The sequence below is a fragment of the Lepidothrix coronata genome, unplaced genomic scaffold, assembly GCF_001604755.1.
Source record: "Lepidothrix coronata isolate B3197 unplaced genomic scaffold, Lepidothrix_coronata-1.0 Scaffold46, whole genome shotgun sequence".
Taxonomy (NCBI): domain Eukaryota; kingdom Metazoa; phylum Chordata; class Aves; order Passeriformes; family Pipridae; genus Lepidothrix; species Lepidothrix coronata.
In genome coordinates, this window is record NW_016690226.1 from 3,812,494 (window position 1) to 3,884,582 (window position 72,089).

Sequence of the window (72,089 nt, forward strand, 5' to 3'; positions counted from 1 at the left end):
AGTTCAAGCAGATTGCAAATGATCTACTACGCGAAAGAAATAAGTTTCTCATTATTCTTCAAGGATAGACTAAATGAGCAATAGCTATGTAGCAGCTTGTATCTAAATTACTGAATCACAGTTAGTAATCCTGTGGCTGATGTTGTCATGTTAAAAGCTAAATTAAATTTTCCGAATTATTAAGGAAAAAAAACAAGTACCATGGTTTGATATGCTTAACAGTGGCTAATATAATTAAGACTGTAATGGATTTCAGTTACAGAAAATGACAGGAAATAGGGAATACAATGAACACTGCACAAAGGACTATGCATAGTTCAGTCTGGAACTCCCTAGAGATAAGTTCTGAAGTCCAGGGAAGATCAACATATCATGAAATTAGTTCCAAATTGTTTTCTAGAAGCATTTGTGTCCCTGCCTTGAAATTGCTTTGCTATCCTTCCTAGTCGTAAAAAGTTCAGACAACCATTTAGAGATTGGAAATACCCTTGTTAAGTGAGCAAAAATAGGCTACTGAAAGTGAGACAGCAAAGCAAGTGGTTTTCAGGAGGAAAAACAGCCAGAGAAGTATTTAACAAGCAGTTTTGTACATATCAAAAGTCTTTATGAATAAAAGAGTACCTTGTTGACTACTTTTCTTGTCATACCTTGCCTGGATATTTTCGGGAACACAATTAGACCGAGTAAAAAGACTGTATGGTGGAGTGCAGACCACCAAGCCCTCAATGAAGGCTGTGCTTAGGTTGGTTTTTCAGACTGTAGAGGTGTGTACAGAATGTGATACTAGAGGGTAGAGTGATGCTCAGGGGAGAAAGGTTGTGCAACACATCAGAGACTTCAGCTATACTGGGGGGAGAAATGAGTGGAAGCAGAGAAGTGTACATTGTTCAGAGTCAAGCAAAACCAACACGCCAAAGTGCACACTGTGATAATATTTTTCTGGCAGAAGAGGAAAAATTGCAAAAGGAACATGTCCTAACGCTTTGCTAAACATTGTATATTCCAACAGAGCATCCACAGTATGGATGAGAAATTAACAGTAGCACTACAGAGACAGCTGTTTTGTAGGATCAGTGGCTCTTCTTGCTGTAACTCAAGACAAATGGACTTTCTAACCAATAAATAAGACATACTTTTTTACTGGACACTGACTGTTAAAGATCATCTACATGTAGGCGATGCTAAAATGTAGTGATTTTACCTCTACTGAAAAGTATATATTTGAACTAGATTTTTATGTTACAAATCTAAAGACTTGAAAAGTACAAGAGGGAAGAGTGGCTCTGATTAAAGATGGATTAATCCTTCAGTCTTCCCAGAAAGGTACCTTTATTGGGGGAGCAAGAGAGCAGAGCACTGAGGAAGAGTTTGAGAACATCTTCAAGATGATAGAGAAGCTGTCAGTAAAGAATAAGGCTGAAAGCATACAACTGTTATATGATTCACTGCAATGCAAAAACTCATTTTGCCTTAAAATGGAGACTTAACAAAAGTTCTTGAACAGGCTAGTCATGCCAAGAATTGTATTGGGGGTGACAGAAGTGAAATTGTTAGTACATCTGGTGAACTTTGGTTCCTCAAAAGTACTGAAAATGTAAAAAGGCAAGTTTTCCACTACTTGAAAGGGGAAAAATATTGGGGTAAGTAGTTAATGCCAAATATTTTCTATGTTAGATGCCCCAGCGGGATTCTGGCAAGAGCACCTCAGAATACAAAGCACATGTTTGTGTACATCCAACATACTCTTCAGGAGACACAATTTCTGCAAGGTGTGATGTGTGTTGTATTTAGTATTCCAGATGTTTCACTAGGAGAGTAAGGTGAATTTTGGATGGCATGGAGTGTAATAGGTCCTGCACATCATCTTGGCCTGGGGAGAAACAGCAGAAGAACATTTTAAGGTCCTTGGGCGTCTGAAGAGCTTACGTGGCTGGAGTAAAATTGAAAAAAAATGCAAATATAACATTTTTGTAGTGTAAAAAAAAGTGAGGAGAGTTATTAAAGCAGTAAGAGGTGATGATAGATCTCAGGGTGGTCAGCAAACCACCAGTTTTCCTGCCTGAAGAGATGAGGAAACCAGAGAGAGTTTCCTTGGACCAGTGTAGTGCATAGGAAAGTTTGCAACTACCTCGTTTACTTGAAGTAGCAACTGTAGCTCTCTGGTGCACAAGAGTGTGACAGATCAAAACTGCCTGCAATGGAAGAAGACTCAAAGAAAATCAGTCAAGGGTGATGTGTTTGTGAAGCTCAGAAAGGGGTGTGAGAGAGGTCTAGAAGACACAGAGTGCAATCTTTCAACAGCTGACAAAACTGAAGGAGTTAATGAAAGAGGCTAAAGTCCTGGGAGATTATAACAGTAAATGCAAAAGTGAGTTGTCCACAGATGCCTCTGAGGAGGGTTTCAGTGTGCCTTTCCTATACTGCTGTGGTTGGAGTTGGAAACCAGTGGCTTGTATGTCACATACACCAACAAAAACAGAGCGTCAGCATGTTCAAATAGAGAAGGCAGCTTTGGCACCAGTCCACAGGTGTAAAATTTCACTTCTTTATTTATGGGAGGCCAGTGTTAGCTGAACTGACCATAAAACCTCCCTAACATTGCCAAGAGGGACCTGGTAACTCTCATGTTGTTCAATATAGACTTTTCTCTTTTAAGTACAAGAGTACAATTTGGAGACAAATCTGGGAAAGATTCAGTGGTTTCAGAGTTGTTTCAGAACATTAAATCAAAGAACAATGGAGCAGAGCTAAGAACTAGACAGCATGGAAGATATGTAGTTTAAAATAAAATAAAGTGAAACCTAAAATATGGTAGCTCTCAGATGAAACATGGACTCTGAGCTAGAGCTGGAGATACTCTTCAAACTACTAGTTGAGAATTGTTAGAACAGCCCCTGCATCAGTTTTAGGGTAAAATCTCTTTACAAGGTGGAATTTTGTTTAAAGGTGTGAGGGTGTTGAGTCCTAATGTACTACAGGAAAAAAAAAAATCCATGCTGTTAAAAAGTTGAAAAGAGCAGGGAAACATTTCCCCTGGTAAAAAAATAATTGTTCCACTGAGAAAAGTAAGCACATGTATATTTGTGCTATCTGCAAAAACACTATGTACTTGTTCTGCACTCCTATACAATATAAGATATGCTTAGTGTATGCTATTGCAATTTAAACAGCTGTCAAATCTAATTTTCTTTTACGTGGCATTACTGATGCAGTGAGGTCTGAAAAATTGATACCCAACTGTGGTCATGAGTTCAAGCATTTGCAAGTGAATTTGGGGTTTGGACATGAACTGCTAATTACTATTATTCCAAATATAACAGATGGGTGGGAAATGGTGTAAAAATATCTGAAGAAGAATGCTTAGTCAGACTCTGATCCGTATTTAGCTCCGTTAAATTGTGGAGTGTCAGCATGGCTTGTCACCCTCTGAGGTTTTGCTGAGCAGAAAACTAATGTCAAGGATGGCCCAAACAATTAGAAGCTGATATCAGAGATACTAAAGACCTGCCAAAGTGGGAAAAAAAATCAAAGCGGGGAGGGAAGAAAGATGGGATTCATGGTGTTAGAAATTCCCTCCACTTCTTGAAAATTTTGCATTAATTCATGATGATATGAGGTCATCACCTGTGACGGGCCACGTCTGTGGGAGGACAGTAGTCGCCTTATCCAGTTCTCAGAGAGAGAGAGATATCAAGTGCCAGGCAATAGCAGCAGCTGCAGTCTGAGGTGCAGTAGCTCTCAGATGTGGAATCACTAGGAGAAAGGGGTTGACTGCCTCCTGAGATCAACACCACTGGCCTCTAGGTTAAATTTGGAGAATCAAGTATGAGTGCAAGAGACTTTGTAGCTCTAACTGACCGCTGTTAATCAGCTTAGCTAACAGGTCAATTATAAAGTTTTTGATTATACATTCTGTTAATGGTGAGCTTTACGTTTTGTTATCAACTTATGGCTTGGAAGGCAGGATGTGGTATTGAATGACACAAGGAAAAACTGTACTTTTAAGACAGGGACTCCAGGCTGTGCACTAAAAACATACTAATTGTTGTCATGTACAGTTCTTGGGAATACATCCAGAATAAAGGTCTTGCATGTGGTTCTTGGACTAGACAATGAATCAGGGACTTGGATGCAACCATGGCACACAGCAACACACAAAGACTATCTAGATTGTGTGGATAGCTGCTGACACTGACACTGCCACAGTGGCCAACTATGCGGGTACTGCACATGCAACTTCACCAAGAGTTAGGCCCTGGTGAATCCCAAGAAGGTAATTGGGAGGAAGCTCTTCATTACAGGATAGTAGCCACTAGGTGATTTTGAAAGAGCCATCCAAGAGAAATGTGGACACCTCTGGGGTGTGACTAATTCTGTGGTTTGTTAAGCTTTAGAAATAGAAACACCTAGTGACTCTCATCAGGAAACTTTGTGTTCTTGAGATTTTTCAGGCACTAAAATGACTTTTAAAGTCTGTCACCTTCTATCATCTGCAGCAACGATTCCTTCTGTATTCTCAGCCTCTGTTTTATGAGGACTTGCAGTGCACTGAAGCTTGGCCTCTTGCAGGTGGGGTGCCTTGTGACTACTTTGCTTAAGGAAGTCCTGCTGACTACCACTCTGCTGGTGTCTTCCCATGTCTCACAAGGAGGGTGTTCAGCAGCTGCGGAGACCACAAGAAAGAATCAGAGGGGCTGGACGAGGCACTTCAGAGGCAAATAGAGAGTAGAGTGTGAAGCACAGTGGAGTTTGACCATGAAAGCTGGGGAGAGAGGAGGTCAAAGTCTAGACGTTTGGGAGCAAAGGTTTACTTTGAATAGAGAATGGGCCCTGGTGGCCCCTAAAATTACCATAAATGTCCGTTTACAGGAAGTGGTTGAATGGAACAGATCAAGTTAGGGTACCCAAGGGCCTTTAAAACTTGGAGAAATCCCGTGTTTATGAGGTAGAGGGGAATTGGTCAGAGCTGGGAACATTGGAAAGTTGTTGGTGAATGGGCTGTCTTCAGCCAAATGCAGCTCTGGGAAAGCAGGGTTCAGTTGACATGTGCCCCCACAGATGGCAACCCAGAGCAGTGTCCACATTGCAGTGCATATACAATCAATCCATGGTCAGCTTAATCTGCTTGCAAAATAAGTGGGAAAACATCCCCACAGGGGAAAAGAGGAAACTTTATATATACACTCATGAGTCTCATTCATGTTGCAGTCCGTGCTCCCTGAGCTGTTGAGCTTGTTCTCTTGAGCACATGAACAGCAGTGATCTAATACAAAAGGTCTTACCCAGTTGTCTGACTCTTTGCTCTCTTCAGCCATCATATGGCTAAATGAGACTAGGAAAAGAAGGGAGGGGGGGAGAAGAAAAGCAAAGCAGAAGAAAAATGGGGTTCCCAATTACTGGTGTGCACATCTCCATACAGACTAAGCAGCAAGGTCTCACAGTTAGCAAACTGCTCATTAGAGCCAAGGCATTAAGTCATTTCTCCAGGGAAGAATAAAACTGAACTCAGAGTCCAAAACTCTGCCAGAAAATGTAGGGCAGGGGGAGGGGAAGAGAAAGAGACTGAAAAGGAGGCATAGGAGAAAAAACCCCACCAAGTAGAGAAAATGACTGGATGGTGGGTGAACCAGAGGAATGAAGGGGTTGAGGGGAAGGAAAAGGAACAACAACAAGCAGAAATGAGAACAGCTGAGCTGTGGGATAACTACAGTGCTGTAATACTCAGTAATTTCTCAGACTACATTTTTTCTAGGTTTTGGTGTAAACAGTTAAACAGGGAGCAATTTCTGCCCTGATGGAGAAAACAGCAAGTACTTGAGAAAGTTTGGCTACAGAGTCTGTCAGCGCCCTGGACCTAGTCTCAGCATTGACTGCTAGCTCAGGCCTCCAAAGCAATGTTTCAATGCAGTGTAGTAATGAAGACGTGCCCAGCCCTGACTTGCTCCGGGACACATCACAGACTTGCCTTTCTGGAAAGTCTTTCTCCCTGTGGGAGGCTCAATGGTCCTCATAGCAGCCCTACAGCACCAGATTCCCTGCTCTGCTTAAGCTGTCTTTACACCTCCAGCAGTTTTTCTCTCGAAAGACACAAAGGGATAAGTTATTAGAGATTCAGGCTCATGGTGTTTTGCCTTTCACTAGAGCCTCCATCTGGCAATCCAAAAGCATTCCTGAGAGGTGAAACCACCTAACTGGCTAGCTATCATGGTGACTGCATTAAAGTTGGAGCTGTATGGATAGGTGACGTGTACCGCCCACCATCACCTAGCTATGCAGTCAAAACTGGAACAAGGCTTCATGCTTCGCTATTATCAGCTGTAAGAAAAGCTTTCGACCTGGCGTGAATGTATGCTTCAAGGGGGACCTGCAAAGCCCATGTAGGTGGTGATGTTAGGTTATTGCATCTGTGCGCCCTGGGACATGCCTCCATGCATGGGTTAACAGGAAAGGGATTGTTTTGCAAAGCCAGCAGAATACAGAAGAGGCTATAAATCAGTACATGGATACAGAGGATTTTATTCTTAGGAGCCCAGCAAAGGGGAAATGTTCTCTCCAAAGGGGAAATGTTCTCTCCAAAAGGGAATGGGTATTTGTGATGGAAAAAATGTCATTTTAGGCTTTTTTAAGATCTCCACCCTTGGAGATTTTCAAAACACAGCTGGACAAGGCTTTGAGCAATCTGATCTACCTTTGTACCCATGCTGCTGTTTATTGTCTACTCCGGAGAGCTGAAAACAAACTCTTTGGGTGTTTTTGTGAGGATAAAGTCAGACTGTTATGGCTCAAGTCACTGGTAAAGGTAATTTTAACTAACCTGCCTGTTTTGCATTGCATCAGGTTACTCTGTTTAATGTTATGTCAGCTGATCTCTGTTGAAAGTTTGGTTGAAGGAAACGGAACTGATAATGTGTTCAGTTGCTTCAGCTGTGTCTTAAAGATGTCTGTCTGCTTGGCCTACCAGTGGCTGAGTCACCATCCCTGGAAGTGTTTAAAAGATGTGTGTATATGGCTCTTACAGTCATGGTTTAGCGGTGGACTTGGCAGGGCCAGGTTTATGGTTGGACTCCATGATCTTAAAGGTCTTTTCCAACCCGAATGATTCTATGATCCTATCCCTGACTGTATCTGTTCTCTAAAAGAAGTCTAGGAAGTTGTAGTGTATTCTTAATGAATATTGTCTCTGAATGGAGAAACCAGAATTTGGTTGACCACAGTTATACAATTCAAAAATAGATTTCAAAAGAAAATCAATACTTTGCATTGTGCTTAACTTCTAATACACTCTGGCAGAGTCTGGGGTCTGCATTTGTGTGAGGTTTGCACTTTATTCTTATGTTGATGATGATTCACTTTTAATACGCATCTGGAAGTAGAGCAAGACATTAAACCAGTATGGATGTTTTAAACTAATTTTCCTTGGAAAATACTGGTAAACAATGGTAATACTAAAGTAGGAACTGCTATGAGAAATTCCTAACTTAAAGAAGTTATTAAAGTTGTGTAGGATTTTCCATCTTCTAATCAGCCAGTACGTGATTTTGCCTCAGATTGTTGTGAAGCTAAGCAGCCTATAATTCCCTGCCCCATATACTCTTCAAGCATTGGCACATCACTAACATTTTCCAGTTCATTGGAGTTTTTTTGTCCTTCCAAGATGCATTAAAAGTTATGATTGCATCCAAAAATGGTGTTGAACCTGTAGTGGAGACCTGGTCCCAACTCCTGACTGTACTTAGTAAGTATGAGGGATTATTATTTGTCTGTGTACATTAAAATGATTCTCAAACTGCTGTAACCCAGACCAGAGGTACAAACCTTAAACACAGTGATCCCAGTTTTATGTAATCTTTGGATTCTCCCTTTCGGCTCATGTTGCAACCACCTTATGGAGTCTTTTTTTTTTTTTTTTTTAATGTAATATGAGATCATTGCATGTAAACAGGTTCAAGATGAGCAGCAAGACTCCCTGAAGTCTCCCATGTTTCAAAGGAAGACAGAAGCAATACCCAGACTTTGAACTATCCATATCCTTAAAATGTGGAATCAACAGAATTGTTTCTGAAGGCTCTGCCTCTGGACATCAGAAGAGTCAGATGACATGTCACCGGAAAAAGGTAAAACTTGCCACCTCATTTTAATTCCAGGTTTAGGAGAGATTTGCAGGCAGACTTAGGAAGAAAGAAACTAGCACTGGTCTTACAGACTCATCCCCTGCAACAAGCTAGAGAAAAAAAAAAAGCAGAACAGAAAGAAAAGGAGATCTGAGCAATCCCAGCCTATGTATATTTTTCATTGGCACAAGCCACCCTTGCTTAGCATGGGCCAGGCTGCTGCTATGGGGACCCTGCTAGGAGCTCAGAGGTTCACGGCACGCATGAGGCAATGGAAAAGCAGCAGGCAGGGACTAGAAATGGCTGAACTTTATTTTTCCAAAGTGAAGATCTTTGGTGGGCTGCAGATTACATTGGAAATCAGACCCTACACCCCAGGATCCCGCAGCTGTCCCTCTCCCCTCTAATTTTTCTCTGTCAGATTCAGAGCTATAATTAACCACAAGGTCTTAGTGATACTATGCGAAAGTCTGTGTGTGTGTTTGTGTGTGTGTGTGTGCGCGTCTGGGCTTACTCACCCCAGTGGGCATAATCCTCTACAGAAGATTGACAGGTTCACATGGAGAGAAACTTTTTAACTGATTCACTTCTAAATGCTCCTTTTGCTCTCTCTTCCCTTTACTGCCCTCTTCCCTCTAGGTGGCAAAGGGCATCGTGGTACTGGGGTGGCTGTAAGAGCTGGCTCCTCTGCTCTCCCACAGCTGGGCTGAGGTACCTCCACACTGACTCAAGGCACCCTGGTGCAGTCCCTGTCCAGTGTGTCCCTCACTGCTTACAGGATATTCATCTTGGCTGTTCAGGAAAAGCATTCTCAGGGGCAGCAAAGAGCTCTAGGTTAAAATTCAGTTGCTGGAACAGGAAGAGGTGAAATTAATTTCTTCTCTATTCTCTGATGCACTCAAGCCCAAGCTGCACTACAAACAGGTCTGTGTGTCTTCTGAACGTGCCTGCGACCACTACCTGTGAGACAGGTCTCAGCAGCAGTGCATTCACAAATGTTTATGTTTCTTTTTGTAGTTGTGCTAAAAGAATTTTGGAGGAGATCTTTGCTAAAGCACTGGCAGCGAATCAGTGCCTCAATCCAAACGCGTGGCACTGTCTGCTGAGTTTGCTTGGTTTCTGCTTCACACAAAACCCTGCCAATGGCATCTCCACATTGAACCAACAGCGATCGTCCCAGTCCACTTCCATGAACTCCTCTGTATTAGCCATGGTAGAGATACCCAGCCAAGGTGTTTATTGATGTGCTTCTATCTCTAACTGAGCCAGGTTTCTCTGAGTAGGTCCCTTAGCATTTTCCTGGGATCAAACAATGTCCGATGAGATCATGTTGGAGATGAAGGGCTCTGACTTGGCCATGACTTACCAAGACCTTGTAGTAGGTAAGGGAAAAAATATCTAAAGGCCAAAGCAGACTTCTCTCATGTGAAGAGCTGCTACCGAGGGAACATACTAATCTTCCATATTCCTTATCTCAGCAATTCCTTTAAAGTCACCTGGTATTCGAGCACTGAGAGGAAAAGAGAGAGCATGATTTGGCAGAAAAAAAGTAAATACCCAGGATTTTTTAAAAATAAAATGTCAGAGTATTTCAAATTAAAGTGTCCACAAAAATTATAGGAAGATACCCTGCATTTTGTTTCAGGAAGGAAGAGGTGGTTTAAACTGGCTTAAGCAGGTGCTTGCATGGACCTGGCTTTGTTGAGGTTGATGCATTTAGAATAGCTTGGTGTTTTTGTCAAGGCAAAAAACAACAAGATTTTATTTATTTGTTTTGGGTTTTTTTGTTAAGGTTTAAATTTAAACTAAACGTATGCATGCCTAATCCAATCTAATCTATCCATGTTCTTACATCCCATTAATCACTGACTTGTATTAGCACCTCGTACTGTCATCTCTGCCACTGCACAAAGCTGCTGAGACCACTGTCTCATCACAGACATTCTGATGACTTGTCACTGGATTTTGTGTGAGCAGCAGAACAGCTAAGAAGCCAAAATCATTTCCCATTGCAATACTTTAGAGGAACGATACAGACGAGAATGCGTGTAAGCTAATGGTCTCAAGCAAGAGTGGCAAACACTGCAAAAACATGCTGTAAAGCACTTATTTCTCAGAAGATTTCACAAAACTTCATCACATAAAACAGCGTCATTTTTCAAAATAAGTTGACTTTCAATTGATCACTTCATTTTGTATTATATATCTTATTTAAGAGTACAAATTTTAGAACAGTTTTATCAAAAACAAAAAGCAACCAAATAAATGAAAAACAAGCACTGAAATAATCTAGGACACATAAGGAAAGGCTATGGATTATTTCACAGTTAACTTTCTCTCCACAAGTTGATTTGGAGCACAACAGGATTGAACTTCTTAAAAGAACAGCTTTTATTAGCTCAAGCTATAATCTAGGTCCTCTCAACTGTTTAACTGAATGCTTCAGGACACTTCTGTAGGGTTAAAATTTTATAAAGTCAGAATTCAGGCCAGGGCCCATGTTGTTGTGAACTATTGCCAAGAGGCGAATACACTTCAGTGGCAAATGAAGATCTCGTATTTTTTAGTTCTGCTTATTTTCCACAAGCTCCAAGATAAGCTTCTTCAGGTTTTGCAGTTGTGAATCTTTGTAGATGCCTTCATCAAAACCTTTTCTTCTCTGTTTGGGGTTCTAACCCACACACAGACACACAGCTCTACCAGACTCAGTACTGGGAACATGAGGTGGTTGAATCAGTCACTGTAGGTCAGTGACAAAAAGTTTGTGGTCTGAGGTGTGCTTGGACAAAGCACCCATTGAACAATTTCAGGTAAGAGTGAAATTAATGGAAATCCCAATCTGTATGCAGACAATTTAGAAATAGAAAGAATGTTTTGAATTAATAAATTTGGCTAGCTTTAATCACAAAAAGAGCATAAAGGCATCTATCTGTACAAAGCAGAAGGGCACATAGAACATTACCCTGAAGTATGACTGAGCAGCTGACTGCATTTGTAATCTCAGCATAGATGTCCCCCAAAAATCAAATTAGGAATAAAAAAAAACCACAGGAACCATATCAACCTTAAAAAAATTGAAAGCTAAGTGTGATTAAATGTAATATTCTGTTTTGAGTTGAAATGTTTACACTGTATCTTAGTATAGCTGGTGATCAGTTTAGAGCATACACACTAGGAGTTTTCTTGACATTTAAATCCAGAAGTTACAGCTTATTTAGCTACACTACCTATATTGAGATGTATTCAGCAGCTAAGTTTCAGTTTCTTGGGCAGGTCAGAGGTGTATCTCATAGGTAAGGTATTGAAGTTGCCTACAGAAGGTCACTTTGGAAGTGACTCTGAAAACTACTTCCATGAAGGACAGATGGGATTTAAAAACAGTGAAGGGTTAAAAGCTGTTCCCTTGAGCTTATTTCTGATATTGGTACAGAGTTGAAAACGCCAGCTCACTGATTGATGGGTTCACATGGGGCGACCTTCGCATTAGCAACGCGACTCTGGTTGCTGGGTAAACACGGGCAGACGGATTCAGCTCCAGTGATTTTCAGCACTGACGGATGGTGAAGGTATTTCTGATCCACATCACACCCTGCAGATACCGTGAAAATGACTTGGCACGGGGTGGAAAGTATTAGATTCGGGTGGCAAATAATTACCTGATATCAGCTGAGGCTTCTTCAGAAAGGTTATGCTGCAAATAACCAGCTTTTATGTAACTTTGTTTTCATGAAGCAATAGAAAGTCACACACATACAGTTTATTTATTTGAGAAAATGTAAACCAGCTACTGGCTGATAAAAACTACTCCTTGGGAATATATACCCCAAGTAATTGTATTCCAGCACTGCATATGGTTCAGGGTGGTTTTGGAGGGGCTTAGTTTGTTTAAAGTACGCATGTTTTTTCTTCTTGCTATAATTGGTGTTATATATACTTTTTCAGTGGCATGAATTAGCATTCAGACAAGACATTTACTCAGAGCTACTGTGGTTTCATGAATCTTTGCTTTTCAAACACTTCAGCTCAAAAGTTCTTGACTTTTATTCCTTCTATTTTCATGAGTCTGTTGCCTCAGCAGTAAACTCAGCATTTTAATTAAGTGTATGCTCAATAAATACTCATCTGAGCTTCAGTCCTTGCTTTCAAGAAGTAGCTTGTTTGTATATAAAAATGACCTGGGCAAGCATGTGTTGAGAAGGCTGCAAATGCTTTATGCCTATCTTTAGCTGATAGGTGTCCCTTCCGCAGGGTAACATCCTCAAAATGTGTAGTGTGTGAGTGCACATGTTCCTGCAGTGAGTTAAAATAACTGTTTGCACCTTCTGTGCTGCATGTTACCATTCCTGACAGGATAATCCGGTGTGGTTGTATCTGATAGGACATCAATAACAAGCCTAGAAGCTGGCAAGTGTCATCTCCCCAAGATGGAGTGTCTTGTTTCTCTGCTTGTGTTGTGCTGTAAAGCTTCTGTCACTATTTAAACCTTCTTCACTAGAGATGGCAAAATTTCCAGGTGGCCCAAAGTTGCCCTCTTTTCTCTATGGTGAAGTCATTCTCCTGGTCTACAAAGCAAAGGAGAACAAATGAATAGGAGTAATAACCATAATGCAAGTTTCTGGAATAGTTGAGGGAAAGAAGAATCAGCGTAACACTGCCAATGAGCAAAGAAACCTCCTTCTGATTTTTTTTCCTTCTGCAGGGTGTTTTCTCTCTCCCTAGGCTTTTAATCAGACTTATCCATTTACACAGAACTCTGCATAAAGCAGTACCTTTTCCTATAGTTCTGTAATCATGCTTACAGGCTTTTTTCCTTGTATTTTAATTATAAATTATTAATCTTTCACCCTTTTACGACTCAGTTCTCCTGCATCATTAGTCTCCCATTTTTTACCCCTTCCTTCCTTCCTTTGTTCCTTCCTTCCTTCCTTCTTTTGTTCCTTCCTTCCTTCCTTTGTTCCTTTCTTCTGTCCATCCATCCATCAAGACAGTCTAAAGAAAATAGTTTCAGTCTGAAGGTCACTGCATGTGGGTTCATTCTCATTTTCTGCAAAATCCATACCTTGCTGCCAAGAGTGTAAGCTGCTTTTGCCCACTTGACCTCAGAGTCAGACACTGCTGCAGAGATGCAGTAGCAGACTGCAGTTCTCACTGTATACTTTTTCCAATGGTATTACAGAATTTTTTAAAAATTAAAACTGAGACCCTGAAACAGGCTTAGTTTTCTTCAGCAAAACACACTGTTCTCTCGGCCCCCTATGTCTTTAGTGTGTTTTCCCTTTTTTGCCGATGGCACTCCTCTCATCAGCAAACTTTACTGCAATTGATTTTCAGCCCTTTCCTTCATGTCCACACACGTATCTCCACCATGCAGGGATCTAGCTGAATAATGCCAGAGGTAGTTCAGGAAAAAAATGCTGGGTACAGCTTGCTGCAGACAGCAGGCATGTTGGACTGTGGCATACCAAGACCTCCCACACTTGCTTCCCACAGAGGAAGAAGATGGGGAAAGAGCTTCATCATGAAGCTCCACACGGATCCATGCTGGTGGGGAAGGGGTGGCTGTGCCACTTGTCCTGCATAGAGGAGCACTTCGAGCAAAGATGTGCAATGCCCAGTGTCATGCTAAGGTTTCAAGACACATCTGCTCTCCAGGAGCTCCCAAAACAACCAGGTTGGATGTTGCCCTTTCTCCAGTCTCAGAGCAGGGTATAGTTTGTTAATCATAGGCAGATGAAGTGTGAGGCAATTTTTTCCTAGTTTTATCTATGTAATTGACCATATTTCCTTTAAAATGGCAAGCTGAAGATTGGGACTTATTTATTGAGTCCTGTGAACTCTAACAATGAGTTCTTTAGTACAGACTCAGGGTATTGTGTGCTCCCAAGAATAAATCCTGATGTTTGGAAAGGGCATATCAAACATAGATGGTGCTGTTTGAAGCTGGCTTTTGAGAATGAATGATGGCAGTTACCCAGGGCTGTGTGTCAGGGACACTCTGGTTTCACAAAGCTGTTTGTAGTCTGAAACATTCAGCTGAGTTTTGTTTAGTGTCATCTAGTCAGAATAGTCAGAAAAGCAGTGTGATGCTGGAGGGTAGTCATAACCAAAACGATTCCAGCTGTCAACACAGTGGAGAGACTTTTAATTTTGTGGGTCTTAAGCTAAAGGCCAGAGTGAGTGGCTGACTCAGTGGTGCATGTCATTCGCTGTGTCTGGGGCTGAAGGAAGGTGTGGTGGCCCTGGAATTATGTGTGCTCAGCACCCCAGCAGCAAACCAGGCAGAGTCAGCTTGGCCATACCAGCGCTGCACTGGGGAGTCGGAGCAGAGCAGGAACAGAGCATGGGTGTCTCTCAGGGCTGGGGTTGGGGTGTCTTATGGAGCCTAGTGCAGCTCTCCTGATTACAAGGCTCCATCCAGTGCAGTGTCACATCATCACCACCACCCAAAATTTAAAGTCAGCTCTAATTTATTGGCACATAGAGTGCTCTTTCCCACATGATCAGATCAACGGCTGGTGTGCAGCATACGTGGATTGCTTATCTTTCCCTTTCATAGTGTGAACCATGTGTGTGTGCATGTGAGAGAATAGCTACAGAACCAGCCTAGGCAACTATGTCATTTACAGGTCTTTTCCATTGCAAAGGCACTGCAGCACCTCCAGATGAGAGATGGTAGAGAATCAAGCCCATTATATAAACTAATGGTCTGTAAGGGAGCTGGACTCGATGATCCTTATGAGTTCCTTCCAACTGAAGATATTCTATGATTCTTCAGGGCTTACAATATTGCGGATATCATATATTTAGCAACTAGTAGCATGAGAACTACAACAGCAAAAAATCAGGATGTAGAGAAGGCACCATTAGTTAGAGCAGAGAGGATCATAATTATCTAGTGCCACAAGCCAGAATGAACCAACAATTACATGTTACCATCAAAATCCCCCAACTGTTAAACACTGAAGTGATGCTCAGAGGTATTAGCATCTAGAGACACTCCACAAAACTGTTGAAAAATGTGAGGTTTTAGTCAATTTTAAGTCTTCTGTGCCTTTTTCATTCTGATGAAGTGCAAGTGAAACAATTGGAGTTATGGAAGATGGAAAAATCCCTGCCTGTCAAATTCAATACGGATATATTTTCCTTGTTTTTTCTTCTAGGAAAATTCACAGCAGAAATGTGTTACAAATACTATGTATTATTGTTACAAATATCACTTTATACTGTAAGAAATGAAAGAATTTTGATAAATTCAACTAATACACGTAAAATCCCTTTTGCTCCTTGAAATGAAAATAAGCTATTTATCTTCATATTTGTGCCTAAACAGTTTCTAGGCAATGAGCTGCCAGTAACCTCAAGCTGCAGTCCTGCTGGGTCAAGTACTGCTTAGTCACTTAGGGTATTTTAAACACTAGCTGTAGACTTATTCTTCCTTGCTTTGGCAAAACATTTGCCCATACTATAGTAAGAACAATTCAAACCATGTTTCTGAGCAAAGCCTGCCCTTTTTCTTTTGCCTTATTCTATCCCTTGTCATTACATGGAACTTTTAAGAAGTTTTTAAGTTAGTGAGTGAATTAAGGGCCTGGAACTATCAACCAGAAGCTGTGAGTGGAAGCTGGGCTTTGATGTACCAAAAACGGTCTTGTGTGATAAGGTCAATGTTGCACTCCAGACTTCCTTACACTTACAGTTTCTGACCTCTTCAGGCTTCAAGGAGTAACTGAAAACCACATAATACTGAGTACTGTCTCATCATGTGAAGAGATTTGCTGTTTTTGGCAGAAAGCTTTGGATGGCATAAATTTTGAATGTAAGCAAGTATGATGCACTCTTTCCCTTTAGTCACAATGGGTAGGATGCAGCTGACAGATGGAGACATCTTCCTCTGAGTTAGATGTCTGGATGCACAGTCTCCCTTTAACAAGTGCTAGTTTCCTCATTGTGACATAGACATCTAAAATGAGTGAAACAGATCAGATCCTAAAAGTGTTTATATCTCTTTATGACTTTCAAGAGGACCCAGGGCAACCCACTGAGTCATAAACTGCTTCCTTGCAGACCCCTGAAATTAGACATGCTGAATCTTACCCTAACAATTTGATTCAACTGCCTTTGAGGTTAGCCCCAGGCAACGCCATTGGGTATTGTATTGGTCCTTAAAGGCATTTGGTGTGGAATGCAGGACAGAGGCTGTTACTCAGATAGATGCAGGTAAAGGAATATTGCTGAATTTGACTGATGCTATGGAAAATTGCTGCAGCAGATTAGTAGTGCTATGCACATCCATGACTCTGAGGCAGCTGACACAATGAAATGATCTCCCCTAAGCAGGCAGATGGAGGCTGAGGCCTAAGTTGTGACCATGCTGGGAATAACATGGGTGCTGCTGGAGATGGAACAAAAACACAAACTATTTTTATCACCCTGAAAGATTTATCCAGTGAGCTTCCTTAAAACCACAGTCTCCTTTCAACAACTCAACTTTCCAGCTGGGAGATACAAATGCTTGAGCCTTTGTGTCTCTCAGGGATTCCCTTGTGCTGTATTTGATGTTTTCTTCACTCTCTTCCCCAAAACCCATAGCAATCACAGTAGTGGCTATGCATATGACATGTTTTAATTCTGCTTGTAACCACTTCATGGTACGGTTAGCACTAATCATGGCCTTCGCTCGCCGCAACAGAGTGGGTTCTCAGAAATCCAAGTGGCAACTGGACACCCTGTCTGCTATGCATGAGCTTAGACTGTGTCTCCAAGCATGCTTAATAATTGTCTGAGAGCAGCAGTTTGCTCTTGTTTTATGTAAGTGAATTTCTCTACTGTCTTTCTGCAGGATCCAATTAAGCAGACGGACTCACCTATTCTATCTTCTTCCCATCACTATGTAGCAGGAAACCCCTGAATGCAGTGTGCCTGGAAATGGTCTTCTGAGGGACCAGCTAAGCAAACAGAAATACCACTTCAACCACTGCTAGAAAATGACAAGCTGCATCCCTTCATTCTTCTCAAAACAACCTGGCCCTTTGGTTTGGCAGGCTTGTTTGCAGGAGGATAAATGGAGTGTCTAAAGTATGGCATCCTTGTATCTCATTAAAAGTTTCTATGGCTGTGATGATGAATGCTGGTATTCACTCCTGTTCATCCCACCACTGAGCACAAACTGGAAGTGAAAATGAAGAAGGAGAAGGTAGCAGCTGCAGTGGTCATTCAGTTTCTCAAATGGAGATAGCCATGAAACTTGGGAGAGGCTGAGAATCTCTAGGAGGCAGCATTTGCACAGAACTATAAGGAGAGAAAGAGGAGATGTGCACATATTTTCTTATACCTTTTTCAATATGCCCTGATCTCTGATAACTTCCTTCTCCCTACAGTGTGTACAGCATGAAGGCACATGGAAGAAAATTCCCACTGTTGAAATCATCCAGGAGGAATGACTTCACAGGCTGTAAAATATTGCTTCTGCCCTGGCAACAATTTTTAATAAAGCTGGATGTTTTAAGCAGCTAAAGTCAAATTTGTCTTTAGCATCCTCCCCATTTTAGAAACAGGACTGAATAAACAATTCCTGTCACACAAGAAAACTCTCTTGCTCATTGGAATTGCTGGGCTCTTCGGCACCCTTCCTTGGACAGTAAGTGTCTGACAGCGAGTGGCAGTTATTGAATCATAATGCTGCCAGCTGGGCTAAGGGGGCATCTTAAAATACAGAAAGGGGACGGATATATGTGGCTCAGAGCAGTGTTTCTTGTGACAGTACAGTACACTAATATTTATATTTCATTTGTATTCAAAACTCCTTTTCCTGGGCATGGCTGGTTTTCCCTTCATTTATCTTTCAAGCCGTAATGGAAACATGGAAGATGTTATGACAAGCACTGTTTGGAGCTACCAAAGCTCCAGGGAACAGGACACCCAACAGAGGAGTGTCATGCAGGACAGCTTTTCATCAGATTTACTGAAGTGGTTTTGCTGAAGAGTTAGGAATCCCAGTCCAGAACAAGTATTTATGTGGATCTGTACAGGGTGGTGATGGGGTGGAGCCTCCTGAAGGTAACAGCAAAGCTGTTGCTTGTCTTGTCCATACAGGATGGACACTGGCTGGCTGCACCTGGGACATTTGCTCACCTCTTCCTATGGCTGACAATCATCTGGACCACACCAACACCAGTGGCTCCAATCAGTGAGGCAGATCCTCAAAGACTTGTATATCACAGGCTGTTTTTCCATGGTGTTATAACACTGCATCCATACCGCATAGGTAGAGTTAGAGCATCACTGAGAGAAGCCTGGACATGTCCTTAGTATCCATCAGGGCTGCAAACATCCCCTGTACTGATGCCCAAGAAACCATATGTCGGAATAGATCACAAAACTTAAACTGATGTGCCCCAAGCTCTTTGAATCCTTCACACCTCCTGTGAAGGTGTGAAGAAAAGCCTTTTCTCTTGCTCAGTTGACTTTTTAAAAAGTTCCCTGTTATTTAATCTCAGCTAACAGTGTTGCAGTTTAAATCAGTCAGCATCAATCTGTTGTGACCCTTCAGATCAATTACTTCTCTTCCAGCTCAAACCATTCTTGCAAATTATTACCACCTCCTAAAAATACGGCTGTGAGGTTGCAAAGTGTCAGTTCTCCTTAGAAAGATGATTTATTAAATAAGTGGAGAAACAAGATTTGGACTATTTTTAGACTTCTTTCTATGATGCTATACAAAGATTTTCTCACCGTGTTTTCCTGTTCAGCTATGCTGTCTCTGACTTTTCACACAGTGGAAGAGGCATCCACAGCAGTGCTCTCATAGGGCTCTCAGCAAGTGTCTTTCACTGCTCGGTTTTGTTATTACTAATTTATTCTTTATCTTATGTTCTGCAGTAAAACCAAGGGACCTCCCACAAGATTGAGGTCACCTCAGATAAGTGCAGTATCTAAATTACACTGACAGCAAAGAATTTACAGTGTGTTTTCCATTCAGTTCAACTGAAGCGTCATGGAAAAGCCCAGCTACCAGATGAGACTGATCCAGAGTGAAAGCTGCAAAATGTTATCTGTAATAGGGAAGACTATTTGAATAGAAGAGCTTCTTCTCAAGAAAATGCAATATTTTGCTGGGCCAGAGCTACTTTTAATGAAAAAATCTTTATCTGAAAGAAGGGTCTTTTCCACTGTAGGATGAGGCTGGCCTGACCCAGAAGGGCTTGACAACTACGGTATTAATGTTTATAGGAGAAGAGTTAGACTCATGTGTCTGAGTTAGACTTTTGAATTAGTTTTGAGCCCCTCCCATGCTGAGTGAATTATCCTAGCATGTTTTTACCAGGGATTTTATATACCATCTCTGTCCTTCTGTAGAAAGTTTTAAAAGGTTTTAGGTATGTCTTAGTGCAAAAAGCACAACATTTCTTAAAAGCAAAAAATATGGACAAGGTGGAAAAGCTATCTGTGCCCCAAACATTCCTGCTATTGCTATTTGCCAGGACAGAGGTGAAGTACAAAAAGATTCAGTGACTTTTCCTAGATTAGTCAAGGAGTAGGCAGCAAACTAATCTGGGACACCTCATAGTTGAGGTCCTTTTCCAGATGTCAAAACTATTTATTTCTTCATTTTAGTTTAGATCCCAGAAATTATAAGCCTGATTTTTGTCCTTCCTAGAAGTCAGCGGGCCTTTTGTATGGATGGAACAAAGCTAAGTCACAGTAAACTCTAGGTCACCTTATTCCCTGCGAAGCTTCTCACCTTCCTGTGCAGTCAAGGCATTGTACTTCTGTACAAGAGGTTAAAACAAGAAGTTCCTGCAGGCTCCTTTCAGAACTCTAAAAATAAGACTTCTCCTAATACATATCAGTAGTAATTAAGTTTTTGCTATTCCTCCCACAGAGGGTTATCAACATAGTTTACAAAGTGTCATCTTTTAGTAACTGCTCAGGAGTTGGCTGTTTCCCATCTCATCCCCTCTGACACATTTACATGTTCTCTTTATACAAACACACAGATAAAAAAACCTCCCTGGTGTGTCTAGAATATTTTCAACCAAATAGAAAAAAAAAATCACTTGCCAAGTTGTTCAGTAGCTGGAAATGACTTGTCACGTCCATAGACCAGTAATTCTTTTTATTTTTAAATGACTAACCATGCTATGATTAATGGCTCACATAAAGAGGCTCAAAATAAGTCTGGCATAAAAATAGGGAAGGAGGAGGGTAAATGGGATAAGGACTGGATGGGTCTGCAGCAGGACATTGGTGGCGTGAATGGCATAGTGGGCACAGAGGGAGGAAAAAATGTTTCATGCTATTTCTAGCTCAAAATTGCAGCTACAGATGGTGATGCTGTCATGTAGGAAGGACTCCAGACACAGAGAAAAGGCAACCTGCACTGCACAGACTTGTCTCTCCCCGAAAGCTGGTGTCTCTCTGGAGGTACAGAGGGCCTCATTGCCCCAATAGCAGGGCAATACATAAAAGCTGATAGTACTCTTGCCTGGAGCTATATCCATATCTCCTGGAGTGTTTCTGCCCAGTGTTCTACTATACAACGTATTTTGCTATTCCTCTACCAGAAGCAATGTTTTCCAGCTTCTTTTGTCAGCTGTTAATCTGTTTATATTCATCTCATATTGTGCAGTGACACTTTTGTGTGGAAACACCAGACATGCATTGTTGGCAAACAGCGACAAGCATGTCACTGCAGTGGGCTGTGAGAAGTACAAACTTAGAGCTGATGCAGTTTGTGGAGAAGGCAAAGCTGGTGGTGTGGTAAAGGATGGGGAGGAGAGGGCAATTTTTCAGACTATTGATTCAATCTTGATCACCTGATAGAACAGAACCCTTTGAGCAAAACTAGGTTTGAATAAGTGCAAATGCCAGGGCGTATATCTAGCGGGACAGAATGGAAAACTCTCTCCAGTGTGGGGAGGCAGGCACACATCCTGGAAAGCAGAGACTCTGGAAAGGTCATGAGGATAACTCCAGCCAGATGGCTGAGGCAGAGAAGCAAGACAGACCCTATAGCTCAGTGAGGAAAATGAGGAATGGAAAATGAGTGGTCTAGTTTTCTTATCAAGAAGCAGCTCACGGTCACAAGCTGTTACGACATAGCCATGTGCCATCGCAGTCAGGTGGGGTCAGAGAGCAGAGGGGAATGATGGACATGGCTCTACCTGTGTGTGTCTACACAGTTTCGTAGCACCCTTGGTGCTTGCAATCCCTGTGACTCAGCTGCATCCCAGAAATATCCCCTCCGACAGGACTCCTCACTGTTGCTGGAAGCAGGACGCAGCTGGCAGAGCTGACGTGGCTGTGGAATCTCCAGCGTCACGGGCCAGGTTAACACTGTGCTTCTGAAACGGCGTTGCAGCTGTGAGTGGCAAACCGTGTTGCTATAAGAACAGTTACTGTCAATTTCCAAAGTTGCTTTGCCATTATTCTGTGTCTGAAACAGTCTACAATGACTCATGGTTTCTGAAATAAGAATAACAAGAGCCTAATTTCATACTTTCTGCCATGGTGAAACCTCATTAAAAACTATGAGGTGTTTGGATTTGATGTTGTTCGCACCTTTCCACCTCTGATGGCACAGATTCCTGGGGATAGGACTCTGCTTTGGGGACTAAACAGAATTTTGGTCTCCAGGAAACAGAAATCCTCTTGAAAAAAGCTGTGAAATAAGTTTTCTGGAAGTCCAAAATAAGTGAAATCTTTCCCAATAAACAGTGGTAATACAAAAGGTGTACATAGGCCTTTCCCAGCAATACATAAAGACACAGATTTCTGTCACAATGCAATAGCAGAGCTCTGCCTCAGGGAAACAGATTTCCTCTTTTAAAATGGGAAGCCAGAAAATTGTGCAGAAGTAATGAGATGTCTCCAAATTGCTAGAGTGTTACAGGATTGTAATGAAGCAATAGAAGGCCTGTCAGTGCTGTGAACACATCAAGGCTGAGACGAAACACATCACTTTTTCCTCCCAGCTCCCTCTCCAGTGAAACTTAGGGGGAAAAAAAAGCTTCTACTGAGATGAGCTTGCAACATATAGAGTCATCCATGTAGGCATTAGAAATAAATGTTAGAAATAAATGCTCTATGAGTTCCTTTTCCTACTTAGATATTATACAACAAACTGTAATTTAAATATCACCAACAGCATATTAAGCCCATTAAGCTATATTTAACAGTCCAGGCTTATATTTCTTTGTTTGTGATAATATATTTGTCTATATATTTATATAAATATGTGGATATGGAGTATGTATTATTGGGGGTCAGATATTTCCCATGAATATCTTTTTCTGAATGGAAATTTAGTCTTTAAGAGCTTTGAATTTCCCTGTGGCACCTCTGCTGGAGATTTTTACTCCCCATTGGGAAAAATAAAATGCTTTGTTTTGAATTAGCTCAACCTAAATTGAAATACTTTGGTTTGTCAAACTGAATTAAAACATTTCATGAAGGGGTAGTTCAGCTTTAATTTATGTCCACAAGAGTTACTGTGTGCCTTGTGGACATTTTAATTTATAGACATCATACTCCCATAATGCATCATAATCGTCTCTCTCATTAAATTTCTGCAATGTACTCTGAGAGTCAGAGGGCCACAAAACATCACAAGACGCTGGCTGGGAACTTCATCGGCCGAGAAACATGATGTATCACCCTCAGGAGGCACTACAGCAGTTCCAAGGGACGCACAGTTATATCAAACCAAGCTGAAGCTAAACTTTTTCTGAGAAAGGACACATTTGCTTTCAGTAAAAACATTACTGTTTCGGCATTTCTTCCAGATGTGCATCCAAAATAAATGTTGATATCAGAACTTTCTATAGAACAAAACATATAAATTTTGACAACTTTGCTGGGTTAAAAATAAATTCTACTTTCAAGGTTTTAAGTTCTTTTCCCAATCTCTTACATGGGAGCATGCACTGTAGTTTTTTATGCAGCACAAGTGACCTGCCAACTAGGTAGAATTATTTGCCGTGACTTGGGTCAGGAGGATGAGGGGAATCTGGTGAATTTCAATAAAAGCTTGAAACTTCCACATCTCCCCATGGGCGTGAGAAATGGTAGATCGGAGGAACAAGGGCACAGGAACAGATGAATTTTGGAAGATGCTTCTAACACTGAAAAATAATTATATAGCATGAAAGTTAGTAAATTCAGTCACGAATGCCTTGGTGAGTCTATGCCTGTTAATTGCATTCTGGTAAGGTCTTTAATTACATCAGCACACAACACAGGACATAAAGCTTGGAAAATATTTACATTACAGTTCTGCATTAAATCTATTCAGGCATAGAAATGTGACATATCTTGGGGTGATGCTGAAAGAAGGCAGAGACTGTTATGGAGCAGGTGCTCAGGTGATGATGGACCATATAGTTTGTTTTGAGCTGAGTGTCAAGAGTGTGTGGTATAAAGCCTTGACACAGCACCAAAGGACTTTGACTCCAGTTGATATTGCACGGAACTGTAAGAATACAGAATGCAATTACCTAGGTTGACCTTCAACAAGGACACCATAGCTAAGACCTTCTTTTTTATTAAAAATTGTAAGGCAGATTTAGGATAAGATTTTCAGAGCAGCTTCTGCCAAGGCTGGTGCTCCAGCCAGTGCTGCAGGAGACAAAGGGAAAGAGCAGTCAGTGCTGCCAGTCTTTGAAAACAAGTATGGACAGTGTTTGCAGAGGCTGTATTGAATCACAGTGGAAAAACAGAACAGTGATTTTATCTGGGTTTAGGATGAGGGGACTTTTCACTTACATGATTTTTGTTTTTCATTAGGCTGTCAAGGGACAGGACAGTGTGTCACTGGAACATGGAGATCCAGACTACAGACAACACCAGGCATAGGATTATGCACAACACCTGATTGACCTTTCACAAGGAAAATGCTCACATCCCAGGCTGAGAATACCTCAGTCCAGTGTCTGCTTCTCTCTGACCTTGAGGGCACAATCCTGGTTATAGAGAAGTTAGCTCCATGTAACTGAGAATTTTGTCAGACCCTTTAAGGTCTCCCTGAGGACTGCTGTGAGGCAGCAGGCCTATGTTTAGAAGACCTCATAGGAGACTTGTTTTGCTGGTAGAAATGATGAAGTTTGATGTATCAAAATTAGTTTGAGCTCTGGGTGCTGCTCTTGGCTGGCCAAGAGACAGAGTCCTATCCGTGCTGCTCATGACCTTCACATAAAATACCAGCTGTCTTCCCCTTCTCTCTAGTTCTTCAAGGTCATGAGAACATGAGATTCAAGTCAGTCAAAGTCAATTTGTTGCCTCTTCTGCTTTCTCTGGTGATGTATCCAGAGCACCCCAGATGAGCATGCCACATAGATCTCTTCATTCAATCCTTTGTCTTTCATCTCAAAGCCTTGGCTGGGCTGTATCTGTGTTTATTTAAAAGACTGTTCTGGCATTGACATTGATGCCCAAAGCACATCAATAAGGAATTTTGGAAAACTATCCTGTATACATCCTCAAAACATTGCCACTGCAGAAGGGGATCACGAACCATGACAGCACAGACAGGCAGGAAGTCAGATGCATATTCCTAGACTAAGAAGAGATCAGTCCTTTCCCATTTGTACCACATCATGTAAAAACAAACAGGGAAGATCATCTGTGTGGGAATCATAAATTACTACAGGGAAAACTCCCTTCTCCTTTTCAACTTGCTACCAACCTGTAGCAGTCATGGAATGCAATAGGTCTGGATTTTGCATTTTAATAGTCCCTTTGTATTTTATAGACTTGGATATGTCAAAAAAAGAACACTTGCTAGAGAGATCCTTTTTTATGTGGCGCAGTTGGTTTGTGAACTCACACCAACTGGCTTCACGTGTTGCTGTATTTGGCATCTCCCTGGAGAAGGAGGAATCTCCCTTCTGTCCTTTCCCGGGAGGTGACCTCCATTCTTTAGAAAGATAACGATTAGCTGAGCTAGCAGAGCATGTGCATAACGCTTCTGGGGAGAATGGAAAGTGCTGCATGGCTTCAGCAGAGTCCTGTTACTCACACAGCACTGACAACTGTGGAGAGAAAGGAAGAGGTCTAGAGAGTACAAAAGGGGCGGGAGCACACAGGGTAGTGTGGCTAATGAACATCACCTTCATGGTTAAAATAGTTGGTTTAAATTAAAGGAAGGTGATTATTGTTATTTTTAGATTGATTAGTGTGCAAAATTGGTGTCCTAGGCTTATAAATGGTGTCTTAATACTGAAAAAAAGAAAGGAAAAGGTGAAGGACAGTGAGAAAATTAGGTTGGCCATGCTGATAATGCAGGCATCACATATTGATGTCAGATATGGTTTATGTAGACACACACACATGTGCAGTAGCACATATAGAAGAGACACACATCCTAGACCATATACAAAACAGGGAAGATTTCAGTTAGCCAGGTTGTTTTGCTAGATCTAAGAAATCTAGTGCAGATTAATTTGCTCAGTATTGGCGCTTGCTAATGCCAAATGCCTGCATGCTATCAGCTGATTTTGTTTAGAGTGACCTTCTCTTAGATGGATTGCCTTACAAGGCTGACGAGCTCCATCTGCCCGGGGGGCTGGGCATCGAACCCGGGTCGCAGCGGTGAGAGTCCTGCACCCTAACCACTAGACCACCAGGGTCCTGAGACCCTCACTGCCACTGTCCAAGCTTGCTCGGCCCCGGCAGATGAACCTCAGGATTAAAGGGTGGGCTCAGTTCAGCGCACGCTGTGTCTCACCTAAAAAATCCACTGCGCAGGCTCGAAGGGTTAATGACCTTTCCCAAATCTTCACTCGCGAAGACTGGCCATTATTATATTATTATTATTATCAGCTGATTGTTAGCAAGGTGTAAATAAAAATAAAACACAGAAATTAAAATAAAACTACCTTTGGTTAGCAAAAGAGGAGATAGCTTGCACCCTGATGTGCTGCGAAAGCTGTACCTCTCAGGATGTGGATTTTCTTGGAGAATGTTTGAACTTGTAGCTGTAATTTTGCATAGAAACAACCATCATGAGAAGAATAATGGTCAAAATGGTCATAACCATCATATCAGGCACCATAATGTGAAAAGATCCAAAAACTAAAAAGAATATGTTCCCCTGAAAGGAAGCCAAGAGCCCATGCAATTCCTAGAGAACAAAACTTGGAAAGTAGCCCAAGAAAAGATCTATTGCATTAGTGTAGTGTACTGGTAGATGGGGCACAGTCCAAGGGTAGCTGAGTCAAACTGTAACTATGAAAGTTTAAATATCTTGAAATTAAATTATCTGACTAACTTGCAGTCAAGATTTTTTTAAGCGGATCCGGGAGTTTTTTGAATACTGGATTTGATTGCTCAAGTTTGGAAGAACTGTAAGGATTCCAATGAAATATTGAGAAGCTAGTCTGCTGAAATTTTAGAGAGATAAGTGGCATAGTACGGGAAGTTATAGGTCAGTTAGGGTGATATTGATGCTGGGAAAAAATGGCAGCCTGGGACACAATCAAATAACAGTTAAAGTACAGGAATTCAGTGAGTGTTAGTCAATGAGGTTTCATGGAAAAGGGATTCTACTAAAATAAATTCAATTTGTTCATTGAAAAGATTGCATTCCTGGCTGACAAAGCTAATTCTGTTAAGGTAGGGTTCAATTCCTTCAAAATGTGTTGAAATATTTTGCATTCCCATTAAAATCTGTGAATCTGCCAAGGCACTATTGCACATAGTCAACAAATTAGAAATCATTCAAGTGACTGAAAACTGTATTTACTAATGGAGACTCTTAAGTAAAAGGAGTGTGTGTTTCTAATGTAATCCCACAGAGGTGTGGGTTTGGTCTAGCACTGTTGAGTATTTTTACCAATAATCTGAAAACAAGTATAAAAATTATTTCTAATTAAGTTAGCTGATTGCAGCTTCTGACAGATGCAAAGAAAACTGGACAATTTGTTAGGCTGAAAACAGTTGAAAATGCATGTGAGTACATCCAAATACACATATGGTAACAAAAAATTGTATGTGATGTTTGCAAGATGGGAAACTCCATTGTCAAAAAAAAAAAAAAACAAGCTATGAAAAGGGCAGTCAAAGAGTGAGAAGACTGAGAAATATGACCAGGTTGGAAGGGAATGCGTCTGGGGGACAGGTGTCGGGCACAGAGGAGTGCCTTCTTCCTTGTGAGACATAGTTTGGGGTAGTGCCACCATGAATTTCAGGAAGAATATGGGGCTGGGAAGTGCTCTAAGAACAGCTATAGTGGGACTGTTTTAGGGAGTGTTTTAGAATTACACCTCTAGGTAAACTGCAAGCTGGGAAAGTTCCTGTGTTATACAATGTCACACAGAAATCTCATGTCCCTGAATTAAGCTGTTAAATTTGTCTGTTGACAGCCTTCTGATAGGGAGACAAGAGCTCTGCCCAGGTTAGATGAGGAGAAAGCTGTGAGAATGCCTTCCTCGAGAGAGCATATGCAGTGTTAACACCATCAGACAATTTCTACCTTCTTTAGGAAAAAAGTGTCCTTTGGATGTAGCTCATGTTTTTAGGGAGAAAGCCTGGAAATTCTGGAAGAAGGAAAGGGCAACGTAAGTCAAGCAAGAATATTGATCAGGTTGAAAGGCTGGAAAGACTTTGTGCCTAAAAGACCAGCAGCATGGGAAAGATCTCTGTCAGTCCTACATCATATATATATATGATATTCTCTGGAAAGCTGTGAAGTAGGGAAGTGAGATTTCAGTGTGTCAGCCACAAGCCACCTTACTCATCCTGTTGATAGCCACTAAAAGGCCAAAAAGGAACAGGCAGGTAGACTATGTGGAAAGACTTCAAAGCTACTGTTTTCTTATGAGTAAAGCTGTCCCCTCACCTAATGCAGAGTAGTTAAAGACCCTTGGACCTGGTGTTAGATTTTTGTCCCAGTGCTGATGCAAAGTAGGCATCAGATTTATGAAACAGAAAGGTTCCGTGATGGTAAAAGCAATGTGATTCAGTTTCTGATGGGAGCCTGTGTTGTTATGAGCTTTTAGGAAGAAAAATATTATCTTTGGCTGATAGCCTTACATGAAGAGCCACATTTTGAAAGTGACCTTGACCTTCCTTCGAAACTTGTAACTCAGCAGAGTTGCTGAGGGGAGGAGTGGAGATTTACTCTTTTTAATTTCTAGAATTTGATTTTGCAGCCAGGCCTTTAATTCAAGCCAGTAGCAAGTTCATGGACATATAGACTATACTACTTCTCTGGATACAAGGTAACTGTGTTTGAATTTTATGGCATTTGGCCTTGTGATTTCAAGATATTTCATACCCCATACGTGCACGTGGCTCAAGTGGGCAAGTGAAAATTCACAAGCTATTTTCGAAATGTTTGCATTTCATGCTGTCAAATGAACAATATGAGAATTTGTTGACAATTGCACAGCTGTCAGAATAGCAAATCCAAATCTGGTAGGATGCATTGATTGCATACTGCTAGCCTTCACTGTGGCCATATTGGTGGAACTGTCCAGATAAAGAACAACTCTGGTTAACTTGTGGGGAAAGAGTTTGTGCCAGGTGACAAAAATGGTTGTAAGCATGACAGACTTCCAGGTGAGAGAAGAAAGAGGAAGTTCAGACAAGATCTTAGAGCAAACTATTTACCAGAGATGTCACATCAAGCCTGCAATGATAGGTGTTTCTAAAGCTGAAGATCTGATAAGTTATGGCAGTCTTACTGTACACTCACAGACCCTGCAGAGTGACATGTTTGAAAAGGAAGGAACCAAAGTCATCAGGAATGCTAACAGAGTGGTGTAACAAAAAATACTAAAACAGCCCAACTCTTTATGGGGTGACAGATCAGACTGTCACACAACAGGTTGTGGCCAGCAAAGTTATTATCAAAGAGTTGAGCATCTTCATATTTAGAAAGTAAAAATAAATTACAATAAACTTACCTTTATTATTATAAACAAATAAATAATGTAAATGCAAACGTGTGGCAGTGAAATGTAGCATTGGTGAGGCCACACCTTAAGTATTGTGTTCAGTTCTGGGCCCCCCAGTTCAGGAAGGATATTGAGGTGCTGGAGCGGGTCCAGAGAAGAGCAACAAAGCTGGTGAAGGGACTGGAGCATAAGTCCTATGGGGAAAGGCTGAGGGAGCTGGGGTTGTTTAGCCTGGAGAAGAGGAGGCTCAGAGGTGACCTCATCACCGTCTATAACTACCTGAAGGGAAGTTCTAGCCAGGTGGGGGTCGGTCTCTTCTCTCAGGCACTCAGCAATAGGACAAGGGGGCACGGGCTTAAGCTCCACCAGGGGAAATTTAAGTTGGATATCAGGAGAAAATTCTTTACAGAGAGAGTCATCAGGCATTGGAATGGGCTGCCCAGAGAGGTGGTGGATTCACCATCCCTGGAGATTTTTAAACGCAGATTGGACGTGGCACTGAGTGCCATGATCTAGTAAATGGACTGGATTTGGACCAAGGGTTGGACTCGATGATCTCGGAGGTCTTTTCCAACCCAATCGATTCTATGATTCTATGATATATAACTGGATTTACACTAGCTTGATATAAAATGGGTTTTAGAAAGATTTCTTGTACATAATGCTATTGGATATCAAAAAGAGGAAGGAAATATGGTAAGGGGTCTTTTACTGAGAGGTGCAGTAAGTTAGAAAGCCTTCTAAAAATGCTCAGAACTTCTAAAAATGCTCAGGCTGTGGAAGAGAGAAGAAAATTAGTGTAAACCTAGGAAGGAGATGGCTCAGTGCAAGATAGGAAGGAAACAATTTATTGTAGATAACTTAACTAAATGTGGAAACAGTTTCAAAACAGCTTTGGAAGAAGACTGAAAGATATTTATGATGAACATATTTATCTAGGGTGCTTGTTGCTTGCCTCAAATCTGTTTCAGCCCCCGAGGAGCAACCTCTATTGGTTTACCAGCAACAGAAGGCAATTGCTACCTCTGAGTGCTGGTGAGGATTAGGAAGTCAAGTGGGAACAGACAATACTCTGTTTTTGGCTCCAAAAGACCCTCTCAGGCATCTGAGTCTTATATCTAGCACATTTTCTTCTGCCCCTGAGCCCCCCACCCTGACTACCTCCCATCCTCTGGCTGCTGAGCTCCATTGCTCCCATGCAAAGCTGCAGCCCATTTAAATCAATTCTGACACCTAACACCTCTCTGTTTTCTCAGCCTGCCTGCCCCAAATATTTCCCTCCAGTCTTGACAGAACGGGTATTCACAGGGCAGCTCCTGAATAACAAGTTTCCATTTTTGAGACAGTTGTATGGGGAGCTTTGTGGTGTGGCAGCTGGCCAACGGGTGATCATTTAGCTGGGGTAGCTCACTACTGGGTAGTTAATTTGACATGCAAAACAGAGTGGTTAGGCTCTCTGCAAAGCCCAGTCAGACACTTCTGGGTTCCCAGTATTAAATTATGCATGATGTGCAATGCCAAAATATCAGCCCTTGCGTGCAAACCTTGCCTTCAGCAAGGTTCATCAGTCCAGCAGTGGCTCATTCATTCCAACACAATCAATTTTCTCCAGCGGTCATTGGGATCATTATCTGCTTTACAGAGAGATGTGAGTTGCACTAAGCTGTTCACAACCTCTGCATCACTAAGCCGGGAAAAATAAAAAGGTGAAGACATAGTGGTGACAAATAGTGGTGACGAACCCATAAATATAGGGACGGGAAGAGAAGGTCCTTTCTCAGTGGTAACAGCCTGGGACACTGAATTCACCCCTCTTCCAGGAAATATATCAAGTGTAGAAATGAGAGTATGGTTGCAGAGATGGCTTCCCACTTTACACATGCACTTTCTCCATCTCATTTAGGGCTTGGACTGAATAATCGTTATCACCATATGATAGCTATCAGGGACTAGCTGACACATTATAAAAGCCTAATGTAGCCAATACGCATTAGATTCTTAGCCAGCACCTGAATTGTTTGCCAGAACACTTTTGAGATAGACTGTTCTTGTGGTATTTGTATCACTGGCAAGAGCCAGAAATAGAGAAAATCTGGAAAACATTTCTCAGGGAAAGAAAAAAAAATAAGTCTGTGAAGTGTTGTGGCGTCTAAGATGGTATGGAAACTCTCATTCCTTATTCAAATGGCTGTGGAACTTGGGAGTCTTTTGGGCCCTCAGACCAGTATTTCACACTTTCTGATCATGTTAGCTGTTGTAGTTGATCAGTCCTTTATTTTTCCCACAATTTTTTGACCACTTCTCTCTCCCAAAGCCTGTGCTTCGACATTGCTATTCCTCTAACTAACAAAACAAGATAATTGTGCCTACTGAACTCAGACACTTGAAAATCAGGGAAAAAATATTTAGACTATTAATAAAAAATGTATTCTTCTATTTCATGTGGCATTGGTCTTTCCTGTCTCATGCTGTCTCCAAATGCATGCAGCATCCTGAGGTCTCTAGGGAGCATTTGCTATCTGATCAGGCAGTTGTATATTACGATGACAACTGGAACATAAACCAAAATAGCCATAAAGGAAGCAGAATGGTCCCTATGGAATAGATTTTCATTGCCATTCATACGCATCTCTCACACAGAGCGAATTGTGCAAAGTGCTATAACATGACTACTAAAGCCCCAGAATGGCAAATGAAATAAAAACTCTCTATACGTAAACACAGTTGGAACCTGTAGCACCCATTCACCAGAAAAGTCTGATATCTTGAAATGTTTTTCACTCTGTTAAATGGATGATAAAATGTGGTTTTCCACTGCATCAGAAGCACTGAGACTTCCTAACTGACTTCTACCTGACATTTCTTACTGAGATGAAGTTTTTCAGCAGACTGAAACTGTAGCTGGTTTATAAAAAAATGAACTGGAATGTTTCCACAGCAAGGGCCAGTTCAGCTTTATCTGCAAGTCCCCAGGAGATGTGGCAGACCTCATGGGACCCTCTGTGTCCCCTGAATCCTTTGTGGGCAAGGATTGAGTTGAACTTCCTCTTACTGTTGTTCTACCATAATTCTCCCAGGCTTTTTCATTTTGGTGAAAAAATACTTGATTGATTTGAATTGCTCCTCTTACTCTTGGGAATACTTACATTTTCTCCTCTGCCTGGACAAAGAGAAACTTGCCAAACATCTCAAGCAAATTTTATGGGAAAGCTGTTGTAAAATCCCTTTAATCAGTTGTGTAGAAGTAAGTGTTTCTGTCATGTAAAAACCTGTGGTCAGATAACTTTCAATGAGAAATGTGAGCCTGACATGCCTTTGAGTTATGCTTCATAAAAAGTGAGTTGAATATATTTTATCTTTATTGTTTTCTTTAATTTTTACTCACTTCATTAAAAATTTACAGTAGCAAATTATACCCTTATACCTTTTGTCTGGAAAATTCAATGGACCACTGGAGAGTTTATAAGATCATGCCTTCACAAACATGCAAAGAACTGGGAATGGAAGGAATTTCTAATCAGACTGCTAATAATGCCATGTGGAAGAATATAAGGAGGAAAGATGAAGGCAAATGTCAAGCCCAGGGGTAGGAGGATGCCAAGCAATAATGGTGGTGCATCCAAACAGAACATACACATATTTTGCTAGAAGAGTGTCAAGTGCCATGCTGAGAATTCCTATCACTTGGCTCCTCTTGATCCCACAAAACACACACAGTTCAGCCACAAGGTATCCAATGCTTTAGAATGTCATCTCCACAAAAAGTGATCCCTGAAGTTTCTATCCTCTGTCTCAGGGTTATGCAGCCACATTTATAATGGAGTTCATGCGAACAACTGGAGCAAAGCCTCATCTCTTTACATGTGGATGTATCCATGGCTCCTTGTACCCATTTTAGGACTTTATAATAATATTGTGATCATAACAGCATTAGTCTGAGGCCAGTGTTTCTTACCATTGCAGGCAGGCTCTGCTTTAGAACCATTCCTTTCTTCTTATCTCAGATATTTGAATGGTCACCTTCAGCTTCCTCCGTTCAATTCCACAGAGGATATCCCATACGTTTGGATCTTCCAACTGCTAGGAAGCCTCAATAGGACTGGATTTCCTGCAGGAGACAGTTAACACCTCTGGTTTGTAAGAGAGTTGTACCTGTAAGGTAAGCAAAGAGTGAGAAGGTGATATTAGAAAGAAACAACCTTCTCTGCACCTTGTTTAAACCTGTGGGAGGGAGTTGAGAGAGTCATCAGAGTGGACCTGACTTGTTCTGTAACATCTTCCTTTAAGATGTGAATTAAATGGCGGTGTTGATAGGAGTTGGGCTCTTGGCTTGCAGGAGAACTCTTTGTGCTACTGTGTCTTACCAGGCCTGCAAAAAAACCCCAATATTTCAGTGGTTGGAAAACCCAGGAGGAAAACTGAAGCTGCCTGTATCCTTAATGACTGCCCACAGCTGCCACGAGTCCCCTGCTGGGTGCTAAGTGACCACAGAAAAACACACCATGGTCACACCAAGTGGGAACTGAGAAGCTGAGGAGTGCTATGCTGACATGGCCCTTCCCCTGTGTGGCTGGAAGGCATTTGACACCTACCCTTAAAGCTTTTGTTCTAAGCAATCACCTTTCTGTAAGGTTGCTTTGTCACTGGCACATATGAGGGGACATGGTACCAAAGGGTATGCCTCTGTCGCCTTTTAATTCCCTGAAATGTCCGTAAGTTTGGCAGGTTATGGACTGTGGAGGTTAACAGAAGACTTGGTGTTCAAATAGCAGTGGAAGAGCTGTTTGTTTTCAGATGAAGTGTTCTTAATGAGAGATTTTTGGAGCTAGGTCTTCTTGGTGTTTCCTGTCTCTTCATGACCTACCACTTCGCTTTTCCTCATGATTAGTTTAATTTGAACATAAAGGTTTGGACCTTAACCTCCCATTCTGTAGGGAGTGGGGAGAAGACATGTATCTGAATAAAATGCCAGCAGTGGCTAATGCCATAAATCAGAGGGATTTTAGAATCTGATGACAAACTGAATTCCTGTCAGAAAAGAGCAGAGCTGACCCCTCCCAAACTGTCATCGAAGCCGGGTCATAAAAATCACAGCTGTCACCAAAGCATGCCAGGCCTCTGGGGGACATGCCATCCTGGGGACTCATCTGCTGCTTCCATGGCCAAATTCCAAGCCCTCAGGCACATTCCACTTGACATTTTGTCACATCTCTTGCTGGTGCATCTGTTCAGGGGCATTAACTCTTCCTAAATCACTTTATCCCTTTTTTCTCCTCAGGAAAAACAAGGTTATGGGAGACGAAGAGGTCTGAGCAGTGGTCTGTGTCACAAAACAGAGTCCAAATGTTTAAAAATTGGCAGTATCTGGAATAACTAATCCAGTAGGCAAGTTATTACAGCAATAGCATCAGAAATATAACTGGTGTTCACATAAACTTCAACAAATTATTTTAGCTGACATTTGTACATACAAAATTACAGGAAATCTTACAAGTTGTGCTCCTTTGAGCTTTGGCCACAGACAGAAATCTGTGTCAAAAGGAGATGGATGAGCATGAAGTCAGACCAGGATGACAATGGTTGACCTGAGATGACTGTACACTCAGCAGAGGCATGTAAAAGTAAAGATATTGAGGCACCTTTCCCAAACCAGTTGATGGGATCCAAGTTCTAAGATGCCTCTGTGTGCATGAATGAAAGTTTCTATATTCCACTTGTGTATGGGATAATAACCAAACAAAGGCTTTAAAATTCACAGCTACAACTTGTCCAACAGGGATAGCAGCAGAGAGGCTGTGTCTCCAGACATCAGAGAGGCTGTAAAGTACTGAAGAGTCACTGTTGTTTCAGAATCACAAAATTTGAATTCATGTGGGCTGAAGGTCTAACTGATTTCACTAAGGATGGGAAATGACAGCCATCTGGCCTAGAAGAACTTGGGGAGTATTTGCTGGACTTCTCATGTTACTAGTGACAAAACTTCTAAGAGTTTCTAAAAATAATAGGTGCTAATTTCTTTACATGCAGTGTCCTGCATCCGGGATGAGATAGTTCAGTATCAACTTTTATGCTGGACAAGGAGTTAATAAATAACCTAAAGGTCAGTGGTAGCCTCAATCACCAGTGGTGGCAAAAGTGTATTTGTCACATGCAAACAGCATTGCATGAAATAGTAACTTAATTTAAATTAAAACTCTAAAGGCCATTTCCCATGCTCATAAGTATTTCAGAATGGAAAACTTTTAAAAGCCCAGTGAAGCCTAGGACCCCTTTGTGGAACCCCTACAGATGAACGCTCACAAGAAATCACCATGAGTATGTGTAAAATGTATTTTGTTGGATATGGATGGAAATATAGATGAATGGAAATCACCCTGGTTAAAAGGCTACCTGAAAGTAGTGTTTGAATGACAGTCTGTCAGATAACACAATAGAGAAAGAGAAAGCAGCAGGTAGTTAATATAATTTATAAATTAAAAATACATGTATGAGGAGTCAAAATAATGCTGTTTTAAAAATAAAAGTGACCAATGTGGTTTCAAAGAGAACATTTAAAAGTATATTAGGAACAAAAAACCAAACCAAACCACCACCACCACCACAACAACAACAAAACCACCAACAAAAAAACCAACACTCAAGAAACCTCCCAAAGCGTTGCTTGAATACAGGCCTCTTTAACAGCAAAACTTTAAAGGCACAAGTGTTCAGTTCACATTATATTCCAGTTATACAAACAAAATAAAGCAGTGTGGTGCGGTTTATTATATATGATATTAAATAAAAAGTTTGCAGTCTGTAGCAACATAAGGTGTGAGACAGAAGCTACTTAAATTAAAGAACGGTTTTTTGAAGTAGTGAAGGGAACATCCTGAATCATACTCTTTTCACAAATCTTGTGAATCTCAAAAATTTTGAACTTTTGAAGGATTCTTTTGTTCTGGGGTTTAACAAAGGATAGAGGCCCAAGAAAATTTTGGTTTGCAGATGCCCGTTTAGTTTCCAGCATGAGAGCCCACAGTTTGTAAATCAACTGCTCAGACAAAGTCACAGGCATTGAAGTTCTCAGTGAAAAAAATTATCTCCCTTTGCCCTCAGAATTCTGAAAACCCCTTCGGTTCTGTATAACTCTCTAAACAAGCAACAGCTGAAAGCAAATACAGCTTGTCCAGTTTTCCTCTAGTTCCTTGCAGGTACCAGGAGGGTGTTTCTCTTTGATGTTCTGCTGACCAGACATATTCTGGTGTGCTTTCAGGCTCTTGGGGAAAGACGTAACGTTTGTTTTCTTGCTTTGCTTTTTCCTGAGGGCTGGGAAATTGTCAAAAGTTGAAGATAGCTCTGTGATTGGGAGCTGGTTGTGCTCCAAAGCACTTCTACTGTAGATGCCTGAGGATGAGACCCTGTGCCACTTTGTTCAGGGACATAATCTCTGATTTACTTGAGGCGAATACAAGGGTTCCTCAAGGTCACACTGGCATAGTCTTGAAGGTAGTTTCACCTTCTTCTGCAGTACAAAATGCACTTTGTTTGCAGGGCTGTCAGTTGTTTTCGTGGAGGGTTTCCCTGCTCCTGCTGGGATGTGGGCACAGAGGTTGTCAGAGGCTTTTGCCTTGCCTTCTCCTTGGCTTTGGTCAGGCTTCAGTCTTAGTCTTGGAATTTAATGTGAAATTATCTGGGCAACATGTGATACAAGTTGGTCATCCCTGTGAATCTCTGAAAATACTTCCAAGAATAATTTGAGAAGGTTCTGAACAATTACTATAATTAAACATTTTAAGGTTCACAGACCAGGTACATTTTCGAAAAGACCTTAAAAGAGACTTGCTGAAGAGCACTCTGAGGTATTCCTATTGGTATTTCATGGGTCCTGGAAGAGCGAGACACTTCCAGATGCAACTGGGAAAAAAGCTAGCTGTTTTTCCTGTTTTCAAGAGGATAAATTTGGTTGCTCAAGCAAACATAGGCACATTAAGCTGGCATCAATCCCAGGGAAAACTATAGAAAGACACATAGGAGACATGACTGGTAAAGAATTAAAGGATACCGATGCAATTAAATACCATTGGTGTAATAATATGGAGAGCAGATCCTGTTGGAAAAAAAATAAGATCTCTTTTTAGGCAGTGGTTACAAAGTGACTGATAAAAGTATGTTCGCTGAGCAAAGCACTTGATTTTGTGCAATGACTTTCTGATGTAAGTTTCAGCTTTTACAAATGTCTATACTGTCCTTTTGATAAAGAATCTTCCTCTGAAAAGATGGATTTTTTTAAAATTTCTTTTCTTTCTTTTTTTTTTTTTTTAATGGGAGTTTGTTTTATACAGGATTTTTCCCTTTTGGAGAATCAAAACCATATGTTTCAGTTTGGGTGTATATTGAAATGTTTCAGTTTGGGTGTATATTGAAATGTTTCAGTTTGGGTGTATCTTGAAATATTCAGTTTGCTAAATGGAGGCAAAGCCCAGTCACAGGTCTTGTCTGAAATCCCATTCTTTGTGAGGAAAACATGAGGACTCTCAGTGCTTAGCTGGACAATTTCAAGTTTATCAATTTGCAACCAAATCATGCAGATGGTGGATTTATTTAGCAGGTCTCTAGAGTCAGAACAGCAAATCTAAAGAGGGAATCAACAGCTTTGAAAGATCAAGACCTCTGAAGCTGGAGCTAGACCAATCTATACCAAACGGAGAGAGGAAAGACAAGGCTTACTAGACATTTTCCACAGTAGCACCTTATCTGCTAAACCTGATGTTGCAAAAGTCTCCTTTAAAACAGCTGGTTCAGGCAATCAGTGCAAAGTGAGACTAGGTGCAGTACTGCTATGAGTTCTGACAGCAGTGTGCAGTGCTTCTGAGGATTTATAACATCCTCTTTGCTTGGACCACAGCTTGGTATTGTTTCAGGCAGCCTCCACCCTGCATTGTTCTGGAGGTCTCACCCCTGGCAACACATGCTGTGTGGTGGATGGGTTAGAGCACTACAGTCCAACATAGCACAGTGGAAGGAGATCAGTTCTGTTACCCCTCTACATTAGCTTGAAGTTTGGGCTTTAATTCTTTATGTTTCCTTACTTTCAAAGGGAAACAGAGAGCATAAGGATCCTTGTTCCTCTTCCTCCCCATTCCTCTCCTTGTTGCCTCTGTGGCTTTCTCAGTCAACTCACTATCCTCAGCAACCCTCAGCGGTTGTTCCTCCCCCGTAAGGTTCCTTCTTCCCAGACTGTCCTTCCTCTTTTTTTCTCTTTCTTTTGTCCCTTTCATTTTCCTTCCTAGTCACCCAGCTCTTGTCTCCAGCCTTTCTACCTGAGACTCCCCAATGGCAGGTTTCCACATTCCTCATCCTTGCTCCTGCTAGCTGCTGAGTTTCAACCTCTCGAAAACAGTCTCTTCTCTCCCATATCCTTAAACCTGTTCCATCTGGAAGCTGGTAGTGACACAGCTGCAGTGGCAGAAGGGACGGCTAGTGAACTAGCCCACTCCCATGGCTGCCGCTGCAGCCTCACAACTGTTACTCTGCTCCCCAGCTTCCAGGTTAAAGTGTGTTCTTTTTCTTTTTTGGGGACAGTTGTAGGGTTATTTTGAATTTTGCATAACTTGCAATTCATTAGTTATTCCTGAACTGCTCTAATCTAAAAGGAAAGATCAAATGCAAATGTGTTGATCCTGGATTTGCTGCTTTTATCCTTCAAAAGAAATTTAAGAAGTCACATGCATATGGCAATGAAGAACCACCACAGAAAAGGATAGCATGTTACATAGTAAATATTGACAGATATGCAGCAGATATCTGTCCCACTCCTTTCTTTTGCTCTCTCTCTTCCTTTCTTCATTCTTCTATCTCAGCAGCCAGCCCTGCTTTTGCTTTCTTCCATCTGGCAGCTCTCAGAATAATCTCACCCACCTGTTAAATGAGAGAACGTCAAGTTAAATTTACAGCAGGGCCTGGAAACAGGATGCTACAGAAAAGTATTTTAATTAAAATCCTTTAATTGAACGCATGCTTCCTTGTGAAAAGGGAGCTGCCAAGAAGGGCCTGATGTCACCACCTCTACCCCCATTTGCCACAAAAGGAGAGCAATTGAAACCAGCTCTCAAGGTGGAAAGAGGAAAGGGCATTTCCAGGGAATTTTCCAGGGTCACCCTTGTAAAACTCTTAGATGGTTCATGGGAGGTTTGCCCCCTTACCAGAATCAGAGCTGAAGGTGCTGCAACAGCTGTGCTGCTTCTGTCAGGCACTTTCCAGAGTAACAGGCTGCCATGTGTGTATAAGGATGAACCAATATCTATGTGAAGCCTGAACTCTGTATAGAAACACGACAAATATAAGGCCTGTCACTGACGTGGAGATCACCATCGCACAAACTCTCCTGGGAAGACGTCACGCTCTGCTTTGCTAGGCAGTCAAGTGGGATTTTAAGACCTGTTTTGTTGCAGTTGCTGGAACAGAGAGCAACAGATTGATATGGAAAGGAAAATGGCAAGACATGTCAAGAGACAAATGTCTGGGTTCCCATTCGGAGAGTCTGGATGACCACACCTGGTGCAACTGTTCAGTAACTCTGGACACAGCCTGCGGAGAGAGGAATAAAAGACTGGGTATGTCCAAAAAACCAAAGGTAGGAGGCAAAAGGAAGTATCTGGGGAGAAGAGGGAATTAGCAAGTGCTGTAGAACTGCGTCACTGCAATGTAACTCTAGCTCTTCTAAATACTATGCAAATCCATCGACACTATATACTTCCTGTAAGCATGAAACCTCTGACTTTTCTTTCCTTGTTAACTGTTATGAAAAGAGAGTTACAGAGAATAAAATGCACAGTACCTGCCTCTATCTAAAGGCATAGTAATACTACTAACAATCCATGACATTTTGCAATATTTACAGGATTTTCCGTTAAGTTGCCCACAACACGTGGAGGGGAAGTTTGGCACCACCGCATTCCTGCACCTCCAGAATGGTAAAGGTCACTTCCTGTGAGCCTCTGGTCACAGAGCAGAAAAGTTCCCGGCACCCTCAGGTGTTAGCCAGCCCTCCTTTCTTGACAACAGAGAATCCTTTCATAAAACACATTTATTTTACATTTTGATATTTTAATGCTTCATTGGCCTATTTAGAAATTGGAAAATCTTACATCCCCTCTCGAGAAATCTGGCAGGCATGTTTGGCTCATACTGGGAAAGCAAAACCACTGGCAAACCCTCTAGCCTTTGCTAAAATTCAAAAAGGACAGTCCAAGTGTTAAAGGCATTTGGAACACCCTTTGGGAATGCTGGGGTGTTCATGCTTGAGTGCATGAAAGAATGAAGACTTAAGAAAGGGTAAATTTTTTTACACAGCAAATTCTGGGGTGTAAGGATGACTTTCAGACAAACAGTATAGCTCCCCAAAACAGTATATAGGTCAGGGTTTTAGGGTAATGGAGAATAGAGAAGCCAAGCCTCTTGTCCAAAGCTTTTTGAGTCTCACATACTTACTTAGCAGCAATTCTGAGAAAGTGTTGTTGAGTGCAGTAAGAGTTTGCACACCAGGAGCCATATTTGTCTGTTCTTCAGCAGCTCACATCACCAAATGCGCTCTGGAAAATACTTGAGCATCGCTTTGGAGATGAGGAGCAGAGCTGATGGACCAGGAGTGCAGAGCCAAAGCTGCAGATGTGGGTAGTCTGAGAGTAGGAACAGCGGTTGGTGAGAAGCTCTTAAGACAACTTGTAAAAGAACTCATGACAGTACAGATTACTCCACCAGACAGAGCTCTAAATGGATATTTGTATACACATAACATCTTATGCAACACAAGATAATGGCAATGTCCCATAGATACTTACCATGCATTTTAAAGAAACACCTAGTGAAAATGCTCCACTGTTGAAGAACAATTCTAGTCTTGAAATAGCACAGAAAAATGGAGAAATGTCCTTGATAAACTGAAAGTTTCCATGACAACATTACTTTATAGCTGTATTAACCACAGTGTGCTACAAAAATTATTAAATGAGCTTGGAATTAGGGTTCAGATTCTCAGCTGATGAGACATTTCTGTAGTTTGAAAAATCTGCATTTTGTTTTCTGCTAAAAAATCTCAGGAGTTTGCAGGCATACAATGAAAAATAATAAGATTCTGCCTAAAATCCTTTAAGGAATCTACAGCATCACGAGTCTTCAGGCATTCACTTAATTTGGACCATATGAACCTCGTGAGTCATTTTCAATCAATCAGAAGGTAACTGCTCAAGAGCAAGAGACAGCAAAATATAGCTAGTGCCATACTACAAGCCTCGCACAGCATACACACAGAGTGCCAGGAATATCCTGCGCTGCCCAGTTGTTATCAGGCTGTTAAGCTGATATATAAAAGAGTGAGAAGTGTTGTCACTTGCAGCTAGGATCAACAAGGCTGACTGAGCACCAGAGCAGTGACTGTAGGTAGGAGAGTCAGTATTATTTTAAAGGAAGTTTTAAAAATGGAATAGAAGATGGGAAAGAAAGGAAAAATCTGAGGTTCAGAGAGAGCAAGGCTGAAGGGAATGTCCCTGCAGCCATTCAGTCTTTCCCTAAAGTTCATGGTGGGGAAAGGCTAAATGTGGCCAGTCACAGAGACTGTATTAGACCATATACAGTTTCAGTGAAGCAAGCACTGTTTAAGGAACTGTCTGCAAGGGGAGGTGAGTTAAGTCAATGCATGCTTGTTTTGGGTCTCCTGCTAAAGTTCAACCCAGTGCTGCAGTTGACCCAGAAAAGTGGGGGAATGGCAATGAATGGGCTTCCAGTAGGTAGAGGCTTGCAAGAGACAAGCCCTGACAGCATGTGGTGATGCCATCTGGCTGCCTTTCTGTGGCTTTTGGCAGACTCAGTAATTGCAGGCAGCATCTGAGGAAGTCATGGCAACTGAGCTTGCCATTCACTTCTCAAAGCTGTCACTCCAAGTTGGGTGTGAGGCCAAGCGGTGTGGCCAGAGCCCTGTGTGGGTGTGAGAAGCTGGCCCTGTCTTTTGTCAGCCTACATCTGCTCTCTGGGGACACAGCTCCAGTTTCTGATGCTGCCAGGTTGGTATGCCTCACTGCTCCACTGACCGGTTTTAAGGAAAATGTTAATCACATTTAGTTTGTATTAGTTACAAAGAAAAGACTATGAAGTCCAAACTACTCAGGTCAGTAGCATTGTTACTGGCATATTCCCGAGCTTAAAGCATGTCTGAGTCACCACCCTCAGATAAATGAGTGTAATATTTCTGCTGAGGGAGCTTTGCATTTTGCAAATATTAAGGTTTTAATGGAAGAACCCATCTAGTGTGAGTGCATCTCTGTGGATACCACATTGTCAAACATGGACTGAAAAACCAGAGATCTGAGTACTCCAGAAGACCCTGGAGAGGCCCTGGGAGTCACCCACATTGTGACACCACACCCACATTGTGACACCATTGGAGGGCTCATTTGAAGATGAAAGTCTCCAGGTTGCACTCAGCTGCAGCCGGATCTGTGCCCACTGCTAGAAGATATCAAAATGCCAAACACTTTGGGGTGCTTGAAGTCTGGAGAGTGCACGAGTACTTTTCGTTGCTTAGCTGTTGCTTATCCTTCTCCCAGAACCGGATGCAAACTCCAGAGGTGTGCGCTGGACCCAACAGCGCACTGCAGCTGTAACCACCCATCATTCTGCCTGTCCAGGATCATGTCCTGGAGGGACTAATTTTAGAAACCTAATAATGTAAGAGAGAATCCCAGGTGTTGTTCACATGAAAGGTTTTACTCTTTCCCTAGTAAAAGAGACACAGAATGTAATGGAATTTTGGTCACATACTGTAAGTTACCAGGTTACTTTGGTAACCAGCTGTCTACACCTGAGCTGTGTCACTGGGTCCTGGGAATATCTTCAGTTTTTCTTTGCTTTCGACAGGCTATGGAGAGCTGGGTTCTTCCAATCCCATCAATGCCCTCAGCGACTCTTTTTTCAAGTTGCCTGTGTGCTCTGCCAAGTTACTCACTCCTTCACAATCGTGGTCAATAGTAGGGAAGCAGCACGAGCCAGGGTGGGTTAAGTCTACAACTGAGCCTGAAAAATCCCAAGTCCTAGACTTACGGCATTCTCAACCAGTTCATTCCACCTCTGTGCTTCTCTTAGCTGAGCCTTACACCAACAGCCCCAAAGAAAGGCAAGAACAGTGATTCAGAAGTGCTGAATAACTCCCAGGGACTGCAATGCATCCTACACCACCAACACTCCCATTTGTTGCAGTTTGTCATAGTCAGCTGATGAATAAACCCCACCCTATGACAAGCAGTCAAGTGGGAAGGGCAGCAAAAAAGTCCTCCCCACTTGTAGTAGAGTGGTGCTCCATTAAGGCTTGATGTGCTCCAGAAAATGCACTCAAACTGGTATTTCTGGGAACAGATCCTCACCCTTCCCAGGAAGCCCATTATGTGAACCCTGCCCCAAAACACTGCTAAAACTTTTCTGCCTTGAGTTATGCAGTGAGTTGGTTGAGCCCACAGCTAGCCAAAGGAAGGGAAGATGTCCCACCCCAAGTACTACTAATCCAAGAACCAATATCACCCCTTCTCCGAATACCTCTTGCACTGGCGTTGGTTTAAGTATTGTGTAATTAAACATGATCTTCAATGCTTTCACTTATTTCTTTCTTCTTCTTTTTAGTGGCTAAAGGGACATCTTCCCAACTCCTGATTTACATATTGTTGTTTCAAGTTCAAAATATAGCTGTCAGTCCTTCATAAAACATGTGCTCCATTTCCTGCTCTTCCCCTCCCTGGAGAGGGGAGAGTTGTTGTTTGTCTCTCTGCTTTCTCCCCTCTCCCACTGCATCCCTACCAACCCCTCCAAGGCTTTTCCCTCACCTTTCTCACAATTTCCCTTAATGTTGGTCACCCCTCCTCTCCTCTGCAGCCCTTTGCTATTCACATCCTCACTCCGGAACACTCTCTTCTTGCTGTGCCTCACACTTCTCTGTGCTCCGCCAAACTCACCCACGTCACTGCATTGGTTTTGGCCTCTTTCCTCCTGCACCCTGGACCCTCTTGTGTGTCCCCAAGCTGTGACTTTAGCTAAATACAGGTCCCCATGTTGCCCTCACTCCCCGCTCCTGCTCCTCGGCTCCCCCTAAGTCCCTGCCTGGAATTCTAAGAAGCTTCCCCTTCCCTCTGTCTTTCAAGGCTCTTTCTCCTCTAGTTAGAAGTGACCTGCCTGCCTCTTAGATGCTTTCAATTCCAGGAGCATCCAGCTGATGGAAGACTATTGACATCTTGGCTGAGGACTGTCTCAATCCAAATTTACTGGGAATGACTGCTGTGTTGGTCTCTGATAGAGAATGTTGGAAGATGGAGCAGTTTTGGTTACTGTTGATTTGTGTCAGCAGATCCTAAGGGAAAAATATTGGATAATTCAAGACTCATTAGACATGGTCCTCTCTCTTGTTCTTTTCTTTGGCTCCCTGCTTTCCCAGGAAGGTTGTTCAGTCTGTTGTCCCCTTCTCAGTGACTTTTGTTTTTCTTTTTTCTTACTATTGTTTTCTCCTTGGTGTTCAAATAATTGTGAGGGTAAATTAATTAAATTGAAAACAAAAGAAAAATAATAAGTCTCAAAAAACACCCTGAAGACAATGTCCAATCACAATTATAGAAAAAGCTGATCGTGCTGTGACTGTACAAGTCTTGAAGAAAAACTCAAAAACAAACTGCATATGAAACTGCAAATAGGGCAGAGGGGGCAGCAAAAGGAAAATGCATGACAAATCCACATGAAGTGTCCCAGACAGCTTTTGTCTGCACAGAAATGTTTTTATGGGATTCTCTGCAGAAAAAGGAACAAAAAAATTAAGGAGTTGGGTTCAAAAGATCAAGTTGCATTTTCATTGATCTCAGACTTGTAAGAGCTGCCTCATCAATCACAGTTGCTCAAAAATTCCTATTAATGGCCTCAAGTGCTGGGGCGGCCCATATGGTTCATCTTTGTAGCATTTGGGCAACTCCCTGGGAGCAGTATGAGATCTGTCAGTGTCAGAGCCAGACATTCTGTGCTCATCCCTACATTCCTGCAAGCAGTGTAAGGAGAATAACATCACTACAAGACTGAGAAGTGCCATCTGATTCAGGATACAAGTAGCAGTAGAGAATGAGAAAAGAATAAAACCCAAATAATTTGGCTTTCAGAGACACTGTCGACAACTGCAAACCTGGGTAAAAGTCCCAGTGTGTAGTCTAGGAGATGTATGGGACAGCTTCCAGCCAAGGTGCTGCATGGCACTGCACAGAAATAAACACCTGTTTGCTCTTACAGAGCTGAGAGCATGGTTGGTGGAGGCTTTCAGACTGGAAAAGAAAATTAAGAGGAGTATCCCCTAATACTATGCTGGATGATGTGATTAACACCATGGTGGGCTGGAAGCCTTGTCAGGTACAGCTTGAGCTTGTCTTGTCCTGAGCAACAAAGTCAGCATGGTGTTAGAGCACTGAATGGTAACGTTTAGACAGAGCTCTGATGCTGTGCAGGCAGGAGCTGTGCTCCTCACCACTGATTCATGCCCATGGGAGCCAGATGTGCTTCAACTGAGCTGAAGACTTTAGCTGCTGGCTTTGGCATTGGACATTCACAGTAGTATGGACAGATGTTCTTGATGATGGCCTCTTCCCTCCTGCACCCTGGACTCTCTTGTGTATTTCCAAGCTGTGACTTTAACAGGTCCCCATGTCACCCTCACTCCTGCCCCTGCTCCTCAGGCTCTCCCTATTTCCCTGCCTGGATTTTTAAGAAGCTGCATCTTGATGATGAGCATGTTTCCCACATTCCAGAGGATTATCCCATCTAGCCAAACTGACTTCATGTCCTTAATGCCATTCCTTGGAGACAATTCAGATCCAGAGCCAAAATTCAACAAATCTTCTCTCTAATGGGTATAATTTTTCCTTTGTAGTAATTTCTCTTTCTTTCTCACATTGGGAAAATTGTCACGAAGACACATTTTTGAAATGGATCTTCAACTCAAGTTGACATTGGACTTAATTAGCAACAAAATAACTCAGAAATGTACACTGAAAATAATTGTGCTGCAGCCTGACTTCGGTAAGAGTTAAAGCATTCACTTCACCACTGTTGTCCCAAAAGCTGAGCTGAGTTTTCAGAGACATGGAACACCTCTCCTGTGAGGAAACATTGAGAGTTGAAGTTCTTGGTCCTGGAGAAGAGAAGACTCCAGGGAGACCTTGTAGCAGCCTTCCAGTACCTGAAGGAGGACGGACTTTTTCGTAGGATCTGCTGCGATATTACAAGAGGTAATGGTTTTGAACTGAAAGAAAGTAGATATAGACTAGATAAGGAAGAAATTTTTCACAGTGAGGGTGGTGAGATACTGAAAGAGGTTGCCCAGAGCGTTGGTGGATGCCCCTTCCATGTAAATATTCGAGGTCAGGTTGGACAGGACTGAGCAACCTGATCCAGTGGAAGATGTCCCTGCTTATCACATGTGGTTTGACCACATGACCTTTAAAAGTCCCTTCCAAGCCCAACCATTCTATCATTCTATGGTAAGTATAGTTGGACAGTTTTTGGAATCTGAAATAAACAGCAGGGACCAGCAGATTGTTGCTTTCACAGGTAAGCTTTTAATGCGAGCCATGACTGTTAACATATTTGTGCACCACTCTGCTCTTATTGAAATGGAATGAAGCTGCATCAAGTGAAATTCAGATTGGACATTAGGAAAAGGTTCTTCACTGACAAGGTGGTCAGTCACTAGAAGAGGCTCCCCAGGAAAGTGATCACAGCATCAAGCCTCTAAAAGGGGCATCTGGATGATGCTCTCAGTCATATGGTTTAGTTTTAGGTATTTCTGAGAAGAGCAGGGAATTGGAATCAATGATCTTTATTGGCTCCTTTTAAGTTGAAATATTCTATGGTTCTGAGCTGTGGCAGAGCAAGTAGGAGCTATCAATATGCTCAGGAAATCCTTTGAATTTGCAGGGTCTTACTGTAGAGAAATCTGCTGGGAAGAATAATATTCACAATCCCTACTCCCCTCATGCTCTTGATTTACCCTGGAAGGGGTTAAAATTTATTTAGAAAGGGAAATACCTGTAACTAAGCGAGGCCAATGCAGTGTCAGAGTGATAATTTCTTCTTCAGGTAGGCTGAGAGTTACATGGTATGCAAAGCTTAGGGCTTTCTCACACGGTGCCAGGGCTGAACAAAGGACCCCCTTCTGAGGTCTGAGCACAGACAGTATGAGTAAGGCCAGGAGAAAAATCATTTGTCCCAGAAGCCATAGAGCTGACATGGCAACAGTGTCAGCCCTCCCTCTTTAGAGACCCAGCCTGCCACAATGAAGTGCTTGCAAGCAAGATTAAAGTTAAACTTTGTTGGACTGAGGTCTGCCATGTCTTATGTGTGCAGGGACCTGCACACTCATCCTTTGTATGGACATACACACATGCACACGCAATCCCTCTACAACCAAGCTATTTACAAGCAACAATGCTGAATTTCAATGCACATTCTCTATTTCGCACATTTTCACCCAGCCTCCTTTTTCTCAAATTCTTATACATCAAATTTTTGAGGGACCAAAAAGGTTGCCTGCATTTTCTGGATGTTTTTTCTTGCTAGTTCTACAAAGTTTCTCTCTTTCTAGCTTCAATAAACCACTCTAATTATTTTCTCTTGGCCAGTTTGATCCTGCTTTGTGGTCATAGGAGCAAGAAAACTTCTTCGGGTGGCTGCCTCAGTATCCCGGCAAGATGCCATAGTCTGTGAGTTGAGAAATGGTGACCTCATGAATCGGGGAAGGGAAAAGAGGAGGCGAGACTGAATTTTTGGTTTTCTACATTTAAATCCCATCAGGCTTTGTGTTTTCATTTCAAATTCTTTCCAAAATACTGTATCTATTTTCCTTCAAGATAGTATGACTGAAATGACTTTACGCTTTGCCTCTAATGATTATTTTTTTAAATCCAAAGAAATTATTTCTTTTCAAAAGGATTTAAAACTTATCCAATAAAAAGCACCCAGAAACAAAGAAAAAAAATGGGAAGATGCTGGTGCTGTGGAAACCAGCAAGTCACAAAAGAGTTAAAGTTCCTTATACCTGGCCAAGTTAAATAAGACCTAGAGGGACACATGGTTCCCCCTCAGCACTCCCTGAACTCTGGGGTGTGGGCTTTTGAAATGCCTGGGAGGCTAAATTGGCCCCCATTGTGTCTTGTTTAATTTGGCTGCTTGAAGTACTCTTTTTTTTTTTTTTTTAATTTGGCTCTTCCTGCAGCTCTCACACCTTCCTTTAACGTAAATGTCCTTTACATTTACAACCTGCCTTTTCCCCAGCCCTCCATACCACATTGTTTGAGCAACTGCCTCTTTTTCTCTGTGCACCTACACACAGCTGCTGGCACAGCACTGTATTTATCTGCACACAGAGGGAGAGTAAAACCAAATTGAAGAACACTGTCGGCACAAGCACTGTGTTCCCAGAGTGCACTTTTCAGCTCCGTGTGCTGGTAAGGAGCCAGCAATCCTGCCTCAGAGATTTCTGCTGGCCAGCAGCAGGACTGCTCTGGAACAGCACGCAATGGTGAAGTTTTCCTGCCTATTCGACCCACAGTCTTTGCAGCCTCAGCTGGAAACTCTTTCACCACCACCTGGCCATGGGTCAGTGATAAAATACTAAGCTTGGTCCCACTAAGCATTTCTGGATGATGTTGCAACAGCAATGGGAGAAATTCAGCTCAGAGTACCTATGCTTGGTGGTGTCAGTTATCACATAGCGTGCTCTTCTTCCCATTTGACTTAAATTTTGAAAGTATAAATCGAGGAATATGACCTTAAATACAGCACTAAATTGGCAAAGATGGGGACTTCGTTATTGCTTCTACCAGTGTTTACAGTTTTGCAGCAAATGGAGGAGAGATTGGTATTGGGTACAGATGTCCAAGGTCAAGTCCTTTGTTCAATTTAATTTCTGTAAAATGGGGCTACACTGTCTTGACCAGCAAGGGAGGTACAGGGATTCCATAGTTACTCTCTAGCTGCCTTGACCATGGAAAGCAGAGGATAAATTTTCAAGTACTGTCACAAAGAGGAGTTTATAGGAGGTTTGGGGTTTTTTTTTATTGGATATATAAAGCAGCAAAAAGTCTTTAAAGATTAATTAACATAACATAGAATTTAATAGAAATTTTGAAATTCTATTTTAGTGTTATATGCAAGTCTTTATTTAGACATAAATTCCCAACAAGTTTGCTGAAAAGCAGTCAACTCATTCTCACATTAAAGGAGATTAGTTTTAACTTGCGGCATTAGAAATGTGCTCACCTAAGAGTATGTACTTCTCTGAGTAGGCAAAGCCCCAAGTGGGTGAAGAAAATGCAGCTGCTGAGACCAGACCGGAAGGATTTGGGAGCACATCCACCCATGTCACCTCTGACTCTCTTCAGGGGCTGCTGGGTCAAGGACAACTTGTGTCTGAGGACAACACTGAGGACAGAACTTCTATTCTTTCCTCTGTACATCACCAAAATAGTCCCAGGAGAAAGACTCCATCTGCATTGACTCTTCAGGGATTGGACACCAGCAGCCAATAACACTTTTCTTTCCATTATTGCCGTGAAAAAAAAAGAAACCACCAAATCCTCCAAAAGGAAATCTGAAAAGGCACAATAAGAAGACAGTGAAGCCAGGAAATGGAAATGGACACTTTGGGATTGCTACAAGAAGCTCTGGTTCAGTGAGATTTGCTGTGCTGCTGCTTTGTTGGCCTAGGAGATACATTAGAAGACGATATTTAGAAATCATAAATAATCTCATTATATTGCATCTGGTAGCATTCTGGAAAACATGGATAAAAGCAGTGGAGAACTGAGTTACAGAAACCCCCAGCGGCACAACTGAGGCAACAGATGAGGGGAGAAAAAACCATAGATATTATGGATGGATGAACCCTGAGAATTTTTTAGGTTTGGATTCAAGCTCAACTGAAATTGAGATTGCCTGCTTGCCTTGTAGGGGCAACTCAGATGCTGCATATTGCTCCTTCTGTTGTAGAACTGAGGGTCTTAGAAATGGAAAATAGCACTGGGCATCTAGTTCACTGCCCACCCAGGACTGACCTGCAGGACTTTGCTGATCTTTAGGACTGCAACCCTGTTCTACAGCTAAATTAAAATTTTTATTTGGTATTCCCCTTGAATTTCCCATTTCTTATTCTATCTTCCATTCACAAATTGTAGATCACTGCTGAAAGTCAGTATCAAAGGGTGTCCAACTTCCCTGAACACAGGTCACATTGGTTTGTGTAAGGCTATGGCTGCATTTCTTATATATTGTTCCTTGATGCCAATACAACAAACACAGAATAGTCTGCCAGCTTAGAACTGAAAGTGGTGGACATCAAGAGAAATCTTCATGTGATCATGGCAGGCTCATACACTCACAAGGTGAATATGACCTGGATATTAGAAAGGAGAAGGCAAAGAACTAAGGCCATATGAGAGCTAAGCCTTGCTCCCCCTCTCTGCCTCTTTCACTTTGTACTATTTATAAGCCCGAGTTGACAGCTTGAACTATGGTCACGTTAGGCAGATATTTCCAGCCTTACATTTCTCCTATGACATTACAGAACCTCCCCACTATGTCCTGTGTGGTGGAAAAGACAGATTCCAGAATTATTTTGTTCCCCAGTTTGGATCTGTGCATGAGTAGACGTAAGACAGGAGCCAGGGTCTTCATTTTTTCAACAGAAACCAAGTATGATAAATCAAGGATTACTATTAAACAGGTTTTTAACTCCGCAAGTTCTTTGGATCAGATTGTTTCCTTCCCAGATCATGGCAGTGACAGAAAAAACTTCCCAACAGGGGCAGACAGCTGAGGTAACTCCTAATATTTCATGGTGTTTGTCTCACCCTAAATAAAGAACAAACTACTAGGCATTGCATAAAACCATTTATGTTGGTGTATAGACAATGTAACCAGTTTCATGTGCTTTCAATTGTGAGTGTTTAATGGTTAGTTGCTGGATATATTTAGCTATAAACAGTGCATACAATACTGTATACAATGTAAACAACACATTTAATACAGCACATTTTACATCGAAGAAGTGAACATGTTTCCTTTCAAAGGCTCATGTTTTTGTTGTTATGATTTTTATCTATGTGGTAGGAAGCTAGAACATCTCAGGCTCCTTCGAAGAAGTTCAAATTCTCCATTCAAGGAGAAGGGCAGCTTATTATTCATTATCCAAAGTAACTGAGCTATTCACAGAACATCTTTACAGACTCTGTGTTGTCTCTTTTGCTGTGTGTGCATGGCTGGTTCTTTTTTATTTTGGATGTGTGCACTTTATTTCTATTTTTTTGTATGGGTTTCTTCAGGTTAGCTCAACCTTCTTTTACATTATCTTTAATTTTTTTTACTTTTTAACTTTCCTCAGTTCATCAATTTTTTTGTGTTGATTTCCTCTGGCCTTCTGTAAAACTTGCCTTTGTAATGTTCACAAAGTCAGGAGCTGGAGTATTTTATGGGTAATACTACACCTGTGGGAAGTCAGGTAAAAAAGTGCAAAAGTGTATAGAAGGGGAAGTGATTTATATTTAGTTTTCTAAGAAACATGACACTGTCAATGCACACATGGGACTCACAAACTCCAAAATTATCATCTGCAAGTATTCTGGAGTGTTTGCCATTGAACCTTTACTTCGTCTTCTGGCTTTCTTTTCACTGGTGATAATGTATTGGTGTTTGGATGGATCTTTTATATGTCTCAGGAGCCACAGGTATTGTACTTTAACCTTGGAATCTTTATTAACTATCCATTGTAAATCCTGGGTGAGATTGCTGCACTTGTCTTTTTCTTCTTCATTTTGGGTAGCTTACTAGTAAATCTAGATTTCTTGTTGGGGTTACACGATACACATGGCACACACAGTGTGCTCTATGCTCACTGCCATTCTCACACTCCTGTATTGCAGGTTTTCTGCTGTTGAGTCACCCATGCTGTGATTTTGGTGAAAGCAAAACAAAAGGTGTTTACCAGTTTCACTGCCATTGATCATATCCCTGGTTACCAGTACAGGCCTTTCTTTGCATTCTTTCTCTCATGTTCCTCTAGTGCTTTTACACACACATCTTTGCTCATACTTCTTTCTAACTGTTCTTAATATTTCTGTATACAGACCCTTGTGTAGCAACATAATATAAACCACGTAGTACAGTGCTGGCCCTGGTTTGGATGGCTGGCAGGCTGTAGTTAAGTTCATGCAGGGTTAATTGTAGTGCAACTTATTCAAGCTTTACTGGGAAAGTCAGATGCAGATAATTACATCATGTCTCCAATCACCAGACCACATTATCTATGTAGCACACTGACAGCAGGCAGTTTTCCTTTGCACTGGTTCCTGGGCCAGTTACACCAACTTAATGCAAATGTTCATGTGCAATTACCTGACTGCACATTGAGGGAAATGTTATAAACCAGCTCAGGTAGAACAGCAACTTGAGGCCATGTTACCACTCCTGCAACTACTCAGGCACCCCTGATTCTTACAAAGGAAACACTGGAAAGACTGTGGGTGCTGCAGAATGTCCACAGGGCTGTCATCAGTGCAGTCTGGAGGGAAAAGTCCTTCCCAGCCACAGGCACCTTCATTGAGAATGACTATGGGAGTAAACCTCCGGTTTAACAGCTGAACCAGCTTATTGGCTGAAGCAGCAGTGCCCTCCCCATCATCCTAAAAGAAAGGCTGATGTTCTCTACTCACAGTCCTACTCAGGGTGGCTTTGTGTCTCAGCAGTACTGTTGCACCCAGTCTGCTGGAAAACAATGCCCTGAGGTGTATACATTGCTAGATGCTCAATGACAGACATGACCAAACAGAGCCTAGGACTGCTTCTGGAAGCATCCAAGGGTATCCCACAGAAGTCACTCTATCTCAGCAAAGAAGGACATTATCCAGCTGAATGTCAGAGCTTCCAAAATGCTCAACAAATTCAGAACATTACTGGAATAAGAACAGCGTTTGTAGGAACTTCAACCAGTGTAAAATTACACGGTCCTAATCCTTCTCCCCCACAGCACGCAATGAGTTCCACATTGAGTCAGAAAAATAGACAAGCTCAGTGCTCCAGAGATAGATTATTGCACAACTATCCCTACTGTGGAGGTTTATTACTCCTCCCTGAATCAGCTGGTGCCAACCATTACCCAACACAGAAGCCATGCTCATCATTGTGCTGTCAGAGCAAAACAGCGTGCAGCCATGTGAACTGCTCTTTTCCTAGCAGAGAACAGATTAGTCCTCTGTTCAGACAGGTTAGAATTTTTGGAGATTTTTATTGTAGAAAGGAGCTAATATTTGAAGAGATGTGCTCCATACACTGTTTCTGTAATTTGTGACCATGTTGCTCTTCTGGGGTGATAAGAAACAGTTACTGACATGGAAAACCCAACCTGGAAAAGAGTTCCAGGAATTTTAGCTATATTCTATGTAGTTTCTTAGACAGTGATTACAGATAAATTAGAAGAAGCAGTCAGAAAACTGAGTCACTTTTCAAGCAGAAGATTAATGGATCAGCAGCAGCCTACAGAAACCCCTCCCAGCTGACCGACAGGCAAGCTTTCAGAAAGGGTCACTTCTGCGAACTCAAAGTTCTGGACTACAGACCTGGCCAAAATGCCTGGTCCTGCAGGCTGCTTCTTTCTAGAAGAAAAAGCACTGAAGGAGTCAGATGTTCCTCTAGAGGAACATGTTCCTCTAGTCAGTTCCTCTAGAGGAACTGTCTTATTTGTAGCAAATTATGCCTTGGCCACACCAGCACTCTCTTCATGAAATTCTGGCACTGCTTTTGTCACTGCATTTCTAGTACATCTGTAGCATGAAATGGGCGTGCTCAGGTGTTCCTCTGCCCAGTCCTTGGGAGCTTTTTCATCTTGTAATTTCATTCAGAATGATGTCCAAAAGCAGCATCCAGCAAAACTCATCTGCTATTGCTGATCTCACATGGATCATGTGCTCTGGGTCAATGAACCTGATTGAGTCAGGGGAAAAATAATCTGAACACTTTTTAAATTTTTGTAATGGTAAATGCTATCTGTCAGCCCTCACCTACCTCAGTAAAGCTTCTCCCAGTATGCAATAAAAATGTCACTCTAGCAGATCATCTACCGTAATTTTCACTGTAGTCTATTTCAGATAATGGCTATGCACCCTAATTCATATTTATGTTTGTGCCCTGAGCATTTTGCTTTAGCACACAGTGCTTACATTACCTTCAAAAACACTGTGGTGCATTGGAATGCAATGTCCGGGTGTTGCTGAGCTGCACTGACTGTGGTCACGGTGATATTTATGTCCTGTGCATGTCAGTGTGCTAAGGAATGAAGCTAAATAAACTTTGCAAAGCTGGCAAACCCACTCTGATTATTTTTGCGCCATTCTTTTCATTTGTGTAACAAGTTGCCAGGTTTGCACTTGGAACAGCCTGTGCTACAAGATGAGGGATCTTCTATCGTTGAGATTTCCACTACTCTTCCTGTGATTCGGACTGGGCTTTTTGAAAAGAGTACTTCTCCAAAGAGGTACATGATTCACCTTTTAAATTTGCAGCATCAAACTGGGAGATGTAGAGCCTTCTCTTCTCCTGGACTGGAAGCCAGAAGCCTGCATGGGCTAAGACCAAGTGGGTCAGCCCAGGGGTGGATTTGAAACCCCCTAGTTTCTGAAGCTCTGAATAGATCCTCTGGTGTCTAATAACATCCATATGCCAGATGAAACTTGTGGTTGGGGGCTTGCATGCAGAACACCTGTTCCTTGTGAGGCTTCTTTGAATGAGATGTTACACCGTGGCCTTTCCTGCACTGGGAAAATTAAAAAGGTCCCTGTCCTCCTCCACTGTCTCTTCTAAAGAAACATGTGAGAACTTACATCCCAAAGCTGCTCAAAGCTGGCCAAAGGGTTCAAATGTTCGTGGTGAAGCAGGGAAGGAAGGAAGGGGAGAGTAAACAGACCACTGCTGCCTTTGCCACCCACACACACATGCTTTGCAAATGAGCAATCAAAGGGCTTCTGGATGAGAGCATGACTGTGCCAGGAGGGCTCTCAAGTCCTGTGGTTAGGGCAGTCACCCAAGGAAAGGGAGCTTTCCAGGGGTGGCTGCTGTGTGTACTGCAACACGGGCCGCCCACCAGGCCAGCTGGTCCCAGGCGGAACTCCCAGACTGATCCCAGGGCACCTTTCCCATTGCCCATTGCCATCACCTCTCTCTGGGAAGCCTCAATAAAAAGTGGCAAATGGCTCAGGGCCTTGTGTCCATACATGGGTGGCAGGGGGAGAAGATGTGCTGCCGTACATGAGATACCTGTCACGCCCGGGTCCGCTTCAAATTCAATGCTCACCTCATGTTTCTGGGCTGCTGTCAAGGCCTTAGGCAGGTTGTCTGCTCAGGGGGCTGTTCCCCTGCGAGGATTTCACCTGTGGATCTACATGAACACTAAGTAAATAACTTTAACAAGCTTTGGCCTGTTATTTTTTATAATGCCTCCAGAGCCAGCTCTACTCTTGCTTTGCACAGTGACGACCATGGACAAAGCATAATATTTTTTGCCCATTTCAGTGTTAGCTTGTTTTTAATCCTCACAGACTGTCAGTGTGACTTTCGTGTTGAGTACTATTTGTGTTCTTACAACTTTACATCTTGGGACAGAGGAACCTCTCTCAGGTTTTTTTCCTATTCTTTTTCAGTCTTGATGATGACTATTCTGATCCTTCAGCAACAAAACACTAAGGAATAACTATCTATCTAACTAAGGTCTCTCATTTTATATGTGTGTCCCATAAGAGCTAAATAAATATGTCTATAAATATAGCCAATAAATGCTCACCCTGAGGTCAATAAGTTTCATACTGAAAGCAACTTCAATTCATACTGATGCAGTAACATTATCTCAGCTTGCTGAAGAGCTTGCTTGATCAGGGACCAGATGCTCAATAACTTGAAGAATCACACTGCTGAAGAGTGTGAGTGAATATTTCAAATCTCTTACCCAAGGATTCCTACTAAAATGCATGGAAACTGGAATACCAGGTCTTCATACTAATATTGAAGATTGTGCCCTATATATGTCTTTTGCTTTTTTCAGCAAATGTTTTCAGTGATATTTTTTGATTAAATTATTTTTTTTGTTTAATCAAAATTAGAAACATATTGTGATACAGAGAATGATTTTGATTTTGTTGAGGCTCTTCTTAGCTGAAATACAGACTCACTCACAAAGAACTAAATGGAATAAATAAGAAAGAATAATCTAATTTAAACAGCTAGCAGAAAGAAATACTGGTTCACACAAGATACTATTAACCTGCAGAAATTGTTTCCATTAGATGGAATTATACCCAAAAGCACAGCAAAGCACAGATCTGAAAGATTCTGAAAAGATTTTAGAAAGAGTCTAAAACTATCTGTTTCAGGATTAAACCAGTAATTCATTATTAGGGGTAAACAAAAGACAACAAGATGAGAGACAGAGTGTCTGCCATCCACAGCCTTCCTACACTTTTCAGCAGCATCCATGGCTAGACACAGTAAAAGCCAGAATACAGATGGACAGAGTAGGCACAGAACTGGGAATGGCATTGGTATATTTATCTTCCCTTGTAAAAACAAAAATTAAGAAATTCTTGCAGAATTTATCTTAAAAGGTCTTTCTACCTTCCTGGCACTTTTTGAATTCAGGAAAAGAAAAAAGTTTATTGACACAGGAAAAGCTGTAAATTCTGCAGCCATAACTTCCAGCCAGTTTTGAGGGGACTTCAGCTTCCCCATGGCTTTTAGTGTTAATGTCTCAATCTCATATTAGAATTATAGTGCAAATGAAAAACTGTCACACCACAAAGTTCCACTTAAAAATGAGAAATATATTATGCTGTTGTTTTTAGGCATTATTGACTATATTGACTGTGAAAAATTAATCTGAAGAGCTTTTTATTAGCCTTCAATAATCAAAATAACATCTCCAGCTGTCTTTAAGACACGTTTCCTGTGAAGAAGGTATCCTACAAATTCCAAGCACTCAATTTTTAAAATTCCTTGAGAAGACAGAATTTTTATTTTTATTGTAATATTACCTGGACTTCACAATTTAGCACCGTGTCTTGACTGTGCAAACACACATGACAGTATGTCAAAAATGTCTGTCTCTAGAAGACCCCTGAGAAGCCTCACAGACAGAGAAAAACACAGAGGGAACAATTGCAAAGATTTATTTAGCGCATTCTGTGCTTGGCACTTAGAAACAGAGTTCCGTGCGTAGGGCAAATCTTTATACACCTTTTTCTTCATACATATTTTACATACCATTTTTATTGCCCTCTTTTATACTCATAATAATGAATACCCCACTAGGCATATAAATACATTTATCTACAACACCTCACAACAAATCTCAATAATATCTGTATTCTGTTACTTGGTATTTGCATTTTCACACAACTTAAATGCATAGCTTGCACCAAGCTACAATTGTTTTCTTATTATTAAAGGATTTGAAGAGGGGGGGAAAAAAAGAAAAAAGAAAAAAACAGAAAAGAAAGATGTCAAAAGGCAATGATCTATTTGGTTAAACAGAGATCATGTGGCAGTTGGGAGGTTGGCAAATACTCAACCTCACTCTTTCTGAAATGCTAATGGTTTTCTATGGCAACTCTTGCATGCAAGGACAGCTGTGCTCCTGTAGAGCAAACTCTTTTTTCATTGCTCTTCCCCATGAGTTCAGCCTGGACAGTTTCCTCCTGTTGGGATGAGTGCTGTGGGACACACGTTCCCCACAAAGGCTGTCATCCATTCAGTTTGGCTGCATTACTTCCGGCCAAGTCAACAGGAGCTGAGCACTCCTCTTCCCTGTGCACCTTTCCAAAGTTCAGTCCCTGCTAATGTCTGAGGCTCCTTTGTGGGTTAAAACTTTTCTCTCTCCTCTTTCTTTCATCTCCATCTGCAGGCTGGGTACTAGTGAGCTCAATCCTCATAAAGAAACTGCTGGGCAGAGCCACGGTGAAAATGCAAAACCTTTCAGGAAGAAGCTCTAGCCTAGCCCAGCTGTGCCATTCCTGTGATACAGTGGAAGAAGGTCCCACAGGCCACTGTTTGCTTCAGAAATGGGCTGAGCCGCTCCAGCAGTGAGGATCTATTTGGAAAGGGGGAGGTCTTTAAAGCCATGGGCAGTGCAGCTTCAGAGGATGAAGCCCTGGGAGACTGCCCTTCTTCAACACCCAGAGGAGACAGCACAGGGGTATGGGTCCCTCCACGCCGAAAGCTCACACCAGCTGAAAGTTAATGCATAGACAGTATGTCTGGCTGCTTCTCTCTAGCTTCTTTTAAAGTCATGCCCTTCTCTCTGCAATGTCCAGAAAAAGCACATGCTCCATGGCAGGTCTGGAGGCCCGGGGCTACAACAAGCTGCGATGGCTGTCAGTCAAGGCTTTCCACAAGGTTCTTGTGGCACACACCTAGATGGCTTGTGTTCTTATTTATCGTTACAATACTAGTTCCACTATAAGTTTGAAGGCAAAAGGGTACTGGGATGGTTTCACCCCTGGAAACGACGAAGGTCTGGCTGCCTCCGATGCCAAGGAGAGGCATGGCTTGTTAGACCATGTGCACTGACATCTGTGAGGAGGAGCCCTGAACTGCACCATACTGTCTGTTGTCACAGGTGTTGGCTGTCTGCTGGTTGCTGGAGGGAGGGCTGATCATGTGCATCCCGTGATCCATTCCTGTGGAAAGGTATTGCCTCTCTCCAAAGGCCCCACTGGATGGGGAAGAGCAGAGTAAAGTGCTTTGGGAGGTGGTGAGTTTCTCTGGGCTTGCTGCCAGCCTGGGGGAAGCAGGGAAATTGTATCCATAGAGGTTGTAGGGATTGTGCAGGGAGAAGGCGTTGTAGGAGCTCTGCTGCATGTGGCCACCACCAAACATGTGTGAAGAGGAGGAGGTGGAGGCAGGGTTGCCTGCTTGCATGACATACTGAAACTGAGAGCTGGGGAAAGATCCCAGCTGGCCACTGTATGCCTCCATCTTGCTGTTGCTGGGCAGGGAGGAAGGAGCTGGCATTCCTGAGATCAAGGATGGAGTCCTCTGAGGCATGAAGGTTTCAGAGGGCTGCGAGGCAGAAGCAGTGCTGCTCTGCAGCCGATTGTAGCCACCATCACTCAGCCCTGGGTAGCTCTGCAATGCAGCCATGTTGCTTCTGGCACATGGGGGATAATCAGACAAATTGAGGTTGCAAAGCTGACTCTCCCGACAGCCAACATTGAAAGTGTTGGGGGCCAGATGAAAGGCTGGAGGAGAGCAGGATGGAGAGAGAAGGTGAGAGGAAGCAGATGGTGATGGGGTCCCTGTGCTGGAGGTGGTTGGGGAGGTTCCCGTGCTGCCTCCTGCAAAACAAAACACATGGGAGGATGTTCAGAGACCAGAATCACATCTGCAATATGAGACAGTCCCATTAGAAAACAGCTTAGTTTAATAAAGGAACAAGGGTGGTAAAATGGCCGCTGGAAAACTCAAGTCTTTCTTGGCATGGGCCCTCACTTTATTAATAGCATCCCTTGGTCTTTCCTCATGCTTTTTTGTGATGACTTTGTTTTTCAACTGAGGATTATTCCCTTTTAAAATGGGAGAGGGAAGCAAGTCTGCCACAGAGCAACTCAGGGCATTGGGAAAAGCTGCGAGAAAGCATTGCTCCATCAGTCAAGAGATCTTCCATCTCCAGGCATGTGTACCTAGTTCTTTTTATGGGGAAAAAAATAGTGTCTTTCTCCTCTCTCCAGGTCTGCAGGAAGACCACTAGTCTGGTCCCACTGCAAACATGCTTTATCATCTGCTCATAGGCTTGTGGCGGGAAGTGGCTGAAAGCATGTTGGACTTCTGCACCATTCAACATTTTTTTCAGATGGCTCATGGTGCAGCGGGACTGATTTAAGCCAGAAGTAACACTAAAATGAAGGGACAGAGTTTCAAGCTATAGCCTGTACCACAGAGTAGATAAAGAGGATCTGTCAGGATTTTCAATCATGTACTTAAACTTTAAAAGGGATTCCATATGTTGTACCACTGGTGTTAACAAAATATTGATATATATCCATGTCGGCAGTATCAACGCATTATGCAATATTTATGCCGTGAATGATGGAATTGACTATTTTGCACAGCAGGAATGCTCACATGTTCTGACCTGGGAAAATAATACTGTGTAATAATACCAAGAATGGTAACAAACTAAAAGTAAGTGATATAAAGAAGCTGATGGCACAATTTTGAGCTTGAAAAGAGGTTATTTATCAGCAACAATCTGAGTAACAGGAAGCTTCCTTGAGCAATCAGGAAAATAAATGAGTTCTGTGCGTAAGGGAATTCAATTTTCTGATGTGAAATCTTTTATTTTCATTTGAATTATTCTCTTTGTGTGAGATCCCCTTTCTGCATTAGGGCAACTAACAGTCTTGTAAAAGCAGAAAAGAGGTGCTGGTGAAGAGATTGACTGAGGAATAAGCAGAACCAGAGGAACTGGTAAGACAATTGGTGAGGCAGCATTTTTGACAAGCTAGAAGATGACAGGTGAGATGCAAAGAGAATGGAAAAGAGTGTGTTAGAGTGAGCAGATGAAATTTAACCAAGGCAGAGATTGCAAATTGAGCATTAAAAATAAGGGACAGATTTTTCTTGTGTCACCTTGTGGAAAAAAAAGCAGCAGGACTTTGAGACTATGTCTGCTGCCAAACAGGGGAGGAACTGAATGCAGTGTTGCTTGATGGAAAGAGAATAGGTGATGCTAATGGTTAAGAAATGCATTAGAAAGAGAGGTTCTGTGTCAGTATATGAGGTGAGAATGTAAGTGAGGTTATATTTGACTCTTTCTAACACATCTGGGATGAAACAGAATGGGAAGTGAAAATGTACTCTTGAGACGTTAATAATATTTATGATTTTTTAATTTAAAAAATTTTCTGAAGCCAGACACAATAAAAAGAAGAAAAACCTTGGGCAAGCTTGGAGTGACTGCTGTTGACCCAGGCAGCATTAACAAAATGCGTGTTTCTGTGTTGCTAAATCAAATCATCACCCTAGGATGTATCCCATCTGCTCCTATAGACTTGTGAGGATCCAAGTGGCTCAGCAGGTCACTAACTATTTCCTCCTGGATTACAGAGGGGCTATTCAGCTTCTTATCTCTGTCTCCAAGCTCCAGAAGCCAGTTGTCCTCAGGACAACCTGTCTTACTGATACTTCATTATTGCATTGTGTACAGATTCTAAACAAACCTACGTCCTGAGACCCTCACTGCCACTGTCCAAGCTTGCTCGGCCCCGGCAGATGAACCTCAGGATTAAAGGGTGGGCTCAGTTCAGCACACGCTGTGTCTCACCTAAAAAATCCACTGCGCAGGCTCGAAGGGTCAATGACCTTTCCCAAATCTTCGCTCGCTAAGTCTGACCATACTTAAATCAAATCAGTCATTCCCATTACCAGCCATGGAGAGGAATGCTTATTGGTTATTGCTTATTTCTAGGCTCCTGACTCCTTTATTCAAAGCATAAAAGAGAAGCATTGCATTGAATCTCTATTAAAGTTAATGAGAAAATTTGAAGTTTCAAATGGCATCATGAATTCTCTGTATCTGCTTCTTGACAATACTGAAATGTTAAAACTTGCTCTTGTCTTTTAGGACAAGAGTTCTAAATCTTTTTGTGTGAATTTCTAATTTATTTTAAAGGGTACATTTCACTGTTTCGTTTCAAGTCTCTGACAGACAATCTTGGGTTAATTTTGTTGTGGTAAGTTAATTGGTACCTCCTCCTGCCTTTCTCTGTGTCTCTCTGTTACAGGTTGTCAACAATGCAGCAGGGTCAGCAGAAGGAAATGTCTGCCTCTACACAAGTAGTTTCATTACAGTGTGTTTTTTGAAAGTAGTTGAAATTGCTGATAAAGTTGAGATTGAACTGAGGTACACAACTACAGACACGCATATTTCTGTTAGCCCTACACTTAAAGAGTGCAACCTCCAGCAGGGAGGACAGGCAGACAGCTGAGTTTGCGCATCATCCTTTAGTTATCCAAGCCCAAAATCCAGAGGTCACATAATCAGAAAACAAATACAGCACAAAGTAAGATGCATTCAACCCACAGTAACCCCATACTTGACTCTTTACACCACATATTTCATGAACAAACTGCAGATAGTGACTTAGTTGTTGACAGTGTCTGGAGAATAAGTAAAAATGCATATGTATATATATATATGAGTATTCAATGATCTGTTTGAAATAAAATATGTAGAATAAATTATTAAATGTAATGTCTTCATTTCAGTCTTCTTTTACCCCATAATTAACCTTTAAAAACTATGTAGGAGAAGAGTGCACACACCAGTTACCCCAAGCATTAGTCTTTATTCATCTGCTAAGGAGCTATGATCAAGTTATACCCATAACTGAGGCTTTAGTAGAATAAGTAGAGGTTGCTAATTAGCAATTGCAAGGGTTGCTTAATGTCTCCAAAACTGAGAACTGCACACTTCAGATCACTCCCAAAGAGAGACCGAAGTGATTCTGCTTTGAATTATCCCTATTTTCAGGCCAACAGAAAAACCCTGAAGTCACAACACAGCAGTTAGGAAATAAAGTAAAGAAGTTTTTTCTTTTTCTCTGTAACTTCAAAATGATGAGGAGGTAAGAGATCCATCGACAGGAGTGAACACAAAACCTGATAACTCTCTTTTAAGAATGCTTTGCTACGAATGCACAGCATCCTACAAGCACAGGACACACCACACTTATGATGGATGTAACAGAGAATAACACAGAAACATGAAGTTCCTGATCATTTGCAGAACAATTTTTATACTTTTAAGTGGAATGAGAAACAATACAGAGCAAGGCCCTTCTCAGCTCATTCTCTTCAGAAGGCAAACAGCTCCACTCTGCTCTGAATGCTATTTCTTATCCATCTTTGCTGGCAGCACTAAGTATAGGCCAAATGCAAACTGGATTTTCTGAAGTTATAACTTGGTCTGTAGTTGTTAAAAACTCAGCCAAATATCCCTAAAGATGGCAGCAAGCCCAGCAAGTATATCCACACCATACTACAGCCTTCAATCCATGGATGTGTATGTCATTTTAATGGAAGTCACGGATACAAAAAAGCTCGTTAAACTGATACGCAACACTATGTTTAGGTCTGGTTTAATTCAGCTGAAACCTAATTTAAGCAAGAACAAAACGAATCTCTCAATAATTCTCCTATGTTCTTTTTCTCTACCCACTGTTTCCCATGGAAATAGTTGCCAATACCAAAAGCATTTACTAGTAGTGTCACAGTATCTCTCACCTCCACTGTCAGCATGATTCCAAAGTGATTAATCACTACTATGCCCAGATGATAATTTTTTGGCTCTGCAGACATCGGGCCCATATATGCCACATTTGTATAAAATACAAGGTTCAGAACTTCAAAGCCTGCTCCTTTGTATCTGAGCCCTGCACCACATGGCAGATGAAACTGTCTGTCCTCACAGTATCCTGCTGTTATGTCCAGGGCTTAGCCAAGAAAGGCAACATCCTAAAGGAAGCCTGCTCTCTGTTTAGGCATACAAATGATAGCTAAGTTGACTTTATCAAAACAACAGAAGCATTTTCAAAGAGGGAGACTGGAGAATGACCTAGTGTAACAGAAGTCAAAATTTGCAAATTGCACTGAGAAGTAAGAAATCATTGGTAAGGAGAGAAGGTGGGAAAAAGAAGAATGAAATCATGGTGGAAGACAAGGAGACCCTGTTGAGAAGGTGGGATGTAAATGCCAACCTTCTTCCCCATGCCAGCATTTCCTCTTGTGACACCATATACAAATGCTGGCTGTGTGCCGGTGGCAGATATGTGCCCATGAGGGTTGGGGAAGAAATTACAGCTTTTCATCTGGGTATCAACAAGAACTGCCATTAAAACATTGCCTCAAGTAGCTTGTGACTAGTCTTTCCTTCCTGTTACCTGTGTCCATCTAAGCCTTGGTAACGGTGCTGTCTCCCCATATGTTCCCAAAAAACCCTTGCTTTTGCTTTTACCTGGACTGAGCTTGTGTTAAGGACAGTGTGAGGGTGAACTGCAAGCCCATGGTAAACTGCCTCAGTCCATGAGTATGATGTGCCTTAAAATGAGGGGCCAGAGTATTCTTGAAGCATTCAGCATGCCTGGGTGTCTGAAAGGCAACAGGGACCTCTTCCACATAGGGCAGGTCACGTAGAGAACTTATAACACTGCAGTGTAGATGGAAAATACATCTGCCAGCAGCCAGCACTAGCCAAAGGAGCTTTCTGGCAACTGCAAGATAGTGGGGAGAGCATCAGTGCCAAGGGAGTCTGAAGCAATTGTGCATGGAAAATTTTCTGGGATCTCTTTTACGAACGACACCATACTATTTAGTGGACCCACAACTTATCCCAACCTCCTTTGTCTGAAAGGTGCACATAAATCAAGCTTTGGACTCCACTGCAACATATTTGCCTTGCTAATGTTTCCAGCCATTGGTTGTTACCATAACCTGCAGCACCCCCGTACAAACCTCTAGGTCCTCAAAGTCCTTTCTTAGTGCAAAGAAGGAGAGAAAATGCAAGGTGAAGTTGCAGTCAGCACAAGATGTCTGAACATGAATGCCATGCCCTGTGCAATGGCAGAGTCTCATCCGACAGGCAAGAGCTTCAGAGCAGTTTGGGCAACTTGGTTGCAGCCAGCGGTTCTTAGCATATCTGATCTCAGACACTACGAACAAGTGTGGCTGTGGGTCCTCAGAGCTTGTGCCTTGACTTTCTAACAAGGATGGGAACAGCGAGATGGTTTGTCTTAAGATTTTATGTTTTGATGGGTCAGGCAGTAAAAAGTTATTCTTTGAGAGCAAATGTTTCTTAAACAACTCAGCCCACTTCCACTTACAAGCTAGTTTAGCTTATGGCTGGATCCACACTGCAGGTTCAGCATGGCCAGCCTATGGCCTGGAGGCTGTTTGGCTCAGCCCAGCAGGACAGTGTCTGGCCCACAGCCTCAGCCAAACCATCTTCCACCTTCATATGTGAGCAGAACCTAACCCAAAAGCCAGATGCCTGGATTGATAGGTGCACGACCTCGCTTATGCATCTCCTGGAAGAGCCACAACTCTTCTGACACATGCCCAAGATGCTGGCATCTTCACTGTATGATAGGCATGTGTCCAAGCACCTGAGGGCGCAGGAAAAAGAGGCTGTGGCCACCAGTCATTCATCTGGCTCACAGCTCTCCTCCTGGCTTAACTTGAGTGAATAAGCCCTCCTGAGAGGCAGTTTATATTCACTTGGGCATAAAGCCATGCTAATGCAATTCTCCAGCTTTCCAAATGGAGCTGGCCAGGAGCTGGCATGTGTCTGGCCAGCAAGGAGCACAGAGGAGCCTGTCCATGCAGATGTACTGGAAGGTCTGCTTTTTGTGAGGACTCCACAGACTTGTACACATATGTAAAGAGCATTTCTAAAGTAGAGGAAAGAGCAACTCTTCACAGTGTTCTGTAGTGTTCTGGCCTTGGACACAACAGTAAATAAATGTGATGGTGTGCATGCAGGAAAACAAATTTGAACAAAATGTAAAATCCCATTCCCTTTCTGTGCATTTGTACATGCATATATGCTAAATATGGCTTATGAAACTTACTCTGTCTTCCAAGTTACTTCACCTTTGGTTGCAGATCAAAAATTAAATTTGCTAATTCCCTAAAGATAGGAATCTGAGAGAATAATAAGGTAAGGAGGGAAGGTTTGTGCAAATTGCCAGGTGGTCTGACTGATAGCTCATGAGGCAGAGTGTGCCACTGTAACCATATGATCTCATGTCCTTTAATAGCCTTAGCACAAACCTGGATCCATTTCTGCTTCAGGCAGCACACACCTCAGTCCTGCTTGATGCCTCCAGGCATCCAAATGGCACAAAATCAGGTATCACTCCTGCTCTCACCTATCATGACAACTTTTACCTTGCAAGTAAAACTGGTAGTCCAAAGTCTCTCCTCCCATTCCTAGCTTTCCAAAACCCAAGTCTAAAACCCTTAGAAGGACTGAAGGATTCTTCACCACATCCTTCTTGCACCATCATTACTTGAGTTCTCAATTCAGCTCCTTGCAAAACTAAACAGCTTTGATGCCTCTTCCTTCTCACCAAGCAAGGGCAGGACCACCTGGTTTGTGACATGTTGGACTCTTTCTTCATTCTTTCCTCATTTCTAGGAATGAAAACTTCCCACTTTCATGGGAATGAGAGCCATTTCTGTCTTTGCAGAGTGTAGCTGCATTTTTTTCTCTCTAGAGCCCTTGGCCAATTATCAAATTATGAATCCGCTGGTAAAACCTTTAAAAGGCCCAAACGAGACTCAAAATCTACCACATGCCAAGTTGCTGGGTTGTAGAGGAAACATAAAGAGTGCTTTGTAGTTCTTCAGGATACAGCTCATGGGGCACAAAAAAAATGATTACAGCAACAGACTGAAGGGGAAAAGCATATACTGTATGGCACAGAGGTGAGAAATGAAAGGAAATTTTGGTTAACAAATTATAGAGAAGGACTTTTTTTAATAAGTTTCCCTCAAATTACAAGAATCACTAGAATTAATGGGAGATCTAGAACAACTCAGAATAATACTTTACTTCCCTTTAGCTCTTACAGATTTCTGCAACACAAACTGAGAAGTCAGAAAGTTAGAGATAAAACTTGCTTCAGTCACCCTCCAAGATAAAACATTTTCAAGAACTAATGGAAAAAACAACCCTTTTGTTCTAATGTGGACAAAAAGTAGAATTCAGGACATCTGATTTCAATTCCCATCAATATCCAGAGCACCAAGGGTACTTTCCCGAAAGCACCCCCTTTCCAGGACCTGCAGACTGTCTTTAATGCAAGGGTTTCCACTCCTCACATAAACACATGGTACTCTTGGGCCAGATCCACACTGTCTCAGGAGAACATTACCTTCTGTCTTATATGCAGACAGTTGTAATGTGGCACACACAACAGTTCCATGAGCTTTATATCAGCTCCTCCTGTTCCCCTTCTTCAAGTACAGATCAAATCAATTCAGACGGGGAGGATGATGAGTGATAATCATGCATGGTCCTTCACATTTAAAACCATCAACTGGGCACAAACATTGACAAGGGGGTTATGTAGCAAAAGCTACTCTAAGAGAGAACACAGAATGAAAACAGGATGCGGAAAAGGACTCCCTGCGGTATAAATCCTTCAGAAAATCACAACAGAAGCTTCTGCAACATTGCAGCTGAGGTTAACTGAAATTGTGATCATTTTTTCTTTACTTCTGTCACAGAAGTAACCTGAATTGCCAACTTCTGCCAATCTTGAGGGAGTCTGCTTTGGGCCAACACTGGCCCTGGAAACTCCTGCACATTAAATAACAAAAAATACAATAAAAAACTATAAAATCCAGAGGCACCAAGGTTCAGAATTTCTGAATTGAGAAAAAATGTCACAGTACTGTGGCAAGCTCAGAGGACATGTCATTTTCTATTCAAAACAAAATAATGTGCTACTCTGAGGAAATTTGCAATTCTTTAAAGTAGTATTGCCCACCTCCAATCATTCATGTGAAATCTGATCATCACACAGCCAATAACAGAGATTTTCACTTCAGTCATTGGAATGCAGGGTAAACACCTCGCTGGAGTAACAAAGCACTTCAGGCTCCTTTCAGGTCATCAGGGAGTGGCAGCAGCCACTCCTGTCACATCTGGGAGGGTATTTTAATTTTCAGTGTGAAAGATGAGACCCTGAAGCACCAAAAATGTCCCTTCTCTAAAGAAAAACTATTTGCAGCTCAACAAAGAAGCTGGAACAGTTAGATCCCTGTTGCTTTGTTTAAATGAAGCAATCTACAAGCCATTTGAAGTATGTAGCAGAAACCAGTGCTTGATCCCAATAACTCTGGCAACAACTGCTCTGTTTCTAATCTCCTCCTCAAGGTCAAAAGAATCAAGATGATAATTGAGACCAAACCTAGATATCTGACCTCTGCCAATAGCCTAAACTGCTCACAATTGATTTGAAAGGAAAGCAGCATCCAGATTATCCTGGTGGCAGTGCTGAGAGAACTGATGGCTGCCATTGGGAGGCAAGGGGCCAAGCAGATGAATTTGTAGGTTGTTCAACCTCCTTTGGCGTAATGTCTCTTTTGGGAGACACTATTTTTGGGATCTAGGATCTCAGATATAGCCAAAAGGATCTTAATAGTTATTTACTTCTTTCTGTCTCCAGGCGCCTGTGATGCCTTCAGATGAAGTTCTAGAGGGCTCAGTTTTCCTTCCACTTGACACCAGTACACATTTGTGCACTCAGGATTTTGTTTGCATATGGCTGCAATCAGGGCAGCTCTCTGAGCACCACCCCCATGAGTGAAGTGTATTATAAGAAAATAAGTAACAAGCTGTACAGACAAACTTTGGCAAGACAGAGGTGATGCCTGCCCAAAAAGTTTAATGTTTACAGAGAAGGTGGAAAAGCAGCACCACCTAAGCTCAGGGTATCTGTCTCCCACCTACTGACCTACCATTCCTGACAGACTTAGTGTCTGTCTTGAAACATTGTTCCTACAAGAAAACTTTGTTCCCTTCCAGCAGTAAATGGGACATTTGAGTCTCTTCCATGCTGAGGACAGGGTGTGTACCCTTTTGTGCGTATCCCTGTTGAAACAAAACTGCAGGATTAAGATATTCCCATCTCTGAAGAAGACAATAGGACCTGTACTCGATCAGCAGTGTGTATGTGCATGCTGCTCTAGGGCTAGCAGTATACCTGCTGCTACCAGAGACAGCAACAGCTGTCTTGCCAGAGAGGAGCACACCCCTCTTTGTCTTCAGTACCCTTTTAGACAATTTTCAAGCTCTTAATGCTAATCTCAAGAACCATTAATGCCAATTTTGCAGACTCTTTGAGAGGTGGACTCTTTACCTCAGGTCTCCAGTCCAAGATCAATGCAGATGCTCAAGCTGATGGAGACAGAGTTGAATCTACTGAATCTACTCTTTGGTGGAGTGCCTCAGCAAGGGCACTTATTCAAAGAAAGAGACCCCATTTGAAAGGAAAGCTGCCTTGAAAATTCACCAGTCAAGTCTAAGATGTTTGAGCCCTGCAAATTTGGTATGTATATACCAAAGCAGAAATTTAATGGTGAAGTAAATTTTTATGTGTTGCAAGCCTGCTGATATACCACATCATGTAACTCCCATACTGGTCCTGAAATTCTACTTAGGAGGAAATTCTTTTTACCAACTGCCAGGGTATCTTTGATTTCACTTCTTGCATAAGTCATCAGCTTTTGTAGGAAAGATCAGATACTGATCACTATTCTACTATTGTCCCAGTGCCTTTCTAATCTCTATGTCCTGGCAAAACTTACAGTCACTGATAGTGATCTGCTCATCACAATATCCTGTGGGAAACTGGATATCACTGGATATAGAAGCCAGCAATAGCTCTTTTTACTCTTAGAAAGTGACATAATCCAGAGTTACTGAAACTCTTTTCTTCTTCCCCCCTGCCTCTTCTTTTTTTATGTTCTCTTTTATAATCAAGAAACTGAGCCACATATTTTTAATAATGAGAATCTGGATGTGGTTCAATCTAAATTTTGAAAATATATTCCAATTAAAGACGTTAATAGACTCTTGGCTTTCCCTACATCCCATTGACATGTGCATTCAATAATCCCAAGACCCCTTTTTCCCTATTAGTAAGTAGACTGCAGTGTGGGTGACATCACTCTCCAGAAGGTCAGCCTTCCCTGGGCTTCCATTTTCTGAGTATTTCTTGCAAAGGTTTTGTTCAGGGGGAACTTTCTTTTTCCAAACTGGCTGAAAACCTGCTGTGACTGTCAAACATGGTGTTTGTTCCTGTGAAGCTGTGATGACTTTTGGATTACATGCTCCAAAAGAGAGGTTTGTTCTCAAGCCAAAGGGTTTCACTAACAGAAAGAGCATGTTCGTCCCCTTGGTAGGACAATGTGGTCACCAGTCAGGTCACAGACCTGCAGAGACTTACTGATGTGCTTTACTTCAGTGGCAACACGTGCAAATAAAGTTCATGGACTGCTACATTCAGCCGCACCAGGCATCTGTGCGACTGGTTGCGATATCAAGCTTACCAGTTTGTGTGGCAGCTGAAACCTATCATTGTGCAGATTAGAGAGTTATTTAATCCCTGTATGAAACAGCTGCATCCAGCACACGGAGTATCGATTTTGGTGTGTCATTGGGCCCCTTGCTCAACATACAGCTTGGGCCAAGCAAATGAGCAAAGCACTAGGATGCATGTTGAATGGCAGAAAGGATAATGTGGAAAATATTACACCTTTATGTAGTTGTATCGTGTGGATGCATCTGGAATACTCTGTGTAGACTTTTTTTTAAAGAAATTATTAAGAATCTGGAAAACTTCCCACTAGAAGAGAAATTAAATGACTGGTGCTATTCACTTTGAGAGGCACAGAAGAGGGACATAAAAACATAAAACAATTAAATGTATAAAGAAGGTGGATGAGAGAGAACTTCTCTCTTAACATCCCACAAAAAGGGATGGACATTAGGTTGGAACAGAAAAATCAGAGCCGCTTGAATGAAGCATGTTCCACACAGTTGTTTCATAAAAACATGAAAATTACAGTAACAAGAATATCAGGGATGGGTGACACAAAGCTAACATCTCTACAAGATAGTAGAGGCCATAAAAATTTGGTACGTAAGCTAAGAATCTGTAGCAATTCATAGGACAGAACTTTATGCTGCTGACATCCCAAGCTCTTACCCCAGAAAACGTAATTTTTCCTACTACAGTAAGAGGGACTCGTCTCTAGAAAATCAAAGCTGAATTCCACAGTTCTTATAGCAGAACTGGTCCAGCAACTTCCCTAGATTTCATGTAACTGGAACCTATTGCTTTTTTCCTATCTACCACTATTCTCTCCCTCCTCACAGGCTGGATAACCGTAACTTCCTCCTCATCAAGCAGCCACTTTTGCTGCTCTCACCCTATCTCTCAGAAGTAAATATGCATTCCTTTATAGCTGCAGTGGACACATCTAGTCCCAAAAACCTCCTGTAGCCTCCTGTGCAATCTCTCAATTAACAATGCAAGGGGTAAAAGGAAGGCTTGCAATTCTTCAAATGTTTATTCAGAAATGTCACGTATTCACCCAGTTTTGGAGACAACAATGTGATTTAGAATTAAAGTATCTGTTTATTAAAATAATACCCTGAAAACTTCTAATTCATAAATATACAAGGGTGTGAGATAGCGGCATGTAGCTCAGAGCACTGAAGCTTCAGGCAGGAGAGAGAAGGAAGGTCCAAGGCAAGTTATTTACATGTGAAGACTGGCTAAGGCTGGGGGGATCCAAGGTGCAAGAGCTTATTGGTGATGTCAGCTGTTAAACACCAGTGATTTACTCACCTGTCACCCAGTTCATGTGCTTGAAAGCAAGGAGATGAAGAGGTATGAGCATGGTATATCCTGGCTGTCTTATGTTTGGAGGGAAGAATCACATGTGGCTTAAAGCCTCCCCAGCATTTCTTGCTCTTTCTGCCAGCAATTCCAAGGCCTCCAGACCAGACCATTTGTGCTGGCCTTTGGGGGATGTCCCAACAGCCAGAAATTAAAATAGAGTGTGTTTGTACCTCGGCTTTGCATCTATTTTTGAGACCAGGGGACAGCTTGTTACAGCAACTACTGAGAGATGAGCACTATGATGGTTGGAATATTTCTGATTCATTATCTTGAGCTCATTTGACATGGCCAAATACAGAGCTCAAAGCACTTTTTTGTAATGAGTTATTAAGTTTTTGAGATCAACCTGTGAACACAACTTTAGTTACAGGCTGCCCTAAGCCTAGAGGTCTGTGGTGCAGTGGTGGTGGTCTGCACAGAGCCAGCTGGTCACAGGGTACTGGCTTGCTTCCTGGTTTTTCAGCTGCCAAACTATATTATAGCAAGCTAAAAATACATTAAATATTTTCCTTTCCTAGTATTAC

At 42.0% G+C, this 72,089-nt stretch overlaps 1 protein-coding gene and 1 long non-coding RNA gene across 4 annotated transcripts in view; one reads left to right on the forward strand and one right to left on the reverse strand.

Annotated features, from left to right (window-relative positions):
- Positions 1-7,985: 7,985 nt before the first annotated feature.
- Positions 7,986-50,385, forward strand: LOC108497302. 3 transcript variants are annotated; one of them, XR_001874749.1, is made up of 3 exons: positions 7,986-8,114; positions 17,489-17,748; positions 49,342-50,385. It is a non-coding gene; the product is annotated as an uncharacterized LOC108497302 (long non-coding RNA). The 3 variants fall into 3 exon arrangements; XR_001874748.1 differs by lacking the exon at positions 49,342-50,385 and adding an exon at positions 22,702-22,803; XR_001874750.1 differs by lacking the exon at positions 49,342-50,385 and adding an exon at positions 18,204-18,542.
- Positions 50,386-56,460: 6,075 nt separating this feature from the next.
- The window catches only part of TBX15 (T-box 15), a 93,377-nt gene continuing 77,748 nt past the window's right edge, over positions 56,461-72,089 (reverse strand). The window contains exon 8 of the mRNA XM_017814819.1: positions 56,461-59,424. Within this exon, the coding sequence (XP_017670308.1) occupies positions 58,640-59,424 (785 nt within the window). The 3' untranslated portion in view covers positions 56,461-58,639. The remainder of the gene's footprint in view (positions 59,425-72,089) is intronic.